Source organism: Coregonus lavaretus (assembly GCF_964263955.1).
Source record: "Coregonus lavaretus genome assembly, chromosome: 26".
NCBI lineage: Eukaryota > Metazoa > Chordata > Actinopteri > Salmoniformes > Salmonidae > Coregonus > Coregonus lavaretus.
This window is the reverse complement of record NC_140013.1, coordinates 11,701,209-11,772,612: the sequence shown is the minus strand read 5'-3', so window position 1 is coordinate 11,772,612 and position 71,404 is coordinate 11,701,209. Positions and strand designations below refer to the sequence as shown.

At 43.9% G+C, this 71,404-nt stretch overlaps 4 protein-coding genes across 9 annotated transcripts in view; 1 reads left to right on the top strand and 3 right to left on the bottom strand.

Moving 5' to 3' along the window:
• The window catches only part of slc6a4a (solute carrier family 6 member 4a), a 27,057-nt gene extending 20,688 nt beyond the window's left edge, over positions 1-6,369 (bottom strand). Inside the window, exons 1-5 of the mRNA XM_084142418.1 lie at positions 5,855-6,369; positions 4,197-4,331; positions 1,703-1,925; positions 284-422; positions 1-4 (exon numbers count right to left, since the gene is read on the bottom strand). The exon at positions 1-4 is cut by the window's left edge and continues 131 nt beyond it. Coding sequence (XP_083998544.1) covers positions 1-4; positions 284-422; positions 1,703-1,925; positions 4,197-4,331; positions 5,855-6,224 — 871 coding nt within the window. The 5' untranslated portion in view covers positions 6,225-6,369. The remainder of the gene's footprint in view (positions 5-283; positions 423-1,702; positions 1,926-4,196; positions 4,332-5,854) is intronic.
• A 15,616-nt stretch (positions 6,370-21,985) lies between these two features.
• LOC311101793 (bleomycin hydrolase-like) lies at positions 21,986-47,213 on the bottom strand. Of its 2 annotated transcripts, none has more exons than XM_084142980.1 (12): positions 47,045-47,213; positions 39,030-39,227; positions 38,221-38,330; positions 37,771-37,912; positions 37,062-37,150; positions 36,676-36,768; positions 27,124-27,279; positions 26,655-26,813; positions 26,469-26,536; positions 26,168-26,285; positions 25,556-25,628; positions 21,986-22,288 (listed from the first exon to the last, which is right to left on the bottom strand). In XM_084142980.1, exons 1-12 carry the CDS (start codon positions 47,052-47,054, stop codon positions 22,137-22,139), a joined length of 1,368 nt encoding a protein of 455 aa, XP_083999106.1. In that variant the 5' UTR covers positions 47,055-47,213; the 3' UTR covers positions 21,986-22,136. The 2 variants fall into 2 exon arrangements, with proteins under 2 accessions (XP_083999106.1, XP_083999107.1); XM_084142981.1 differs by having other exon boundaries at positions 25,556-25,625; positions 47,045-47,158.
• A 1,019-nt stretch (positions 47,214-48,232) lies between these two features.
• Positions 48,233-50,518, top strand: LOC311101584 (uncharacterized protein). The gene is made up of 5 exons (XM_084142713.1): positions 48,233-48,428; positions 48,778-49,116; positions 49,334-49,525; positions 49,744-49,772; positions 49,870-50,518. Exons 1-5 carry the CDS (start codon positions 48,365-48,367, stop codon positions 49,972-49,974), a joined length of 729 nt encoding a protein of 242 aa, XP_083998839.1. The 5' UTR covers positions 48,233-48,364; the 3' UTR covers positions 49,975-50,518.
• A 7,958-nt stretch (positions 50,519-58,476) lies between these two features.
• The window catches only part of LOC311101712 (rap1 GTPase-activating protein 2-like), a 90,224-nt gene continuing 77,296 nt past the window's right edge, over positions 58,477-71,404 (bottom strand). For 3 of the 5 annotated variants that reach the window (XM_084142873.1, XM_084142874.1, XM_084142875.1), the window contains 9 exons: positions 71,213-71,266; positions 69,186-69,269; positions 68,929-69,029; positions 68,221-68,350; positions 67,840-67,995; positions 67,388-67,459; positions 66,205-66,291; positions 65,868-66,008; positions 65,263-65,450 (listed from right to left, as the gene is read on the bottom strand). In XM_084142873.1, coding sequence (XP_083998999.1) covers positions 65,331-65,450; positions 65,868-66,008; positions 66,205-66,291; positions 67,388-67,459; positions 67,840-67,995; positions 68,221-68,350; positions 68,929-69,029; positions 69,186-69,269; positions 71,213-71,266 — 945 coding nt within the window. In that variant the 3' untranslated portion in view covers positions 65,263-65,330. Of the gene's footprint in view, positions 59,152-59,566; positions 59,638-60,006; positions 60,116-60,548; positions 61,105-61,328; positions 61,428-63,364; positions 63,478-63,812; positions 63,960-65,262; positions 65,451-65,867; positions 66,009-66,204; positions 66,292-67,387; positions 67,460-67,839; positions 67,996-68,220; positions 68,351-68,928; positions 69,030-69,185; positions 69,270-71,212; positions 71,267-71,404 lie in introns of those variants that run through there. The other 2 variants (XM_084142871.1, XM_084142872.1) reach the window with 2 other exon arrangements.

The following is a 71,404-nucleotide window of genomic DNA, read 5'->3' as shown; positions in this document are numbered from 1 at the left end:
CCACCTGAGAGAGAGGGGTGGGGGAGAGAGAGAGAGATAGAGGGGTGTGAGAGAGAGATAGAGGAGTAGGGGAGAGAGAGGGGTGGGGGAGAGAGAGAGATAGAGGGGTGGAGGAGAGAGAGAGAGAGGAAGGAAGAGAGATTGACAGAGAGAGAGAAGGGCAAGTATGAATAGAAGACATCAGTGAGAAATAGAGTTCACAGTATTTACCTACTGTTACCTACTGTTAATCTACTGTTTCTCCATCCCTTCTTCCCCCTCTCCGTCCCCCAGCTGTGCTCACCTTGCCAGAGGTCTTGACTCCCTTCCAGATGCTGAAGTAGACAATGGTGAAGATGAACAGGAGACAGAGAGCCAGCTGCCAACTCACACTGCCAAGCTGGTGCAGACCTGGAGACATGTGCACCTGCAGTACCTGACGCCTATACGGAACAGAGGAGAGAGGGATGACCGAAATGGATGAGGAGAGGAGGGCAAAGACAGAGGAGTGAGGAGAGAGGGGGATGAGAGATGAGGAGATGGGGGAACAATCAGGGAGAGGAGAGGGATTTTCGGGAAGAGAGGAATCAGCGAGAAGAGAGAGAGATGAGCGGGAAAAGAAGGTTGAGAAGAGGGGGATGAGACAGAATAACAGAGAAAGGAGCCATTTATGATCAAGAGAGAATAGGAAAAGCATTCGTACATCTGAGGTTGGCAGGTTCCTTGTAGCAGATATGTGGGAATAATTTGATGGTATTTTGAAAGAAAAGAAACAGTTGCTCTTGCCAGTATCGCTTGTGTTTATTTAGCTTAGGTATCAGCCTCACGGCGAAGGCCGCTCAATTAACGCAGTGTGCAACTTTTTATTTTATTTCCAGGGTCATAAAAGGAAGAAAGTAGGCAAGAGATAGATACAAAAAAATTGAATAAACATATTGTAGATACATGATGCTGACACAACTGAATAAGGATATAAGGTAACTTGGCACGGTGAAAAATGATCGAGCGACAGAGATCTATAGCTAGATGCCAGTTTACCAGTTAAGAAAACATACCGGATGAAAAAAACATGGGAATTCTGGTGCCAGACATAAGCCAGAGGAGTTTTACCTGCATTAGAATAGAGTAAACCTTGACAGAGCACCACATCTCTCTTAGTGGGATAGATAGGGGTGAACCAGAAATTCCATAGAAATACAATTACTACAATTACTTAACAGACAAACAAATTGAGCAAACATCATTTTATGTTGACAGAATTTTGGCCTAAGTTCTCAAGTTGGAGCTAGGTTTGGGCCAACTAAACATTTTAAGTTCAGGTAACACTTTAACCAAAAAGTTGACTAAACTAAAAAAGCCTGTGGAACCAGTTACTAATTACTAATTAGTTGAAACAACTAGAATTGTTTTCAAGTGTAGCCATCAACCGGCTGTATACCCTATAGGGAACATCTCTCCTCAATTTAGTACCTACTGCCTCCTCAATCAATCCCTCTTATTTCTTACCTCCATTCTATCTGCCACGTCTTCTCCCTATCTCCCTCCACCTATCCATCTTCCATATCTGCCTTTCATCCACCCATCCAGTCACTGTCCTCTCTGTCTCTACTCCGTCTCTTCTCTATGGAACCTATCATGCCGTCTACCCCTCCCTCCTCTACTGTCCCTGGTATCCCTTTGCTCTTCCCTCCATCCTACCTTGCACTTCCATGTCTTGACTTACGTATAGAACTCCTCGGCGGGCGAGGTGGAGGTGTTGGTCCAGGTGACGTTGCTGTCGGTGGACAGGTAGCGGAGGCAGTTGACCGTGTTCCAGGGGTTGGAGCACGTGGTCCAGGGCAGGGTGGGCCGGAATGACGCCAGGAGGTAATACAGGGCCCACGCCATGATGGTGTTGTAGTAGAACGCTATGTACAGCGCTATGATGCAGATGGCGAAGCCGATACCTTTAGCAGAAATAATAATAACACTTGACTTAAAGACTCTATAGGTACAATGCATTACAATGCAGTTATTATAATGCATTGTCAGACTTGTCATGAGCCTGTATAACCCCTTTATCATGTCCTATAATCCTATATAGATGGTGAAGCTAATACCTGGTGGAAAGAGAGAATGAGAGTTTGTGATGGAGAGAAGAGAGTTTGTGATGGAGAGAAGAGAGTTTGTGATGGAGAGAAGAGAGTTTGTTTTTACGTTAGGATTAACCCAGGTATGAATGAGAGAGGAGGCAGAGAGTGGGGTAGAGTGACAAACGAGGCAAGTGGTGGAACCGGGTATTGAACTGGTTGCACTACCGCTAGACCAGACTCCGACCAGATGAGAAGAGAGTTTGAGATGAAGGTGTGTTCTGTATTGTGGCGTTGGTCAGTTCGGTCGGTGCTCAGTCGCTCCCTCCATCACTCAGAGATCTATACCTATCTATCTATTTTCAAGCTAACTCAAGTTCAACTCAAGTAGGAGTTGACATTTGGAAACAACTGGGATTTACATAACATCATGTTTCTAAGCATGCTGGCATTTCCGTGGGAAATGTGACAATTTCCATAACAGAGAGCTGGACATCATAACATCAAGGGGATGCAGAGGCTTTCATGAGGAATGTGCCGAAGGGGTTGGGGAGTTCATGTTATCTGTCTCTCAGACATTCACTCATCTATCTGCTGTAACAGGCAGCTAGCTGGTCACTGTCTCTCTGGATATGCCACTCCACTCTTCTCCTCTTCTCTCCTGACTCCTCTCCTCTCCTGACTCAAATCAAATACATTTTTATTTGTCACATGCGCCGAATACAACAGGTGTAGACCTTACAGTGAAATGCTTACTTACAAGCCCTTAACCAACAATGCAGTTTTAAGAAAGAATACAACAACAACAAAAATCACACAAAAAAATACAATATAAAATAATACGAAATAAAAGTAATAAATAATTAAAGAGCAACAGTAACAATAACAATAGCGAGGCTATATACAGGGGGTACCGGTACCGAGTCAATGTGCGGGGGCACCGGTTAGTTGAGGTAATTTAGGTAATATGTACATGTAGGTAGAGTTATTAAAGTGACTATACATAGATAATAAACAGAGCGTAGCAGCAGAGGGGGCAATGCAAATAGTCTGGGTAGCCATTTGATTAGATGTTCAGGAGTCTTATGGCTTGGGGATAGAAGCTGTTTAGAAGCCTCTTGGACCTAGACTTGGCGCTCCGGTACCGCTTGCCGTGCAGTAGCAGAGAGAACAGTCTATGACTAGGGTGGCTGGAGTCTTTGACCATTTTTAGGGTCTTCCTCTGACAACGCCTGGTATAGAGGTCCTGGATGGCAGGAAGCTTGGCCCCAGTGATGTACTGGGTCGTACGTACTACCCTCCGTAGTGCCTTGTGGTCGGGGGCCGAGCAGTTGCCATACCAGGCAGTGATGCAACCAGTCAGGATGCTCTCGATGGTGCAGCTGTAGAACCTTTTGAGGATCTGAGGACCCATGCCAAATCTTTTCAGTCTCCTTAGGGGGAATAGGTTTTGTCGTGCCCTCTTCACGACTGTCTTGGTGTGCTTGGACCATGTTAGTTTGTTGGTGATGTGGACACCAAGGAACTTGAAGCTCTCAACCTGCTCCACTACAGCCCCGTCGATGAGAATGGGGGCGTGCTCGGTCCTCTTCTTTTTCCTGTAGTCCACAATCATCTCCTTTGTCTTGATCCTCTCCTGACTCCACTCCTCTCCCGACTCCTCTCCTCTCCCGACTCCTCTCCTCTCCTCTCCCGACTCCTCTCCTCTCCTCTCCCGACTACTCTCCTCTCCTCTCCCGACTCCTCTCCTCTCCTCTCCCGACTCCTCTCCTCTCCCGACTCCTCTCCTCTCCCGACCCCTCTCCTCTCCCGACCCCTCTCCTCTCCCGACCCCTCTCCTCTCCCGACTCCTCTCCTCTCCCGACTCCTCTCCTGACTCCTCTCCTCTCCCGACCCCTCACCTCTCCCGAACCCTCTCCTCTCCCGACTCCTCTCCTCTCCCGACTCCTCTCCTCTCCTCTCCTGACTCCTCTCCTCTCCTGACTCCTCTCCTGACTCCTCTCCTCTCCTGACTCCTCTCCTCTCCTGACTCCTCTCCTCTCCATAACACTTATAAAAAATAGTTTTGACAAGCTTCATTGTGTTAACAAAATTAGTAAAATTCCCCCCCTCCCCCCTCCCTTCTCTTCTCCCCTCCTCTCTTCTTACCCTTGAAAATGGGGCAGATGTGTTTCCAGATGGAGATGCAGCCGCTGCGGTGGAACTGCCCCAGTGCCAGCTCCATGTAGAACAGAGGCACGCCACCGAATACCGCCATCAACATGTAGGGCAGCAGGAAGGCCCCTGGGACAACAGAGAGGAGACAGAAGGGAGGGGGGAGAGAGAGGGGAGGGGGGGGAGATAGACAGAGGGAGAGGTGGGGGAGAGAGAGGGGTGGGGAGATAGAGGGGAGTGGGGGAGAGAGAGGGGTGGGGAGATAGACAGAGGGGAGAGGGGGAGAGAGAGGGGTGGGGAGATAGAGGGGAGAGGGGGAGAGAGAGGGGTGGGGAGATAGACAGAGGGGAGAGATAAAGGGGGAGATAGAGAGGGAGGGGGAGAGAGCGAGAGAAAAAAAAATAGAGGGTTGGGGTATAGCGAGTAAAAATTATTTCATTCATGAGTCAAAAATATAAACTCCCCATGTTTCATAGCTGGACTCTTTGCCAGATTTCTACACACCTCATCTAACAACAACTGACAACATCTGGAACATTAAACATTGACCTGTACCTGACCCTAAAGAGCAAGGGGAGTGAGGGGAGGAATTGGAAATGTCAGAGAGAAAGAAATGCCGAACCCTGGAGAGTACCAGGGAGATAGGCTCCAGTCCAGACAAGCCCCTGTCTCTCTCTGTATTTGATTAGGAATTTAATATTTGTGTGGTTGACATGAAAGCAAAGATAACTGTTGATTGAGTAGCTGGGACTAGGAGACAGAGAGACAGAGAGAGACAGAGAGAGAGAGAGAGAGAGAGAGAGAGAGAGAGAGAGAGAGAGAGAGAGAGAGAGAGAGAGAGAGAGAGAGAGAGAGAGAGAGAGAGGGAGAGATAGAGACAGAGACAGAGAGAAAAGAGATTGAAGCCCCTCTCATAAAAGCAGACAATTAATAGTGTTGCTTCTATCAAGTGTCTCCCTGTCTCCATCTCTCTCTCTCTCTCTCTCTCTCTTTCTTTCCCTCACTCCCGCTAAGCAGAGAAACAGGATATTGCAAATATTCAATAAATTCAATAAAATGGAATCGGAGGCCCGTATTTGATGTGAGGAGGAGAGTTGTAGAAAGGCAGGGAGGACAACAGAGTTCCCTTGTAAACATCTGGGAACATTAGAGGAACATTCATTTATTGTTGTTTTCATTACAGAAGACATAAGGTTTAACGTGTATGTATTTACCCAGTGCTATTTCTATCCGAGGTGTAAATGTTCATTTGATCAAGGTTTTGGTTGGTTTGAATGGTCTGTGTTTTCCAGACTCTGTGTCCGATTTATCCATCTGGTTTTATGGTTCTTTATCTAGCTATATGATTGTGTGAAAAGATGTTGGGTGGACAACTATATTCAAACTATATTCAATGCATTAATGCTTATTTTTACCAGTATACTGTAAATGGTTTAGTTGTATCTGTCATTTTCCTTAACCTCCCTTTCCCCAGCTACAGATTCTCTCCTTTCCAGTGTTATTTTCTCCCTCAACCTGGGTCGTGTTCATTAGGCACCAAACGGAAGAAAACAGCTTGAAACAAGGAGGGAGTACCTAGACTTGTCCAATAAGAAATGCTTATTTTAGCTTTTTGCAACAGCGTGCTCAAATGAACAGGGCCCTGGTCTCACCTCCGCCGTTTTGGTAGCAGATGTAGGGGAAGCGCCACACGTTTCCCAGATCCACGGCGTAGCCAATCACAGACAACAGAAAGTCCATCTTCTTGCTCCAGGTCTCCCGGGGCCGGTCCAGACTGGTCTGCTGGACCACTAGAGTCCTGAGGGCCCCTGCGGGTACACCCCCCGCTACCTCCTTGGGGCTCTGCGCTGTGGACGTGGGGTACCCGTTGGACACCACTCCTGACCCCCCACCAGAGTTCACTTTGGGGTCCCCCTTCTCTGCCAACCCTCCGTCAGCCAGCATGAGTCTGCCGTTCTCCTGAGATGACTCCTCCCCTTTCTCTTTCTCTCCTCCTATCATCATTGACTGCTTCATCTCCATGGTGATGGCCGGTGGTTAGGGGTGTGGTGTGGTTGTTAGCGGCGACGGTGGACTTGTGGCACGGTGTGATGAGGTGCCCATCAGGGGATGAGGGGTATCAGAGTGAGAGAGATAGAGATAGAGATAGAGATAGCGAGAGAGAGAGATAGAGAGCGAGATAGAGAGAGAGAGATAGAGAGAGAGAGATAGAGAGAGATAGAGAGATATATATATATATATATATAGAGAGAGAGATAGAGAGCAGGTGTGTCTGGGCCAGGTGGGACACTTGGACTGGCTCCACTGCCTTCTATGACAAACGCCAGTGGGGACACAACCTGTACCAGACTGCAACACAAACACAACATCACTTGTGTTATTTACCATTGTGTTAACAACAAGACATGTTAAGAAATGTAAATGCTTTTGGAATTACTTGTGTCTTTTCCCTCGAATGGTTTGTGCTCTTTTTTATCGGCTTCTCTGGAATATCCTGAGTGGTTAGTTAACACAGGGAATGATGGAGAGAAATGGGTGAAGACACTGAGACTGACTTGTAATATGTCAAGATGAGGTTAAAAGTGCGAAACACTGGGGGAAATCTGAAATCTGAAAGTCCCTGCCAAATAAGGCCTAAGGGGATTCTGCTAGAACACGTTTGTTTATTTTCTTTCTTGACATTGTTGTAACTGCTGAAGCTACAATCACATCTGATTTCTTGGGTCTCTATACCTTTGGAGATGAAATATGAAAGTTGAACTTCACCACATAAATTAGATGAAAAGGGAAAGGATATACAGGCAGCAATAAGATTTGAAAGGAAACAGTTTGAAGAAGTACATAGTTTGATAGATGAAATCAATGTGCAGTCAGTGTGTTAAGGCATTGTGGAACGAGTTGATAGGGTCATACGCGTCCAAAAACCAGCCGACTTCCTCTGATTTTGCTAACGAAAATTGTTACTTCATACCCTGATAACACATATTATATAAGAAAACATGTATCACTGACATATTCTTCTTGTACTCATAATTTTTCTTTGACAGCATAAGTATAATCAAGATATCATAGTTTAAAACAATTATAATTTCTGAACTTCAAACGACTGGTTAAATCAAATTAAGAAATACTTAAGAAACGTAATGTCTAACTACTTTGTATGTTTAACTCCTTTTTTATATTTTTAACTACTTTTTAAATGTATTTTTATTTTTTTTACTGTAACTACCCTTCATTCTGGGGCATTTTAATGTCCATTATTATCATTATCATTTTCATTTCATTTAATCCATATACACATATATGTTAGACAAAGTATGTCTTAGCAATAGACTGAAAAAGTAGTGTACTAAAGTAATGTAATATTGGTGTAATGTACAGACTCACAATAAAGTAATTTAATAAAGTAGTGTCCTAGTGTAATGTAATATTGGTGTAATGTACAGACTCACAATAAAGTAATTTAATAAAGTAGTGTACTTGTGTAATGTAATATTGGTGTAATGTACAGACTCACAATAAAGTAATTTAATAAAGTAGTGTACTAGTGTAATGTAATATTGGTGTAATGTACAGACTCACAATAAAGTAATTTAATAAAGTAGTGTACTTGTGTAATGTAATATTGGTGTAATGTACAGACTCACAATAAAGTAATTTAATAAAGTAGTGTACTAGTGTAATGTAATATTGGTGTAATGTACAGACTCACAATAAAGTAATTTAATAAAGTAGTGTACTTATATAATGGAAAATTAGGAGAGATTCTTGTATATGATGATTATTAACTGTCGGTGAAACCACATGCTATCCTACTCCTTACTAGCCTTCCTCTTCCACAATGTATTTATTCACATTATTATGAAGCTATTTTCTTCCAACAGAAAAACTAAAATGAAACTGATAAAAGACGTCTCCTGAGAGATGTAGTTTGTGACAGGGCTCTAAATCATACCACGTTTTTCTATGTTTGAATTTCACATTGAAAGACAAAATCATTGTAAAAAACTTGTAGACTGATCAGTTTTAACAATGATCATAAACATAATTAATTAAATATCCACTATATTACATTGACTCAAGATGCACTCACATTTCTTATTTTGCCGTTTGTTTTATTTACAAACGTTGACCACATACCCCTCTTAAAAAGTCCCATGAGTTGAGTAAGAAACTAGTTTAAACTGTGAAAAAGGAAGGAAAAAAAGCTTTTGGAGCTAATCCGCTCGTTTATACTCATTTCCTTCAATTGGAATTTAATGGGAAAGGGAGAGTTAATTCGAATGGAATGCCATTATCCCAATTAAAAGTAATTGTCCAGCAATTCTCCATGGAATTCCAGTCCGTACCCCTAACAGTCATGCAGAATGCTCCTATTAAAGCTGCATAGGGCACCTGGACTGACAACAGATTACATATAGGAGGTGGAAGCAGAGCCTTTGATGGATTTTCATAAATAAAGATGAGAAAACAACAGCTGGAAGAAAGAGTGCCCCACAAATAGACACTGACTGATAACGTGCAGCTGAAGCACTTGGGGTAACAATTAGTTCAAATAAATTAGATAAATTAAACTTGCTCTAAAGTACTGTATTTTTGACTTTCTGGGTTGCCGTACTTACATTAGCTCATCACTGAGTAACATCAAATAACCACTTCATAATCAAAGATATTCCAGCTGAGAATTAAATCATTGAACAACATATTTGAAATATCATTGCGATCAGATCCCACAAGAATCCTACAAGTTCTGAAAATAGGAGCAATTTGGAGCTATGAAGAAAAAGCACTTTTGTCAAAGTTATCATAGTGTAAGCTTGCAAGAAAGGCATTTCACTGTACTGTACACGTGACATTAAAAACTTGAAATTAAAACACTAATATAGGGGGACTTCCAATGTCCGCCACTGACCACTTTACGTTACGTAAACAAAGATCCTCCAATTCTGTCAGTACAGAAGAACACACACCAACCCACACAATGAGAGTAATAATTCAGCCAACTCTGAGTATTATTGTTCAGTTACAGAGACAAACAACAAATTATGTATAGTTGAAATATTGAGTAGTGGATAAGGAATCAACACAAGCCTTCTCTGGAAGCAAATATTTTTCACAATTTGTGGTTTCTAGAGGGAGTACTTCTTGTTTCGTGTAAGACAATGAGGAACCCAAGCACATAATATTATCTCCATCACTCCACTGTATCTAGTGTCTATGGTGCATGAACTTTGGTCGACATTGCTTCAAATCAGACACGCTTCAAATCAGATAATTCAACTGCAAGTCCACATTCAAGTGACAATTGCTTCAACTTGCACTCTTTAAGGAGTGTAACAAAGTTTTTAAAAAACAGGATGTAACAGAACACACTACCAAATATGATGAGGTAGAAAGAGTATAACACACAAGCTGAAACCCAATGGAACCTTTTTCACTAGAACTTATATGATGCTCTACCGTTGCATAAACTTGCTAGGGTAAGCGTATGCAAACACATCAAGACAGACTGTTTGCCAAGTAGAGCACTCAAACCTCTTCCATCATCACACTATACACACATTGAAGTTTGGTCTGGCACAAACACAAATATGCATAGAACCATGGAGAAACACACACTCAATGTCCAGAATGCAGCCCTACCGTGCAGTGGTTCCGTAGTTATGTGGGGTCTGTGTCGGGGTGGTACTCATCACCGTCCCTCTGAAGAACACGTACAGACACTCCCCCTACACCCCTGCTGGAGTTTATTACACCCGCTTCCTTCTCTCTCTCTCTGTCTCTGTCTCTCTCTCTCTCTCTCTGTCTCTGTCTCTGTCTCTGTCTCTGTCTCTGTCTCTCTCTCTCTCTCTCTCTCTCTCTCTCTCTCTCTCTCTCTCTCTCTCTCTGTGTCTCTGTCTCTCTCTCTCTCTCTCTCTCTCTCTCTCTCTCTCTCTCATATATTTGGACACATGTACAATTCATTTTTTTTGGGACAACCTAGATACATTTCCAGACATCTGTTAGCTGCACCACTATCCGCCTGTCATCACTGGACTACAATCTATGCTCCTCATCAGTTATGGAATATTGAAGACAATAACTGGTGGATGATTTACCAAGGCCTTTGTTGGTCTCACCTTACAGAGCCCCTCTCTGTGTTTTTTTAACACAAGCAATCAAAGCATCCCCTCGTCCCCATGGCTAGCCATGACCAAAACACAGAGAATATCCGCAGACATCATTCCCTGACAGACAGATTCACAGACCGCCTGACAGAACCTCTAGCGGCTCTATAGAGTCTACAGACTGAAATGTTCAATGGTGATCATTTAGCTGTTCTCATCAACTGAATCGTTTGGCCATGAACTTCATCTGTCATAATACAACCAGGACTGTAGATAAATCATGTTTGACCCTAAACATTAAAGGTAGGGTCCAGAAATAGAAAGCCAGATAGTGTTGCTAGGGGATAAAAAGTCCTGAGAGAGCATGTTGACAAATCTTAAAACTAAGACTTACCCAGAATTGCAGTATGTGTTAGCTAAACCAGATAATTGGTTTTCAAGACAGCATAGGAAGACTTCCAAGAGTGACATTATGAGCGGTTTGCAGAGCTAATATGCTTATCAAGATGTATTTGGCAGTGGTGAAGGGTTTCTTTGAAGGAGCTGTCACTCTCAACCGGACCGTATCCTCCTTCCCCATTGACCTGTTGGCGCCCTCTTCCCCCATTTGCAATGGTTGTCTCATTCCACCTGTCAAAATTATTGCATGGTTTCGCAAACATCTCCAGGCAAAAAGAGGAGTTGAGTTGTAGACTACACATTCCTCTCAAAATAACACAATGTTGTAAACAAAAAGTGAATAATGTCATGATGTAATGGGGAGAGTTAGTTTGAAGTATTGAATGAACAGCATTGTACGTTACACAGCAACGCAGAATAACAACAAATAACCAGTCCAAATGCATCTTTAATCTCACTCAGCTCTCCAAACTAAAAATAACAAGCCAATCACCCAAGCAGTAGGAAGTAGTGTGCGATTGGAACCCATACGCTGAACGATAGATTGAAGGATAGCGTGCTTATCCCCTGGGAAAATCAACAACACACACACACACACACACACACACACACACACACACACACACTAGCAAACAAGACAATAATACAAGCACTTACAGGAAGCAAATCGGAACTACTACTGCCATGGTGCTGTTTGCCATTTGATTTGGCAGTGCCCACCTCGCGCCCTTCCCAACCAACGCAAATACAGTTCACTCTAAAAGCCACACCTTTAGGAAGCCATTAGGTACCAGCAGTCTAAAAGGCCTCTGCTGCATCTGTCTAAAGCACAATCAACTAACACGTCTCCACTCTCCGACCCCCCCCTCAGAGTCATAGGCCTGTTTCCCATTTCCTTGGTAAGTCCCAGATCAGGTGGAAAACATCCAGATAAAGAAATGTTTGGAGAATGTCAAGCGTGCCATGCCAAGTAGGTGCACTCCCTCTTCTTGCCTCTTCGTTGGAGACGCTCCCCACCTTCTCCCGGTCTGAACTAGGCAGATCAAGAATGGATACCTAACCTCACCCTGCTGGCTAGAAGATAGCAACGCTATCTATTGTTTAATGTCTAAAAGGTCTACTTAATGTAATTTATCCATCATGATTCCATTCATTTATGGTTACTGGGGCCCCTTGATCTCCTGTTGACTTGAGGATAAGCATCTTAACCTTTGAACTATTTAAAGGTGTGTTGACCTAATTTGCATTTCCTCTGACTAAATGTGGTTCCCACATACAAATCAGTCATTTTGGGTCTTGAGCAACCCCGTCTAGCTTAGTGACACTGAGTAATAGCTGTAAAAAAGCTCTACACATCTCCATCATAGAGTAGGAAAGAAAAATCTGGATTTATGCTAGGAGGCTAGGACTCCTAACAGCATGGGGCAAGTCAGCACTCTCATTAATATATGAACTTTCTGACATTCATGTGTGAGCAAGTATGTATCTGTGTGTGCCACGTGAGAGAGAGATATCTAATTTCTAAGGAAGAAGGAAATGTGTAGAGATCAAGGGGAACATAGAAAGGCAGACAGAGAGAGAGACAGAGAGAAAGAAAGAGAGAGAGAGTGAGAGAGAGAGAGAGGGGTAGAGAGCGAGAGGTAGGTAGGGTGGTAGAGACAGAGCGAGGGAGATAATGGCGCCGGAGAAGATGGCTGCCGTTTTACAGCCCTCTAACCAATTGTACTATTATGTGTGTTTTTCCGCATTATTTGTAATTTATTTTGTACATAATGTTTCTGCCATCGTCTCTTATAACCAAAAAGAGCTTCTGGATATCAGGACAGCGATTACTCACCTCGTAATGGACGAAGATTTTTTCTTCGACAAGGCGGCCGCGAAGGATATCCTACAGACACCCGACAAGGCCCAAATCCCCGTCATTCGCATGATGAAGAGACGGAGATATCGTGGACATAGGTCAGGGTGCCTTGTAAGGATCCGACGGCGAGTGAGTAAACTGCCTCTCCCATCAATCCTATTAGCCAATGTTCAATCATTTGAGAATAAATTGGATGACCTAAGATTACGGTTATCCTACCAACGGGACATTAAAAACTGTAATATCTTATGTTTCACCGAGTCGTGGCTGAACGACGACATGGACAACATACAGCTGGCGGGATATACGCTACGTCGGCAGGATAGAACGGCTAACTCCGGTAAGACAAGGGGTGGCGGTCTGTGTATATTTGTAAACAACAGCTGGTGCACAAAATCAAATACAAAGGAAGACTCGAGGTTTTGCTCGCCTGAGGTAGAGTATCTTATGATAAGCTGTAGACCACACTATTTACCAAGAGAGTTTTCATCTATATTTTTCATAGCTGTCTATTTACCACCACAAACCAATGCTGGCATTAAGATTGCACTGAATGAGCTGTATAAGGCCATAAGTCAACAGGAAAACGCTCATCCAGATGCAGCGCTCCTAGTGGCCGGGGACTTTAATGCAGGGAAACTTAAATCCGTTCTACCTAATTTCTACCAGCATGTTAAATGTGCAACCAGAGGAATAAAAACTCTAGACCACCTTTACTCCACACACAGAGATGCATACAAAGCTCTCCCTCGCCCTCCATTTGGCAAATCTGACCATAACTCTATCCTCCTGATTCCTGCTTATAAGCAAAAACTAAAGCAGGAAGCACCAGTGACTCGGTTAATGAAAAAAGTGGTCAGATGACGCAGATGCTAAGCTACAGGACTGTTTTGCTAGCACAGACTGGAACATGTTCCGGGATTCTTCAGATAGCATTGAGGAGTACACCACATCAGTCACTGGCTTCATCAATAAGTGCATCGATGATGTCGTCCCCACAGTGACCGTACGTACATACCCCAACCAGAAGCCATGGATTACAGGAAACATCCGCACTGAGCTAAAAGGGTAGAGCTGCCGCTTTCAAGGAGCGGGACTCTAACCCGGACGCTTATAAGAAATCCCGCTATGCCCTCTGACGAACCATCAAACAGGCAAAGAGTCAATACAGGACTAAGATTGACTCGTACTACACCGGCTCTGACACTCGTCGGATGTGGCAGGGCTTGAAAACTATTACAGACTACAAAGGGAAGCACAGCCGCGAGCTGCACAGTGACACAAGACTTCCAGACGAGCTAAACCACTTCTATGCTTGCTTCGAGGCAAGCAACACTGAAGCATGCATGAGAGCACCAGCTGTTCCGGATGACTATGTGATCACGCTCTCCGTAGCCAATGTGAGTAAGACTTTTAAGCTGGTCAACATTCACAAGGCCGCAGGGCCAGACGGATTACCAGGACGTGTACTCCGAGCATGTGCTGACCAACTGGCAAGTGTCTTCACTGACATTTTCAACATGTCCCTGGCTGAGTCTGTAATACCAACATGTTTCAAGCAGACCACCATAGTCCCCGTGCCCAAGGACACTAAGATAACCTGCCTAAATGACTACCGACCCGTAGCACTGACGTCTGTAGCCATGAAGTGCTTTGAAAGGCTGGTCATGGCTCACAACACCATTATCCCAGAAACCCTAGACCCACTCCAATTTGCATACCGCCCCAACAAATCCACAGATGATGCAATCTCTATTGCACTCCACACTGCCCTTTCCCACCTGGACAAGAGGAACACCTACGTGAGAATGCTATTCATTGACTACAGCCCAGCATTCAACACCATAGTGCCCTCAAAGCTCATCACCAAGCTAAGGATCCTGGGACTAAACACCTCCCTCTGCAACTGGATCCTGGACTTCCTGACGGGCCGCCTCCAGGTGGTAAGGGTAGGTAACAACACATCTGCCACACTGATCCTCAACACGGGGGCCCCTCAGGGGTGCGTGCTCATTCTCCTCCTGTACTCCCTGTTCACCCATGACTGCATGGCCAGGCACGACTCCAACACCATCATTAAGTTTGCCGACGACACAACAGTGGTAGGCCTGATCACTGACAACGATGAGACAGCCTATAGGGAAAAAAAGAGGACTGAGCACGCCCCCATTCTCATTGACAGGGCTGTAGTGGAACAGGTTGAGAGCCTCAAGTTCCTTGGTGTCCACATCACCAACGAACTATCATGGTCTAAACACACCAAGATAGTCTTGAAGAGGGCACGACAAAGCCTATTACCCCTCAGGAGACTGAAAAGATTTGGCATGGGTCCTCAGATCCTCAAAAAATTCTACAGCTGCACCATCGAGAGCATCCTGACTGAATGCATCACCGCCTGGTATGGCAACTGCTTGGCCTCCGACCGCAAGGCACTACAGAGGGTAGTGCGTATGGCCCAGTACATCACTGGGGCCAAGCTTCCTGCCATCCAGGACCTCTATACCAGGCAGTGTCAGAGGAAGGCCCTCAAAATTGTCAAAGACTCCAGCCACCCTAGTCATAGACTGTTCTCTCCGCTACCGTACGGCAAGCGATACTGGAGTGCCAAGTCTAGGTCCAAAAGACTTCTCAACAGCTTCTACCCCCAAGCCATAAGACTCCTGAACAGCTAATCATGGCTATCCGGACTATTTGCACTGCAACCCCCACCCCATCTTTTTACACTGCTGCTACTCTGTTAATTATTTATGCATAGTCACTCTAACTCTACCCACATGTACATATTACTTCAACTACCTCAACTAGCCGGTGCCCCCGCACATTGACTCTGCACCGGTACCCCCCTGTATATATAGCCTCCCTACTGTTATTTTATTTTACTTATTTATTTTAATTTACTTTACTTTTTTTCTCAACACTTTTTTGTTGTTGTTTTATTTTACTTTTTTATAAAAAATAAATGCACTGTTGGTTAAGGGCTGTAAGTAAGCATTTCACTGTAATGTCTGCACCTGTTGTATTCGGCGCATGTGGCCAATCAAATTTGATTTGATTTGATTTGAGATAGCGAAAGTAAGATTAACCAGAAAACACAAGAGGACCAGGGCTGGGAATACTGTAGGGAGGGCGGGAGGGAGCCATGGGACGATTTAATCTCTTCAATTACAATCACTGGCAGCTGCCCTCTATCAGCAAGTTAGGAGCCTAATCTCCCCATCTCCCTCTCCTCCTCCCCATCTCACTCTCTCCTCCCCATCTCACTCTCTCCTCCCCTCCTCCCCATCTCACACTCTTCTCCCCTCCTCCCATCTCCCTCTCTCCCTGCCCTCCTCCCCATCTCACTCTCTCCTCCACTCCTCCCCATCTCACTCTCCTCCCTTCTTATCTCCCCCTCGCTCCATTCCATTGTCCCCCTCTCACTCTCTCCCTTCCCTCTCCCCCCTCTCACTCCCTCCATCTCCCTCCCCATTTTACATTTTGCAGAAGTTCTTATCCAGAGTGACTTAGTCAGTGTTTCAACGAAGCTAGTTAAAAACTTCCACATATCGTTTCTCTCCCTCTCACTGTCCTCCCCACTATCTTTCAGAGAACGGAAATGTGCCTTTCTGCTTACAACCCAACCCAACCCCCTGAGACACACTCTCTCCCCACTATCTCTCTGTCCGCCCTCTACTTCTTCTCTCTCACCCTCCTCTTCTCCATGCCACGGTCAGTCCTACCAGTCTCTTCTCTCCCTCTAGGCCCTCAGTCTGTCTAGACAGAGTACTTCTCATCAACACAACAGGCTGGGATTGTCCCGGTTGACGCGGCTCAGGGAGAGAAGAGCTCCCTCTGGTACAGCTCAGAGGAACTGCACTCACTCAGTCTCACCATAACAACACAGGGCTGGGATTAAGGGTTATGTTCAGTTTGGGACAAACATATAGAACGTATTGCGGTCATTATAGTAAGCCATACACAACCATGGTATATGATTCGGAAGAGGATGAATAATAGAATAACTAACAGCAATAATCCGATCTGAAAAGTCATAGTCAATCGATCAATAATATAGTAATACTTTTAGCAAAAATGTTTATTTTTAATTCACAATCTGTAGAAACAATGAGAATAGAAAGGTTCAGAACTTTTGTAAAACATCACAGTACAGTTGAAATATATATGGCAAATAGAATCCCTATATGGATGGTGTTAAGAGATAGATGGGAGGTGTTGAATGGAGTTGAAGGATGGGACTAATAACAACTAACAACAAATAATAACAAGATAACTAATAATGTAAGCATACTGTGTCCATAATAATATATAGGTTGTATGTTGGGAGCTTTTGGGAAAGAGCACAGTTAGAAAGATATGGCATATAGAAGCAAACCGGATGGACATCATGAAAATGATCGGAGAGGTTGAGAGTAGAAGAAGTTCAGGAGAAAAAACAAACAAAATATAATTATTGTAAAATTGACTGTGTCCATAAAATGTAGATAGTAAGTATAAGCTGGAAGTAGAGGCCTAAGCATTGTTGTTCACTAATTTACCCCAAGCAGGGAAAGGATGGTGGGGTTGAAAAGTAATAAAGGGGAGTATATATATATAAAAACATGGGGGATTGGAAGTGATGCAGACAATTACATTGATGGAAGTTACAATCTATCTGCAATATTAAGCTGATCTACCCCCAAATTTAAAACAAAAAAAGAAAAAAAAACACAGCAATAATCCCCAGCATATGTGAAGACCTCAAACAAGCACTACCTGGATCATATCAAATAAGCCTACAACAATCAACATTGATTCTCCTTGGTGAGTATACCCAACACTAAACAGCAAGACCATCCAAGTTTGACAGCCGATGATTTACAGATATGGAACCATTACTTTATGGTTGTTTGAGAGGCTGTGAAAAATGTATCATGTTGTTGTGTATGATATCCTAGTTAACATTTTCATTCAGTATTTAATTATATTCCCTGTATACAAACCCATATGAATGTGTGTTAATCTTGGTCCAGGACTGTAGAAAGTCTGTGGAATTGGAGCAAAAGCAATCCTACTGTAGAAATAGGTCAGTTCCAAGCTGTGGATATCTTAGAATGGTGGGTGAGAGGGAGAAAGAGAGGGTTTGTCCTACCTGGGGTGAAGTGGGGTGCTGCTTGGACCAGCGACCAGCTCTGCTGTCCATAGACGTCCAGCTCACTCCCAGTCCCAACTCAGCATCCCGGAGAGGCAGGGCATGGATACACACTAGACAGAGCTGGGCTTACCCAAGGCCACGTTCTACTTTGCCATGATTAGACACACACACACAAAGCTTTAGCCAGTGCAGCGATCCCTTGCTCCTAATCCAAGACGCATATTTCTGAAGGGGAAAGAAACAGCCCGGCTAAGTGGCAGTGGGGCTATCCCTGATTCCTCTAACAGCCACCTGCATTATACTGTCTTACATTGTGTGTGTGTGTGTGTGTGTGTGTGTGTGTGTGTGTGTGTGTGTGTGTGTGTGTGTGTGTGTGTGTGTGTGTGTGTGTGTGTGTGTGTGTGTGTGTGTGTGTGTGTGTGTGTGTGTGTGTGTGTGTGTGTGTGTGTGTGTGTGTGTGTAATGAAGCCCCCTTTGTCAGGGTTAAGTCTCTAGGGTAGAGCCTTCCAAGTCCAGTCACTAGAGGACCACAGAGAGAGAGTCAGACACAGAAGACAACACAGTCATTGTAATCATAACTACTTTCACACGGAGATACTCACAATGCATCACTCTTAACCAGAGTGGGGGTGTTGCTGCGAGTACGAGTCACTCCAATCTGTTTCCAAGCTGCAGTAGGTTAATCCCCATCTCTCTCTCTCTCTCACACACACACACGAGAAGACGCAGAGAAATAAATAAAGCAGAACAATCCGTCCTCTACAGAGGGTTTTATGTTGGTGTGTAACAAAGGCATTAGGACTTTGAACCCAGATAAATCCTTGGTAGTGATGTAAAGTCTCGGTAGTAGTGACGTCAGGACATCTATCAGTCCATAAGAGCCAGGGAAAGTAGTAGAATTGAAGAGTATTAGTCTTGAATAAGAAAGCTATGTACTGTGTGTATTAAGTGTTGAATGAGATTCACCATCCAGACTCCCATCACGATCAGGTCAGTCATCGACAAAGCCCAGAAAATATTAAGTGGAATTTCTTGGAATCTCTCTCTGTGAACGTAGTGGGGCTAAACTACAAAGCTACATATTTGCTGCTCAGTGCTGCCAAGGAAAAGGTACAGCATCTAAAAGCCCCTTAACGGCCTCTCTACTGCATCCCAACCCTGGGCCCTGCTGGCCCCAAAGCCCCTCACATGGAAACTAACTCTGCCTGTGTGTGTTCCTGACTGAGTGTGTTTATGTGTGTGTTCATGACTGTGTGAGTGTGTAACTCTCACCTCTTAAAGCCAGGGGCTCCAGCAACCTATGTAAAAAAACATTCCATCACCTCCAAACTCTTAACGCTGCTAAACTACCAAACAAACTCAGCAGAGAGATTAACGTCAACCTCGCCAAGGAATAGTGAATCGAGATATGACAGCTTTACTGTGGTGCTCCTCTATTGTGTTTACTCATTCAAGCCTCTGAGTAGGTGTGCTGATCTAGGATCAGGTCCCTCGTCTACTGTATATGTATTTTCCCTTTATGATTCAAAAGGCAAAACTGATCCGAGATCAGCACTCCTCCTCTGAGACTCGAGATGATCCATAGACATGAACCTAAGGTGAGCGTGCTGTCAATATGGACCTGTATGGTTCTCACCTCCACGTGGTCCACTTATGCAGTGCTCCCTACAAACTGGAGAAATCTGCACTGGAACATTCATAACTATGACAAAGCATCGAGATGGATGCTACAGATAACAGCGAGCCAAACTAACAAAGCATGGAAAATGAGTAGTCCAAAGGGGCTTATCAATAACAAGTCTCTTACAGTTGAAGTCGGAAGTTTACATACACCTTAGCCAAATACATTTAAACTCAGTTTTTCACAATTCCTGACATTTTATCCTAGTAAAAATTCCCTGTCTTAGGTCAGTTAGGATCACCACTTTATTTTAAGAATGTGAAATGTCCGAATAATAGTAGAGAGAATGATTTATTTCAGCTTTTATTTATTTCATCACATTCCCAGTGGGTCAGAAGTTTACATACACTCAAATTAGTATTTGGTAGCATTGCCTTTAAATTGTTTAACTTGGGTCAAACATTTTGGGTAGCCTTCCACAAGCTTCCCACAATAAGTTGGGTGAATTTTGGCCCATTCCTCCTGACAGAGCTGGTGTAACTGAGTCAGGTTTGTAGGCTTCCTTGCTCGCACACGCTTTTTCAGTTCTGCCCACAAATGTTCTATAGGATTGAGGTCAGGGCTTTGTGATGGCCACTCCAATACCTTGACTTTGTTGTCCTTAAGCCATTTTGCCACAACTTTGGAAGAATGCTTGGGGTCATTTGGAAGACCCATTTGCGACCAAGCTTTAACTTCCTGACTGATGTCTTGAGATGTTGCTTCAATATATCCACATAATTTTCCTTCCTCATGATGCAATCTATTTTGTGAAGTGCACCAGTCCCTCATGCAGCAAAGCACCCCCACAGCATGATGCTGCCACCCCCGTGCTTCACGGTTGGGATGGTTTTCTTCGGCTTGCAAGCGTTCCCCTTTTTCCTTCCTTGCTGAGCGGCCTTTCAGGTTATGTCGATATAGGACTCGTTTTACTGTGGATATAGATACTTTTGTACCTGTTTCACTTTTCGCACCAAAGTACGTTCATCTCTAGGAGACAGAACGCGTCTCCTTCCTGAGCGGTATGACGGCTGCGTGGTCCCATGGTGTTTATACTTGCATATTATTGTTTGTACAGATGAACGTGGTACCTTCAGGCGTTTGTAAATTGCTCCCAAGGATGAAACAGGCCTTGAAATACATCCATAGGTACACGTCCAATTGACTCAAATTATGTCAATTAGCCTATCAGAAGCTTCTAAAACCATGACATAATTTTCTGGAATTTTCCAAGCTGTTGAAAGGCACAGTCAACTTAGTGTATGTAAACTTCTGACCCACTGGAATTGTGATACAGTGAATTATAAGTGAAATAATCTGTCTGTAAACAATTGTTGGAAAAATTACTTGTGCCATGCACAAAGTAGATGACCTAACCGACTTGCCAAAACTATAGTTTGTTAACAAGAAATTTGTGGAGTGGTTGAAAAATGAGTTTTAATGACTCTGACCTAAGTGTATGTAAACTTCCGACAACTGTATGTGCCAACAGGGGAGACCTGGTGAAAAGTGAGACAAAGGCATGACGCAAATGAAGGAGCCAAGCGAGCAAGAGAGCCACAGTGGACCACGGAGGGGAAAGAAAGGTGGACTTTTACACACACTCTGTGTTTATGTTTGTGTGTATCTCAAAGGTAAGGGACACACACACTCTCCCGCTCTTCTGTCTGACCCCATGGGAAATTTACTGTCCCTGTGTTTGGCCACTCAGGAGGGTTGGAATTCAGGGGTTGGGGTTCTTGGAAACTCAATTGCCGGACGTTCCTTTGTTTGTCGGTTCGGGGGATCTCTGGGAGTTGTAATGATTTAATAGAGGGGTCAGAGGAGTGGGGCTGTGGTAGGCTTCACACGGCTGGGGTTCCAGGGGACTGAGCTGACCCTTACAAAACCCCCAGCTCCAGACACCTCGCCTCCAAGCTCCAGCCAGCCTGTCTGTCATTCCTCATTCCAGGCAGAGCTCACAGTAAAGCTGGGCAGACGGCGAGGAGCAGCAGGGTCAAGTTCATAGGGGGAGCTTGTGCGTAATCACTGATGTCTATCTACATGAACTGAATGTGTCCGAGTTGAGTTCCACCTACTGCTTATTCACCAAAACATACTATTCTGACCACCACCACTAAACTCTGACTGAACCTGTCAGAAGTGCTATTATGCTACCCTGGATGCTGATGTGCTGAACTGGCACTTCCCCTTCTTAGAGAGGGTCTGTCAGTGAACGATAACTCACCGGATTGGACCATGGCTGGGGGGGGGGGGGTCAGAGGGCAGGCGACTGGCCGCTGTGGGTTGACCTCTGACCTAGGGAAGCTAGCAGAGAGGAAGGGATGGCATTATGCTGGGCCTCAATCACACAGCTAGGACTGGTGGTGTGGATGTGTCTCTCCTGGTGAAAGACTGGGATGGACTACTTACGTACGACGTGACCCTCAATCAGTCCTAACAAAGAGACATTTTAACAACCTTTAAACAACCCCAGAGCTTTCTACATCCCACAGAATGTTTATGAAGCCAGAGGACACAAAAATAAAAACTGAATTGCAATAAACTCCGCTGGTGCCTGGTGGCGGAGAGAAGCACAAGAACACATGGACAAAACAAAATGGCTGAAAGAAGACGAGTGTTTTTCCAGTAAAAAAAACAAACTTTTATTATTTGTCTAGAGAACAGGCTGTGGTGGGTGGAAGTCTATGCAGGGGTAAAACCAGAGAGATGGGGCAGAGTCAAGCAGACCAGGGCTGAGACCGGGCGGGTGGGATGGCACCCTCTTTTTCCATAGTTACAAGGCCAAGGCTCCCATTGGGTCCCAGGCAGGAAGGACAATGGGTTCCTTCTGCATTACATCCAGCACCTCGGGGGCCAGGTACTTCTTGTCCACGACCACTTCGTACACGTATTCAGAGAACCACTCGTCGGTCATGATTAGGTAACCTGCACACATACATGGAGATACATTGGGTTAATTCATACAGTTAAAAAGTTAAAAAATACCTGATGAAGGTGTATTGATAATGTTGGTATAAGATTCATTCAATTGGTGGAGCGTCAAGATCACCTGTGCTGCTGGAGTTTATTTTCAATCATCATTAGTCCTGATTAACACCCATCTCTAAGACCAGTCAGTCTGACATTCATTAGCTAACAGCAGTATCAGTGACTCACTCTGTACTTCAGTGGACTGCCCAATACTGAAAGCAATGAGTGCGAGTGTTCTAAAGTGTGAGTCCTGATAAGAGGGGCGTCCGTCAGTACCCCTGGCCTCCGACCTATTGTTCCACAGGGAGAGGAGGGAAGGACACACCCCCACCCTGTCTGTCTGTCCCACACAACACCTGGGTTCAAATATTATTTGAAATCTTTCAAATGCATGGCTAGGACTGGTTTGCTTTAGCCTGCATGGAGTGCCAGGTGGGCTGGGTTTGCACGTTTCTATTGGTTCCATTGCACCAGGCAAGCCAAGCTAAAGTATTTGAAATGATGTCAAATAGTATTTGAACCCAGGTCTGTCCCACACTTCTGTTCTCACCTCGCACACCCCAGCCCGATAAATCTCCAGATTGCAAAGGAGGGACTGACCGACACACATATTTTGATTCATTAACACAGCATTAGGCCACTTTATCCTCCCCCAAAAAACAGATTAAAGAATGCCACTTCCTCCTGCTCTAATACATTTTCATAACAAGCCCAGAAACACAACCTTCAGTGTACATGATCCCACTAACAGACCTTGGCCCTGAGAACACGTACAGACACACAGGCCACGGCCTCTCTCTCACAGAGGGTGACAGTGAGTACATCAAATCATAAAGAAAAGCATATAAACACTTGATATGAAGAGATTAGACCGGTGAGAGCAGGATGCGTAATGACAATAGGGGCATTCCGCATACATTGTTCTAATTTATCTACAAGGGCAATAGGCCCGTCTGAACAAACTGACAACCCAGACTAAAGACAAACAGGAACAGAACAGATCCAATCTGTCCACGTGGCAATAGGAGGAGACTTGGGATTTGAGCAGGCACGGGCGGGTTCATTTGGGCACGCAGCAGAAAACGTTTTAAAACATTTTTTAACAAAAGTTTCTTATTGGACAAGTCCAGGTAGTCCCTCCCTGTTTCAGACAGTTTTCTTCCGTTTGGTGCCTAATGAACATGATCCTGTGGTTATGCAGGATTGTGTAACGGTCAGAGCTGGGCACTAGACCAGATTGTGACCGCTGTTTGATTTTCCTCTCATCTCTGGACCCGGGCAGTGTTCAGAGCGTATCAATCCCCTGCTGAAAAGTTGAGTTATCGATGATGTCACAGGGACCTCGAAAAACGTGCCTAAACTCAAAACAATACCCCTGGTTCTGTGGTTTATTCATTCTGTGGTTTATTCGTTCTGTGTGTGTTCATTCTGCGTGGTGCTTCCTTTCCAGTTTCCAGGAAAGACGAGTGTGTGTCGGGTGGCGGTTTCGTATAGCGTCATTATTTGTCTTAACGGGACTGCAGATGTGTCCTACGCCGTCTTACAGGGAGAGCTGTGGATGGAGTTTATTCAGATGAGCTGTTCTGCTTTAGATAGAATAGTACAGCTGAAATGTCCTGAGCAACACAGGTCAGCACATGCTGTTTCCATTATCTCCTTAGTTCACGATAATGAGAAAATAATTTTCCAAACCTATCTGCGATGACAGCATCATCCTACATGTAATAGCAGATTGTAATAGCAGATATAAGAGTGTGTCCATAGTCTGCCCGGTAACGTGATATGTTAACGAGGGAATCGCAATAGCCAGTACAAATATTGTTTCTCACTACACCGAAGTAGTTGTAAAAGGGGTCGTGTAGAATCCGAGAGGTGCGTTGAGGAGGGCATCTCTAGCCTATAAACAGTCTGTCACAATGAAATATCACATGTCAGATTGGCCCACATTTCCCATATTTGTATAATATAGTGTAAAAGTAAAAACTGTGCACTCTAAGGCCATAATAATAAATCTTGAGAAAAGCTCTGGTGTTTGAAGGGTTTGAGCAGTTTGAACCAGGCACCACGGTGTTAACCTAATTAGGCGGGATCCCCTTGGGGGAAACAACATATTACAGGCAATTGGAGAGATGTTAACCCTCGAAACCTTACAAACACACATTTTCTCCGTCCGTTGTGGCGTTGACAAGTCCTCCCTCCCCATCTCCGCCTCCAGCTGTCAAACAAACAGTGCTCTCCGCCGCCACCGCCGCCGTCCTCCACATCATTTGTTTTCAATAACTTTATTAATACATCCAAGGGAAAATATCTGCGTGGATGTTTATGGAATGGGATATGCGTGAAATACAGTTGATTTGAGGAGGCTTTAGTGGTAGGGCTTTTTTTATATTCTCAATATGCAGATGATATGAAGTCATTGACCAGAAAGTGGGACTACATAACAGAACCCAAATAATCTGCACTGGAATGTAGAGCACATGATGGAGAGAGGAGAGAGAGCGAGAGAGAGAGAGAGAGAGAGGAGAGGGGGAGGGCGACAGAGAGAGGGGGGAGAGAGAAAGAGCGGTGGGAATGGTGGATAATTACGTATTTTTATTAAAAAGCCATACAGTCCCAACAGAGGTGGGTTCAGTATTTGTTTCCTTTCAAACGTTTTAGCGCCGCTTAATGCAAGAAAAATATTATTTGAACCCAGGCCTGTAGTCTGACAGTGTCGGAGTCTTCCACACAGAGGAAGTCTGGAGGCTGAAACAAAATGGCGTACTGTTGTGTTGTGAGAGGGACAAAGGGCCGTTGTCTGAGAGGGGGAAACAGCCCTGTTGTGCTTTCTCTCCCTCGGGGTTCATAGCCTTAACAGACAAAGCTACGGTAGGGGGCCAGACATGAGAGGATGCTGCTAAACTAACCCCAAACCAAAACCAGCCCTCCACACAAGAAGTCAATAATAAATTCATAACAACGCCAGGCGGGTGGGAAGGGAGCATTTTTTCGCTAATCCTACTTCAAATTCAATTGACCCGACAGGAAATCCAACTGTCCCTATGATTGTACACTGAGCCCTGTGGTGTGAGAGAGGGAAGAGGAGGGGTCTACGCTTCACATAGCTTGGCACAGGCAGACCTAGAGGGACTCTCATGTCGCGAAAGGCAGACAGACGTCACAAGGCTTCGTGAGAACGGGCCCTCTCCTCCTCCTCTGACCTCTGGTTGACTCAGCTCTCACCTTTATTCCCACGGTCGTCACCCCAGGAGTTCTCCACCCTCCACTTCTCATATCCTCCATCCTTTTCATCCTGCTGAGAGAGAGAGAGAGAGAGAGAGAGAGAGAGAGAGAGAGAGAGAGAGAGAGAGAGAGAGGGATAAAGAGAGAGAGAGACAGAAGAAAGAGAGAAATCAAAATGTGTATGATTATGTATTACCCGATAGGAGGCAGATGTACTGAACAAAAGGAGAAGAAGTCCAAATAAGTCTGTGTTTTCTGCTTTATGCCTGTCATACACGGAGTACATGAAACATGGTGGGAGTATATACAGCAAATTATACAGTATGCTCATCAGTAAGAGAGGAGTGCAGGATTCCCAGTGGGGTGCAGGCCAGGACTGGTAACTCCTATGTTGTGTAACCATGGGTCCAAATACTGTCCAGCTGTTTTGAGGGGAAGGAGGAGACAGCTGGGGTCACTTACAGGGGGGAAATTGACAGCCACTTTAAAACCTGCAGCCGATTCAAACGACTGTAAACACACACTGGATGCCTTTGGTGCAGAGTCACTCAAATGCGGTGCGTGTGTGTGTGTGTGTGTGTGTACGTTTTGTGTGTACTGTGTGTGTGCTACCTTGTCGGTGACAGCGGTGAGGATCATGGCATGGGTCATGAGGGAGTCTCCGAAGATCAGTCTCTCTGCCTTGGACAGGTTCTTTACTGACACCCCAAACACCAACTCATGGTTGAACCTGAGAGGGGGGAACACAGGGAGGGACAGGATGAGCTCCCTCTCTCACACACACACACACACACACACACACACACACACACACAACACAACAGACACACCATATACGCACACACAGATCTAATTGATAGGGAGTTATACATGTGATGTTGACGCATGTATGCTTCCCTCTCATAATACTCACACATTCATGTCATTGATGCCCAGTTTGCCATGGAAATGCTTGCCCACGTCACAACCGAACCACACAGCCTACGAGAGAGAGAGAAACGTATGTTATAGGTAGTCTCCCTGCATACTCACTCAGTTCTCAAACGCAGCCTTCGTCTAACTTCCCAGACACACTCCTGCTCACACACCCACACAGTACCTCTCCCTCTTTGATGGAGTCTGCGGCTGCCTTTTTGAGTAGCTGGATGGGCTGGTTGTTGTACAGGGTGTTGTGTCCGCCCACCATGTTGCCCAGAAACTCAACGCTATACAACTTCTCATAGGGGTTCTGAGGCCGCGGGTCATTCACCAGACAGATCTGTGGTGGTGGGGAGGGAGACCAGAGGTTAGACTCAGCTCATCAAGTATTACTATAGGGAGGTTGTTATTCCTGACCCCAACCCTTGGTCTAATATAGACTAACTGGGCCCCGTGCTTTTCCTAGGTCGCAAAATTCAGAAAACTTCCAAAGTTTCCAGGAACTTTAGGAATGTTTCAGGAATTTTGCAACCCGAGGAAAAACTCATGGCCCTAATAATGATAACCTCTTGTAATCATTAATTACATGACACAAAGCCTACATTGATATTTTATTAAAATCAATAAATAAAGCTAGGTAAAAAGTTGACCTTGTCCTGGATGTTGTAAAGGGGCTTGACCAGCTCCTTGTAGAACTGCTGAGGGGACAGGGGGCCCATGCGGTGGAAGTTCTTCTCCTTGTCTCTGTACTCCCAACAAATGGAGTCAGGTGGGCTGCCCAGACACACACTGGCCACCCGGAAGACCTGTACGGACACGCAGAAACACAAAATAAAAACGGAAAAAAACCTTAGGTTAGTCACGCATTACCACTATAAAAGAAACAGAGAGAGCACATTGAAATCTCTCACATAGTCTATGTGAAAGTGCCATTGTAAAACTCAAACTCTGGAACCAAAAAGAGCTTTACAGTAGTGTGAGGAGGATATCCAGCCTGCCAAATCCCAATCCCTCTTACTCTCTCAGCCTGGCTGTAGCGCTCTCTCTTCCTGTAGTTGTGGGTTCTGACTGTGTTCCCCTGGTGTTCCTCTGGCCTCTACCAGTCTGTTTTGACAGGGTTCTAAGAATAAGCCTTCCTTAAACTGATACAGCAATCTCAGGAATTTCCTTCTAAAAATACATATACCAGTCCTATCAAAGTCTATTATTTAAGCGGGTGTTTTGGTGGTTTGAGAACACCCCGCATTGTCTGTCTTTGATAACGCTGCGTCGGGCTGTCAATCACAAACAGGCTTAAGAATATTAAACTAACTAACTGGCACGTACACGTACAGTTGAAGTCGGACATTTACATACACCTTAGCCAAATACATTTAAACTCAGTTTTTCACAATTCCTGACATTTAATTCTAGTAAAAATTCCCTGTCTTAAGTCAGTTAGGATCACCACTTTATTTTAAGAATGTGAAATGTCAAAATAATAGTAGAGAGAATTATTTATTTCAGCTTTTATTTATTTCATCACATTCCCAGTGGGTCAGAAGTTACACTTAATTAGTATTTTGTAGCATTGCCTTTAAATTGTTTAACTTGGGTCAAACGTTTTGGGTAGCCTTCCACAAGCTTCCCACAATAAGTTGGGTGAATTTTGGCCCATTCCTCCTGACAGAGCTGGTGTAACTGAGTCAGGTTTGTAGGCCTCCTTGCTCGCACACGCCTTTTCAGTTCTGCCCACACATTTTCTATAGGATTGAGGTCAGGGTTTTGTGATGGCCACTCCAATACCTTGACTTTGTTGTCCTTAAGCCATTTTGCCACAACTTTGGAAGAATGCTTGGGGTCATTGTCCATTTGGAAGACCCATTTGCGACCAAGCTTTAACTTCCTGACTGATGTCTTGAGATGTTGCTTCAATATAGCCACATAATTTTCCTTCCTCATGATGCAATCTATTTTGTGAAGTGCACCAGTCCATCCTGCAGCAAAGTACCCCCACAGCATGATGATGCCACCCCTGTGCTTCACGGTTGGGATGGTGTTCTTCGGCTTGCAAGCATTCTCCCTTTTTCCTCCAAACATAACGATGGTCATTATGGCCAAACAGTTCTATTTTTGTTTCATCAGACCAGAGGACATTTCTCCAAAAAGTACGATCTTTGTCCCCATGTGCAGTTGCAAACCGTAGTCTGGCTTTTTTATGGCGGTTTTGGAGCAGTGGCTTCTTCCTTGCTGAGCGGCCTTTCAGGTTATGTCGATATAGGACTTGTTTTACTGTGGATATGGATACTTTTGTACCTGTTTCCTCCAGCATCTTCACAAGGTCCTTTGCTGTTGTTCTGGGATTGATTTGCACTTTTCGCACCAAAGTACGTTCATCTCTAGGAGACAGAACGCGTCTCCTTCCTGAGCGGTATGACGGCTGCGTCGTCCCATGGTGTTTATACTTGCGTACTATTGTTTGTACAGATGAACGTGGTACCTTCAGGCGTTTGGAAATTGCTCCCCAGGATGAACCATACTTATGCAGGTCTACAATTTTTTTTCTGAGGTCTTGGCTGATTGCTTTTGATTTTCCCATGATGTCAAGCAAAGAGGCACTGAGTTTGAAGGTAGGCCTTGAAATACATCCACAGGTACACCTCCAATTGATTCAAACGATGTCAATTAGCCTATCAGAAGCTTCTAAAGCCATGACATCATTTTCTGGAATTTTCCAAGCTGTTTAAAGGCACAGTCAACTTAGTGTATGTAAACTTCTGACCCACTGGAATTGTGATACAGTGAATTATAAGTGAAATAATCTGTCTGTAAACAATTGTTGGAAAAATTACTTGTGTCATGCACAAAGTAGATGTCCTAACCGACTTGCCAAAACTATAGTTTGTTAACAAGACATTTGTGGAGTGGTTGAAAAACAGGTTTAAATGACTCCAACCTAAGTGTATGTAAACTTCCAACTTCAACTGTAGGTAGTCAGACCGCTAGTATGCGAGCACACATACGCAATACACACAGACATATACACACACGTCTATATTTATGAGAACTTCCCATTGACTCCTACTATTTTCATTTACTTTCGGCAAAAAGTCCAGACAAATTAAACTCCTCATAGGGTGAAAATAGATCTGGGGAATTATTTTTGGCCACGGAGCCCTTCACCAAAGCAGAGACACTCAGGGGCCGTTGCTGCTGCACTTTTCCACTGTGTCAACTACTTAAACTACTAATGACATTCCTGTGTTCAGGGTGATAGTAGTAAACTATTCCCACGTAGGCCCTTGTTGTAAATTAAGAATTTGATATTTTACTGACTCAACTGGTTAAATAAAGGTTAAATAAATACAAATATTTTCAAAAAGACAGCACACCCAGTCACATTCCAACCTTCCCAGAACCACACAGTAATCCTCACCTTTCCCCACACACAGACAAGACAGCGCCTTGAAGACTCTGGGATTGTTTTCAATGTCCCGTTGCAACACGGCGCAGACTAAATGCCAGCGTTGCCTATGCCTACCCTGTAATTAACCAGCACGGGAACCAGATGCCCCGAACACACCAACAGGCCCCTTTGCCCCCTTGCCCATGGCCCCTGTCCCACCTCACATCCCTCTCTCCTCCTTGGCAGGTTAAATAAACGCGCGTCCCGTCCAAACACAACAGAGCACCCATGTAGACCCGGTGAAACAAGGCTATTCTCTTCACAAAACAATGAGCCAGAGCCCCACTGACGTCAGCAGGCTGCAGCAGCACAGCCCTCAGTGAGTCAATATTGAAACACCTGCCTCCAAAACGGACAGACAGACAAAGATGAGCACGAGACACTGGGTGGGCTGGGCACGTCTCCATTAGAGTCATGTATATAGCACTACCGCCAAGATACTTGGTACTGTCTCTTCTGTCCTGTATCTGCTAAAATGTTAATTATGAGTAGACTTATTCCATTGTACTCCTTCACTGTGTTTACCCACGGTTAATTTCTCAGCACTTGTACAGTCATCCTCAGTACTAGGCTACCAAATCTCTTACAGGGACCCAACTAATCCTGTTGGTTCTCTCCCTCCCTCTCTCCCTCCCTCCCTCCCTCTCTCCCCCTCCCCCCCAGGACACAGACAGCCATCCATCAGCGTGGACAAGCAGAGACTGACAGGGCCATGTGTGGGGAGCAGGCGGGCTACCTTCCCTCCCTGCCTGCCACCCTACCCTGGCCCTTCGCCTGAGGACAGACACACTGGGTTGAGGATGGAAGGGGGAGAGGGGCGATTTACGACTGCTGGACCATGCTGGACACCGTGTTTGACCAGTGTCTTTAGAGACAGCTTTCTTTCTTTTTAATGTCTGTGTCACTGTTTGTATATCTTCTGACGTACACTACATAGTTCCTCTCCCTCCCACTCCAAAACACTGCTTCAGCGGGTGGGTGGAGCTGGTGAACGAATGCAAAACGCAACAGAAAGAATCCCACGGCTGCCGTCTGTCAGGGGCTGGCTGCTGTGGGTTTGTAAACCGTTTTGGAAAGGTTAGTAAGGTTTTTGTTTGGTTTCTGAGTGCAGACAGGCGTCTTCAAGGCCTCCCGGCTCCTGATTTTCTGCTCGGCCAGGTTTGAATTAGGGCCTTATCTGAGATAGCGGCTGGGATCCCCTGTTATTGACAGGAATCCGGAGTGACCCGTGTTTGTAGGGGATTAACAATAGTCTAAGACCTGGCTCTTGTCTTCAAAGGTTTTGCAACGGAAAGCGAAAAGGAGCGTTTCTTATTGGACAAGTTTAAGGTACAAGATATTCCCTTCCTGCCCATTTTTTTCAGTTTGGTGCCTAATGAACAATGCCCTGTCCTCATAATCTACAGAAAAGCCCAGCAACCCAATTTAATTTGAACAGTCTCAGCAATTAATATATTAAGGAATCTCCTCTAGATCCACAGCTAGCCCCCCCCCCCCAATGCTAAAGCAACACACATGCTCCATCCTTTCGTCCTCGGCTCACGCAGGCCTGTTTGTTTGTTGATTTACTTCCCGTTGCCCCAACAGAGGGAAATCACCTCGTTAGGACAGAAATAAATAAATAAACAAACAAACAAACAAACAAACAAACAAACAACAACAGCATGCCACACTAAAACACCTTGTGCTGGTAACTGTGAAGGGTGGAACCTACCACGGCTCATATTCACACAAAGTGTCTCAGAGTAGGAGTGCTGATCTAGGATACATTTTTATTTTGAATCACAATGAATAAAAAGGAGGGACCTGATCCTAGATCAGCTCTCCAACTCCGAGACGCTTTGTGACTACGGCCCTGCTGATTTCGAGTCAAAGCCCTGGTACACAGAGTTGAAAATGTAGCCTAGATGAAACTGTAAGCAAATGACCCGTACGAGAGAGCAGCTGGGGTAGAAGAAATGGACTGGGGTTGACTGAGACTTTCTGGCCTTGTAAACAGAAAACACATGGGGTCATTACAGACTATAACAATGTTGTTAAATTAAGAAATATAAGACTATGAAGTGCGGCAGGCAGCTTTTCAGCTCTGGCAAACGAGCCCACACAATAACACAAACGCTCCCACAGCGACCTGCTGCTTCAGCCAGCGCTGGGCCAACACACTGACTGTGTCCCAAATGGCACCCTATTCCCTTTATAGTGCACTACTTTTGACCAGAGCCCCCAATGGGCCCTGGTCAAAAGTAGTGCACTATATACAATAGCGTTCAGAAGTTTGGGGTCACATAGAAATGTCCTTGTTTTCCATGAAAACATACATGAAATGACTTTGAACAGGAAATATAGCAAAATGAATAGGAAAAGTAGTCATTGACAAGGTTAGAAATAATGATTTTTAATAATAGATTGTGTCCTTCAAACTTTGCTTTTGTCAAAGAATCCTGAATTTGCAGCAATTACAGCCTTGCAGACCTTTGGCATTCTAGTTGTCAATTTGTTGAGGTTATCTGAAGAGATTTCACCCCATGCTTCCTGAAGCACCTCCCACAAGTTGGATTGGCTTGACGGGCACTTCTTACGTACCATACGGTCAAGCTGCTCCCACAACAGCTCAATAGGGTTGAGATCCGGTGACTGTGCTGGCCACTCCATTATAGACAGAATACCAGCTGACTGCTTCTTCCCTAAATAGTTATTGCATAGTTTGGAGCTGTGCTTTGGGTCATTGTCCTGTTGTAGGAGGAAATTGGCTCCAATCAAGCGCCATACACAGGGTACGGCATGGCGTTGCAAAATGGAGTGATAGCCTTCCTTCTTCAAGATCCCTTTTACCCTGTACAAATCTCCCACTATACCACCACCAAAGCACCCCCAGACCATCACATTGCCTCCACCATGCTTGACAGATGGCATCAAGCACTCCTCCAGCATCTTTTCATTTGGTCTGCGTCTCACAAATGTGATCCGAACACCTCAAACTTCGATTAGTCTGTCCATAACACTTTTTCCCAATATTCCTCTGTCCAGTGTCTTTTGCCCATCTTAATCTTTTATTTTTATTGTCCAGTCTGAGATATGGCTTTTTCTTTGCAACTCTGCCTAGAAGGTCAGCATCCCGGGGGTCGCCTCTTCACTGTTGACGTTGAGACTGGTGTTTTGCGGGTACTATTTAATTAAGCTGCTAGTTGAGGACCTGTGAGGCGTCTGTTTCTCAAACTAGACACTAATGTAAATGTCCTCTTGCTCAGTTGTGCACCGGGGCCTCCCACTCCTCTTTCTATTCTGGTTAGAGCCAGTTTGTGCTGTTCTGTGAAGGGAGTAGTACACAGCGTTGTATGAGATCTTCACTTTCTTGGCAATTGCTCGCATGGAATAGCCTTCATTTCTCATAACAAGAATAGACTGATGAGTTTCAGAAGAAAGTTCTGTGTTTCTGGCCATTTTGAGCCTGTAATCGAACCCACAATTGCTGATGCTCCAGATACTCAACTAGTCTCAAGAAGGCCAGTTTTATTGCTTCTTTAAATCAGCACAACAGTTTTCAGCTGTGCTAACATAATTGCAGAAGGGTTTTCTAATGATCAATTAGCCTTTTAAAATGATAAACTTGGATTAGCAAACACAACGTGCCATTGGAACACAGGATTGATGGTTGCTGATAATGGGCCTCTGTACGCCTATGTAGATATTCCATAAAAAAATCAGCCGTTTCCAGCTACAATAGCCATTTACAACATTTTGAAAACAAGGACATTTCTAAGTGACCCCAACCTTTTGAAGGGTAGTGTATGGAATAGGGTCCATTGAGACATAGCCAGTCTAAACATACATGTAGCATGTCAGTCAACTCACTGTCCAATCAATTACATTTACATCTACAAACAGAGCACTTAGTCATATGTGCCTGAAGGAGAATTTCTACTTAGAATGTCCGGCGCCCAAATGGGCACGTTTTATACAGTAGAATCAACATAGGACTGTTTATGATTCATTCTGCATGACGCAATGCAACATGTACGGGACAGAATGAGTGCTGCAGGGAGGATGTGAGGAACGTGTGCTAGCAGTCGGAGGTGGTGTACATGTATATGTGTGTGTGTGAACTTGTAAACGTCTCCCTGTGTTTGTGCGCTCCTGCACGCCTGTTACAGTGTACATGTCTGTGTGTGCTTCTGCAGAGAACATGACATTAAAGGGAAACCCAGGTCTTTGAAGCTGGTGCATAGCATGGTGGTGCAGCCTGGCCTGTCTGGCTCTCAGGCCTGTCATGTGGAGCCTGGACAGGGAGAGAGTGATGCTCTCCAGCCCCCCCGTCACACTCCTCACACAGGAAGCATGCACAACGTCAGACCCTCCCCCCCTAAAGTAGGCCTGACATCCCCTTGCTTAATGAGGGCCAAGTCTAGGAGCTTTGATCAGCTATGGCTCACACACACACACCAACTCTAAATGTAACCACAGACACACACACACCAACTCTAAATGTAACCACAGACACACACACACACACCAACTCTAAATGTAACCACAGACACCACTTCTGAATATAAACACACGCCACTTCTAAGCATACATTGAAACACACACGTGCAAACACACACAAAAACCCACAACCTCTCATACTTGGTGTTTACATGGTTTACGTGTGCAGTCGTATGAACCCAGAACACTGCAAGGTGTCACAGGTCTATAGAAGAGGGGTAGGGCACAGCATGCACACTGAAGACACATGCAGCACTCTGAAAAGGACTACAAAACTCTGTAATTGAACATGACTTGATACGTGACATTTTCAAATGATCTAGGATGCGTCCCAAATGGCACCCTATTCCCTAGTGCCCTATAAAGGGAATAGTGTGCCATTTGGGACGCACACCTACCGTGTCAACACAACATGTTGAGTGACGAGCACACAGAGAAGTTAATTAATGAAAAAGGACCTGGCTACCTGATCACATCTGACAAGAGTGTATTCTAGCCTAATTAATTATGGCTAATTTGTTGGCTCGCTAGCTAGTAGCTAATCTAAATCATGGCACAACAGTGATGTTTCACTTGTCGTAAAAGATGCCAAGCATAAATAGAAGTGCAGTCAACGCACCCTTCCCCGTACGGACGCCCATGGGACGGGAGGAGAGGCACTGGTTACACCCCTCACCCTCCTGGGACAACCTCCCCCTTTCTCTCGCTCTTCACACTCCCCCAGGCTACCAGAGCTGTGTTACACAAAACAAACTACTACCAGGTGGACAAACAAACACGTTGACAAAAAAAACGATCTTGTTCATTGGAGAAGTGCAACGAGGGAGAACTGGAAGTGTTGCACAATCAGAACGTACTGTAGCTAGCGTAGGGCATCCAGAGCAGCAAGGCTAGTAGTCAGAGTCTGTTTAAACAAGCAGTCAGGGGCATATACAACAAAACCGCACCACACAAAAGCTAAATCCTTTATGTAATGTTCTCTCTCTGGCTGTGTGATATTGACTGACTGGCCTCACACACCTCCATTTTCCTCGGCTCCTCTGTCTTAAGTGGTGCTGGGAATGTTGCGACATTATGACTTTTTTCTCTTACAGCGAAATTGCCTTACGTCATTCAATGTCAGGAGCGATAAAGATCTTGTTTATGGAACATTCGGTCATCAGGTCCGTGAGGCGTGTGTGAGTGTGTGCACATGGACACACGCATGTGGACACACACACTCTCTTCGCTGCCAGAAGTATAGAAACACAAGCTGTCACCAGTGGATTATAAACAGTATGGACCATATATCACTACAGCCATTGTTGCTAAATGTGTAAGAGGTGGGTTACGCAATGTTAGGCAGCGCTGGGAGGGGCTTGTGATTATGTCCTAATTCATTACTACCGATAAAGCACTGTTTAACAAAAGAAACAGTCATCGCTATTTGGGCATTTATAGCAGCTCCTTTTCTAAGCCTACTTATGTCAAACATCCTGATTTGAGGTAGAAAACTAATTAGGGGATTATTTAAGGGGGAATATAGCTACAACAAATTCCAACAGTGGTGGTATCTAGCTATTAGGCCTAGATATCAATCTGAACAGAGGAGGGTGTCTATCCACTGTTTGACAGCTACGTTTTAGATTTGATAGAGAAATCAGTGGTGTGGTGAAAGTCAATACAATATCAAGTCAATGGTATTAGATTTAGGTACTATTCACAACCACACACACACACACGCCCCTTTGTAATCAACCTGTAGCCTTCTGTGTGCTGCTACAACAGGCGACAGATAGATTTGAATTGAATGGCCAATATAAAATCTGAAAACAAATATTGCCTAATAATAACTGGAGCCGTAATCATTATTGTCCTTTCCTGCCCAAGACCTGCCGTGTTAAATCCATATGTGGTCCTCTGTAGCTCAGCTGGTAGAGCACGGCGCTTGTAACGCCAGGGTAGTGGGTTTGATCCCCGGGACCACCCATACACACAAAAAATATATATATGTATGCACGCATGACTGTAAGTCGCTTTGGATAAAAGCGTCTGCTAAATGCCATATTATTATTATTATTATACAGGCGTGCTACAGCATGTGTCCTATTCCTTCCCTGGATGGAGCAAAGATCTATGTGCTGTTATACAGCCCCCTCCTCTGGCCAAAATGATGCAGCGCTACAACATTATTGAAGTGCTGAGGAAAACGGTGTATGTTTGTGTGTGTGTGGTGTGACGTGGTGGTGGTGTGTGAGTCGTGCGTGCGTGTCTTTTTCCCCTAACACGCACTTACCTCCTCAATCATGGTGTCCATGGCGTCAGACAGTTCAGCTTTAGTGGATTCACTGGCCACCATGTTCCTCAGTCTTAGACAGTATTCTCTCAGCTGAAAGCCAGGGAACATTGGCATGACATACTACACAGCTATCTTCATTACCTAATGACATTATGGAGCATGTTGGGTTAGGGTTAGTTATCTGGGTATTCTATAAGAAAACAGACGACACCCAAAAAAAAGTGGCTTCTACGCTCTTTCCGCGTGTTTCACTGGGCTAAGTAGAGTGTATATGCTTGTATTGCCTTGGTATGAAACAGGAGGACTAGGTTTTGGTATTGTATTTCTACACAATACATAATTATGAATCAGAATGTTGTAAAGATGTAAGTGAATAAACCTACCTTGTGATTGAGGATGTCATTCATTCTCCGTGAGGCCTCGGAGCTGTGAGACTCTGGGAAGCATTTCTTTGGGATAACTCCGTACTTTTCTGATGATTGGGAAAGGTTTATATATATATATACACTTACAGTCATGCATGCATACATTTTTCGCATGGGAGGCCCCAGCGGGAATCGAACCTGGCGTTGCAAGCGCCACGCTCTAACAACTGAGCCACAGAATACCATAACGTTAAGGCTTTGCCCATTGGCTCTGGTCAAAAGTAATGCCCTACATAGGGAATCGGATGCTATTTGGGACGCAGACTTGATCTAAACAACAAACCTGACTCATTAAAACAGTGGAAGCACATTACGTAAAGTGACACATATACCATGTAGTTACATAGAATGTCTAATTACGAAGAATTATACAGTAACTACTACATTAGTAACTCATTTGAAACAGAATCTAGACAGTTCCAGTATAATTTTGCTTATGTTCTGCAGTAAACGGCCACCGCCGAGTAGTTCCAGTCTAGTTACCAAGGTAGTTACACTGTGCGTTCTAAATGGCACCCTATTCCCTACATATGACCCCTGGTCAAACGCAGTACATTATATAGGGAATAGGGTGCCCTTTGGGACGCAGCCATGACATAATGACATAGCATAATGCAAGCGTTGCAGCAACACTCCCCTGATCGGGTAATAACAGATATGAACTGACCAATGAGGTTGACCAGCATATCCCACTGGCCGCCGTCGTTGGTGGGATTGGAGAGCAGGAACTGGACCAGTCTGCCGTCCACAGGCTCCTTCCTCTGGGCTGTCTCCACACAGGCCTGCAGAAAGTAGTAGCACCGCTCCACCTGAAGGGAGGGTGGGAGGGGAGTGCAGAAAGGGGACATGATGGGGAAAGAGAGAGAGAGAGAGAGAGAGGTGGTCACGGTGACGTCCAATCGGTACAATATTGTCCAGTGTACAGAGCGCCACACACAAAGGGGGTTTAAGGCAGACAATTAGTCTAACAGTACTAGAGACACACTGCCAAACACACCAACACTGTTTACACCCCACCACTGAAATGTAAACAAACACATATATTCTAGCAGCTGTTGCTCAAAGTTGCTCAAATTAATAAATGTGATTTTAATAAAACAAATAAATATGGTCTTACCTTGTCCCAGAAGAAGAGGTAGGACTGACTGAACTCAAACTCTTCGATATTGAACTTTTTCATGAAGGGAAGGCGCATGACGTTGAGGCACGAGAAGATCCAACATCTCCCTGAAACCCACAATCAGCACAGATGAGTATGGAACTGTGTATATGGAGCAACTGTTTAGGCCTATGTGTGCTTCAATGGCTACTTCCCAAATGGCACCCTGTCTCCTATACATAGACACATAGTTAGGCCTCTGTGCAATTTTGTGTAATGACTGTAACATGTCATTACAGAAACCAGACAAACAAAATGGACTATGGGGCTCTGGTCAAACGTAGTACACCATGTAGGATATAGGCTGCCATTTGGGACGCAGCCCACCACATCGCTGCATCAGGTACATAGGCCTATTTAGTTCATTTTAGTTTGGAAGCAGCATCTAACACTACTGTGCAGTCTTTGTACATGGCCAGGCCTCTGAAGTAGCTACAGATGCTGGGTGTCAAATATATTGGCACACTTGCGTCAAACACCATTTCGTCAACCAGAAAATAGTTTAAATTGAAAAATGTTGTGTTTATACGTGTATTTGTTTGATTTACAGCTGCAAGGACTTTTTTTGTATTATTCTAAACTGAAATTGAGATTTTTCTTTTCAAAGTAAAAAATGGCCTGAACTAAATGATCTGTAATTTAGGTGGCTACACGGTAAAAATAGCCATTCAACCAGTTTGAAAAGAAAAAGCAGAACATTCTGCTCCACTGCATTCCATTGTAAAGTGCAAGGGTGCCAATATATTTGACCGTATCTGTAAGTGTACCTGAGTTTTTCTGGTTGGTGATAGGCTTGCCCTCTGTGGGGATGGAGTGCTGGAATATGTGCACAGTGTCCTGGACCGTCTGCCTGTGCAGACACACCTCCAGTGGGTCGATGCACGTGGACACGTTCTGGGCCAGCAGGTACCTGGGCTCCGCCTGCAAACGCTTCACAAAGGAGGCAATCTTCTCCTGACTCAGACCTGAGGAGGACAAGAGAGAGGTCATCATTTTTAAGGAGACAGGGTTAGCCTGGTTACCGATCTGTTTATGCTCTCTTGCCAACTTTGTAATGGAATTCTCATGCCAAACATTGTTTGGCGTGACAAGGAGTTGGCAAGAGAGCAGAAACAGATCTGGGACCAGGTTAGGACTGGATGTATTAGGAATGGAAAGAGTCTGGATGAAACAACGTGATAAAGAGCTGTAATATAAGGAGGATGTTATTTGTGTTTGACCTGGCAAAGTGGCAATGGGTTCCTAATTGCAGCGGGACTAATAAAGTTGTACTGTATTGAATTGTCAACAAAGTGGCATTCAAATAATGCCTTGCCTCGCCCTTGTCCACTCCACACCAGACGACGTGGTACAAAACAGCAGGACTTCAAGTTCGGTATAAGTTCGGTATCAAATTCAAATATGCCCGAGTTCACAAAAGTTTTCATCCTATTTTCACAGGAATTATCCATATACAGTGCCTTCAGAAAGTATTCATACCCCTTGACTTATTCCACATTTTGTTGTGTTACGGTCTGAATTCAAAATGGATTAGATACAGTGAGGGAAAAAAGTATTTGATCCCCTGCTGATTTTGTACGTTTGCCCACTGACAAAGAAATTATCAGTCTATAATTTTAATGGTAGGTTTATTTGAACAATGAGAGACAGAATAACAACAAAGAAATCCAGAAAAACACATGTCAAAAATGTTATAAATTGATTTGCATTTTAATGAGGGAAATAAGTATTTCACCCCTCTGCAAAACATGACTTAGTACTTGGTGGCAAAACCCTTGTTGGCAATCACAGAGGTCAGACGTTTCTTGTAGTTGGCCACCAGATTTGCACACATCTCAGGAGGGATTTTGTCCCACTCCTCTTTGCAGATCTTCTCCAAGTCATTAAGGTTTCGAGCCTGACGTTGGCAACTCAAACCTTCAGCTCCCTACAGAGATTTTCTATGGGATTAAGGTCTGAAGACTGGCTAGGCCACTCCAGGATCTTAATGTGCTTCTTCTTGAGACACTCATTTGTTGCCTTGGCCGTGTGTTTTGGGTCATTGTCATGCTGGAGTACCCATCCATGACCCATTTTCAATGCCCTGGCTGAGGGAAGGAGGTTCTCACCCAAGATTTGATGGTACATGGCCCCGTCCATCGTCCCTTTGATGCAGTGAAGTTGTCCTGTCCCCTTAGCAGAAAAACACCCCCAAAGCATAATGTTTCCACCTCCATGTTTGACGGTGGGGATGGTGTTCTTGTGGTCATAGGCAGCATTCCTCCTCCTCCAAACACGGCGAGTTGAGTTGATGCCAAAGAGCTCCATTTTGGTCTCATCTGACCACAACACTTTCACCCAGTTCTCCTCTGAATCATTCAGATGTTCATTGGCAAACTTCAGACGGGCATGTATATGTGCTTTCTTGAGTAGGGGGACCTTGTGGGCGCTGCAGGATTTCAGTCCTTCACGGCGTAATGTGTTACCAATTGTTTTCTTGGTGACTATGGTGCCAGCTGCCTTGAGATCATTGACAAGATCCTCCCGTGTAATTCTGGGTTGATTCCTCACCGTACTCATGATCATTGCAACTCCACGAGGTGAGATCTTGCATGGAGCCCAAGGCCGAGGGAGATTCACAGTTCTTTTGTGTTTCTTCCATTTGCGAATAATCGCACGAACTGTTGTCACCTTCTCACCAAGCTGCTTGGCGATGGTCTTGTAGCCCATTCCAGCCTTGTGTAGGTCTACAATCTTGTCCCTGACATCCTTGGAGAGCTCTTTGGTCTTGGCCATGGTGGAGAGTTTGGAATCTGATTGATTGATTGCTTCTGTGGACAGGTGTCTTTTATACAGGTAACAAGATGAGATTAGGAGCACTCCCTTTAAGAGTGTGCTCCTAATCTCAGCTCGTTACCTGCATAAAAGACACCTGAGAGCCAGAAATCTTTCTGATTGAGAGGGGGTCAAATACTTATTTCCCTCATTAAAATGCAAATCAACATTTTGACATGCATTTTTTCTGGATTTTTTTGTTGTTATTCTAACTCTCACTGTTCAAATAAACCTACCATTAAAATTATAGACTGATCATTTCTTTGTCAGTGGGCAAACGTACAAAATCAGCAGGGGATCAAATACTTTTTTCCCCTCACTGTACATGTTTTTCCTGACACATCTATACACAATACCTCATAATGACAAAGTAAAAACATGTTTTTAGAAATTTTTGCAAATGTCTTTAAAATGAAATTAGTACTCACACCCCTGAGTCAATACTTTGTAGAAGCACCTTCGGCAGCAATTACAGCTGTGAGTCTTTCTGGGTAAGTCTCTAAGAGCTTTCCAGACCTGGATTGTGCAATATTTGCCCATAATTGTTTTTAAATTATTCTAGCTCAGTCAAATTGGTTGTTGATCATTGCTAGACAATCATCTTCAGGTCTTGTCATAGATTTTCAAGTAGATTTAAGTCAAAACTGTAACTTGGCCACTCAGGAACATTAAATGTGTTTTGGGCTGCCCCACTTAGTCGACTGATCGATTGTTTGGTCGATAGGCTGTTGGTCGACCGAGATTTCTTTAGTCGAGCAGTAGCAAAAAAATTATAATAATCATGGTGTACAAGACACCTGTCTGATTCGCACCTGTCTGAGTGGACTGCAGACAGTTATTGTCCTGCTGAAACTTAAATTAATCTCCCAGTGTCTGGTGGAAAGCAGACTGAACCAGGTTTTCCTCTAGGATTTTGCCTGTGCTTAGGTCTCTTCCGTTTCTTTTTTATCCTGAAAATCTCCCCACTCAACGATTACAAGCATACCCATAACATGATGCAGCCACTACCATGCTTGAAAATATGGAGAGTGGTTCTCAGTAATGTGTTGTATTTGATTTACCCCAAACATAACATTCTGTATTCAGGACAAAAAGTGAATTGCTTTGCCACATTTTTTGCAGTATTACTTTAGTGCCTTATTGCAAACAAATGCATGTTCTGGAATATTTTTATTCTGTACAGGCTTCCTTCTTTTCAGTCTGTCAATTAAGTTAGTATTGTGGAGTAACTACACTGTTGTTAATCCATCCTCAGTTTTCTCCTATCACAGCCATTAAACTCTGTAACTGTTTTAAAGTCACCATTGGCCTCATGGTAAAATCCCTGAGCGGTTTCCTTCCTCTCCGGCAACTGAGTTGGGAAGGACGCCTGTATCTTTGTAGTGACTGGGAGTATTGATACACCATCCAAAGTGTAATTAATAACTTCACCATGCTCATAGGGATATTCAATGTCTGCTTATTATGCGACTTGTTAAGCACATTTTTACTCCTGAATTTATTTAGGCTTGCCATAACAAAAGGGGCTCCCCCAGGACTGCCTCACAAAATAAATATCAGCCTGCGCAGAGAAGCACGAGATTGAACTTCACTCAACTTTCTAGAGTTTTCCCCCGTTAGTTAACACTATCAACAATTAATTTAGCAGACAAGATTTGCTTAGAATTCCGTGGCATTATTTTATAGTATGAAGAATACAATTGAACAAAGCTGAATAAAATAGAAAGGATATTTTCTACAAACGATTTGAGGGAGTGCGCACACGCGCTATTCTGTGTTGAGCGGTTAACAAAGAAATAGGTATTCCTATATGCTTAATTTAGAGTTATTAATGTAACTTTAGTTGTTTTACCAAACGTTGGGCTATATGTCTTGATTTTTTATACATTCTAAGGCTGCATGATGCGACTAATGATGATTTGAAAAAAGTTGCTTGAAAGGCATGAGCTCTACTTTGTTTTTTGCGCAGGCTGTACACACTACAGTCACTCATTCACAATTTGACAGGCACTTGATAATGCCTAGAATTTCAGGGCGGCATCCCCTTTGTGTGGCCGTAATGCACCCAACAAAAAAAAAAATCGATGCCTTTTGCGGCCAGTGGCCGTTGTGCCATTCTCCCTGAGTGCTGCGCGCTCCGAATCACATCTCACTCACATGGCTCTACATCACGTGATCGGGTCTTTCTCACAGGCTACAAGGGAAGACAGACACATTGGGGACGCAACTGCGCGCGTCCTGTCCAATTCCGAGAAGCATATTGAAGATATTGGAAGAACTGTCCACATTTACTTTTCGTCAGCCAACAAGATGAGTAGGCCTAACGAACAGCAAAAGCTCTAGCCTATGTCAATCTACTATCCTCCATAGTACAAAAGTTGACCTATTCTATTCTGTGCGAGCCAGAAATATTCCAAACATAGTCTGGGACAGTTGTGGGATGCGATAGATCCCAAATTAATACAACCACTAGCATCAAAGAAACCTCTTAGCTTAAAATGTTGATAAACTATTAGGCTATTTCTTCACATTATAAGTGCAGCAATGCGCACATGGTAGTAGGCTATAAGTGCGAATGTTCCATTAGCGGAAAACACCATTATCAAAAGTGACCGCAAATGCAATTATGAATGTAATGCTTTTATTATAAAGGTGCATTTTTATGGTGAACATTATCTTCCCCAAACTTGAAACTCATGCTTGTAAAGCGGATTAATGTGCTTAATTTTAATAAGTTATTTAGGCCACTTTATTTGTGATACAAACTTTATTAAAACATATAGGCCTATGGGCTAGGCTACATGAGGTGTGCGTCTATGATTAGAAAAAGTCACACAAAAAAGGCATTGCTGAGCATCATTCACAAGTGATAATATATCATTCACAAGTGATAGGCTAATCTTGTCACCCATCAGACTATTCTTGATTTAATCTTGTCTTTACATATACTAAATAATATGTGTAAAATGTGTTTTGATTTAGAATGGACCATTATCATGCACCTGTATCAAAACAGGGGCAGCAGGAAAAAATACATGTAATCTATGCACTTAAATAGCGACTGGAGGACGCTTTTCCCGTGGTTAATTTTCATGCCAGCCAGGTGGGCTATATTCCTGTTGTAAATATAAGAAATGTGCTTAATATTAAGGAAGTTGAGAAATAAATATAGTAGGCCTAAACTATAGAAAGCTGATGGGATCCTCCTCTTTTTAGTAGAGGCCATCACTCTGTTCTCGCGTAATTGCATAGCCTATAGAAATGTTGCGCAACATGAGGTCATGGGCTCTCATGAAGTGTTTGATTAGATTTTCGATTACATTGCATTGATGTCAGAGGGATTAGAGGGACAATAGATTGCTGAGTACCAGGCAGTTAGCAAGTTTGGTAGGCTACTAATGACCAGCAGCAGCATCAGAGCTTGGAGAAGCCTAACTAGTGACTAAACGGTCACGTGGAATTTGACTGCCTTCATGACCGCAACAGCCTTTGTCATGAGTAGATGCGCTTGTTTTGAGATCAAAGTGAGAGCTACATGTAGCCACGTGTGCACATTTGTTCATATCCTTCACTAGTTAGTGAGTTATTAGCCCAGTTATAGATAATTGTAGTCAACAATGGGGGAGTGATTGCTTCCTACAAGAGCACAAAACTGTGCATCTCTAGCCACCTTTGAAAAGTGAATCAAGAGCTTTTTTTGTCTTAAAGGGGCAGTGTTGTATTTTGAGATAGGCTTGAATAAGCTAAGTTGCCAATAGACAGGTGGTAGCATAATTTGTCTGATTCTCTGTAATAATGGTATGGGAATAATTATGCATTTTATTTTGCAAAGTGGTTTCTTGCATCAAACACAACATTTTCAGTCACCTCCTTGTCTGAAGAAGAACTGGATAAAACAGGTTAATGTCAAGCCATGCATGTTTTTTCAAAAGTCTCATGGAATGTAGGCCTGCATTGAACACCACACATTGGCTGCTACTATAGGCTGAACGATAGAACAGCTATTTCCATATTAAAATGTTATGGGATGCATTTTCTCCATTGTTTTTGATGGTAGGCCATTCTGGTAGGCCTACATTATGATCAAATAGCCACAGTAGCCTACTTGACCACTGTTAAAACTGTAACTTAAAGCAGGTACAGCCTCAGTGTTCACAGTAAACACGTGCCGGAAGTTGCACCGAATTTTCACAATGTTCAAGTTTGCGCTCAGTAGACCTGAAATTTGCTCAGTGCCTAAAAAAAGGAGGGAAAAAATCTCAATTTAATCCATTTAAATTCAGGATGTAACACAACAAAATGTGGAAAAAGTCAAGTGGCGTGAATACTTTTTGAAGGCACTGTACTGTAAATGTGAAACTAGAACTATCTGTTGTAGTAGTACACTGATAAAAATAATACTGGTGTGTCATTCCATCAAATACTGCACAGCAATTAAACACTGAGAAGACCATTGCCTGACTCAAGCCCTATTGGTTCTGGTCCTTTAGGCTATTTTCCATGACAGAAAAGTTTAAATACACTGGCCATTCCTGGGGTGTATTCATTAGTCCACACAGTAGTAAAGCGTTGCGAAAACATTTTGGAACAAAAATGTGCGTTCTTTATTGGACAAATTGAGGTAGGTCCCTCCCTGTTTCGGCTGTTTGCTTCCGTTTGGTTCCTAGTGAATACACACTAGATCTCAAGGGATTGACAAACTCACATGCCTCAATACTCCATCTTTACCACACAAGTTGGAGAAATCATACCTTATTTCCTGCTGTCAGCTTGCTACAGTAAATGGATAATATAGACCCTATTATGAAGACACTGATTTAATCAGTATACATAACCAAGAGGGGTGTGTCGCCATACAAACGCAGGGATAGGTTGAGAGCCCATTCCAACGCATCCTCCACAGAATGGAAAAGCATGAATGGGAATGACTGTCAGTGTCACTTTAGTTTTGTTTGGAAAGGTGCCAAACTGGTGTCTAGAGTGACTTGCAACTTTACATATGAGTTGTTATATAGCTTTTATGACTGACTTAGCGTCTTTCATGGTCTTTGGGTGCAAGTCTTTCAGAGGTCAACAAGGTACCAAATCACATCACACCATAAGATCAAAGTCTATCACTATAAACCCGTTGTCATATAGTGTCAAACATCCTTCCCTGTCTGGTAGCCTGTTTTATGGTGCCAGGGAGGGCATATCCTGACAGCTTAGCTAGCTACTTGAACAAATCAAAGTATTGGGTTGGTCGTGCACTGCCTGCTTGTTGACAAACACTGCTTCCTACTTTATTAAAGGGGTGGAAGGAAGTCTAGCCATTAAGAGCTTATGGTCGCTGGTTCGAATCCCGAGCCGGCAAGGTGGAAAAGCTGCCGTTCTACACTTGAGTAAGGCAGATAAACCCCAACAACAACTACTCCCCGCGCGCCGATGACGTGAACGTCGATTAATGCAGCCACCCGCACCTCTCTGATTCAGAATGTTTGGGTTAAATCCCCTTTATTGACTAGCACTGGCTAATGCTCACCTAAAAAGTTGGTTAAATAGCTAGCAAGTTGAGCTGCCTTCTATGTTAACTGACTGGCTAACTAACACAGTTAGCTGTCAAGCCGATAGTTGGCAACGTTACATAGTTAGCTAGCTAGTTACTAGTAATCATCAACTTTTCTGGCACGGATAGCTGGGAAGACGTTAGGTGGCTGTTCTGATGTTGGTCGGCTAACTTTAGCAAGCTAGTTAACAATATCTGTTATGTCATTAGCAAAGTGAAAATACACATAAGCAAGCTGGCTGGTTAGCTATGTTACATAACTTAGCTAGCTAACGGTCTATCTGAAAAGTGACATAAAGCTAGCTAGCTAGCCGGCTAACGTTAGCTAGCTTGCTAGCCATTAGCCGGGAACGCAAATTGAGCTCACATGCTGGCTATACAAATGACAATGAATGAAATAAGACAAAGTATCACATGACATACCAGTCTCCATGTTTCCGAAGAGGGTTAGCAAGTGTTTCTAAATGTGTTTAAAAGTCACCGGCTCTTTGTTAATCTCATTCGCTGACAGTCAGTTTGATCAGAGTTCAGACCGGAAACAGGAAACATAATTGTTACAATGTACCCCCTCCACACCGCCACAAACTTGTCTGTCATCATGTACCAATACTCTCAATTACGTTGAATGTATTATTTGGGTAGGTTTATAACCCTGATGTTAAAGGAGATATGAATTAAATGAAATGAAAATGAGTTTCAGTCAGAACTGTTTAGGATTTACTTAATATTAACAGACAATGGCAATTGAATGGACTGTTGAGTTTTGGCACCAATAGTTCCTCTAAAATAGAATGTGGGATGTTGAGCATCACAAACACCCTTGGCACAACAGTGTCCTTCAACATGCCCCTTGGCATTTAAGAGTATGCCCGAGACTGGTGAGGACATGGGACCTTATATTAGAGGATCATCAGAGTCAGTATAGTTGAAGCTCTATAACCAAGTTATTCCGTTGAAATGTGACAATCATTGTGGAATGTATTATACCGTTCTTATTATTACGTAATAACTAATTTTGTTGCTCTCATTTTACATTTTGAACTACCTTGCGGTTGGCCTGAATTGGTTCGAAATATAGCCTCGGGTGGATGGAAGCAACAAGGAGATTTACTATACAACATGGGCCATGCCATTGCACAATCTTTCTTTGAAAGAGGATAAAATTCAACGTACAGACACAATCAAAAACATACACATTCAACACACTTTCTTCTTGGTTTCCATGGAAATGTATTCTTTAGTAAATGTAATGCTAAATGTTAACTATTAAGGAGTTAATAATTGTGCCCAGCCCACAGAGTTCGGGGTTGAGCCTGAGGAAGGATGTGATTTGTCTTTTGGAGTTGGAGAGAGAGAGAGAGAGAGAGAGAGAGAGAGAGAGAGAGAGAGAGAGAGAGAGAGAGAGAGAGAGAGAGATAATGTGTGTGTGTGTGTTTGTGTGTGTGTGTGTGTGTGTGTTTGTGTGTGTAAGTGTGTGTGCTCGTGTGTGTGTGTGTACTTCCTTCCTAACTTCCAACTCGACTGAGGCAGCTAGTGGAAACCATTTCGCAATTGTGGAGAGTACACTCTCAATGAGGGGGAAAAATGTAATGAGAAAGTGAGAGAACAATTGAGAAACTAAGAAGAACAATTTGGGTCCAGCTTCCTGAGGCACCAGGACATTGTCTTGGGGCTGCTCTATGGAACCCCTCATACAGGAGAAAGGAACTAGAAGGGGCACGCTGAAGAAAAACAGACTATTCTATGGGGAAGAAAGACATGTACAACTGTCTGTTTCTCTCATTGACCTGTCTATGCATTCTCCATGGTAAGTCAAACTACTCTTGTTTAGGATTCCTGACAGTTGTAGATATAACCTTGGTTTTAAACCATACGTAGGATGGCCAACAAATACCTGAAACAGCTATCTAGGATGTCGCTCAAGAAAAGGAAGGACAAGTAATCAATCAAACAATCTAACCTAAATTGATGTATCATCTGCTTTCCTACAAAAGAGGTATCATGAGAAATCACTACTCTCAATGAACTCTCTCTCATTACTATAAATGTAGATTGCTATTAGGGTATTCATTGCTGTAGATGCTACTCCTCTATTGTCTAGTGAATTTTTTATATCATATTTATATGTTCCATTTTTTCAACTTTTGTTCCCTCAGGGTATGATGCAGAGGAATGTGTGACTTCTGTCTTGGCAAAGAGAAGTTCTGTTAACATACCAAAGGGGGGCCCTCTTTCCCTATCCTGTGTTGTTCAGCATTGTGGAGATGATGGCTGGACAGGGGGATGGGGGCTTTCAACAGAGGGACAGTTCCTTCTCTTTAGTCCCACTCCAAAGTATCATCTCTCCAACATCACGTTGACAACCAATAGAACCCGTCTGCTCATGGACATCCTCAAAGTCAACCAATCAGATTATGGAATGTACCAATGCCAGATCACCTGGGTTGAGGGATACACCAGTGTTGGACATATGACATATGTGAACATTACTGCAGGTAGATATGGTCCTTCTGTCTACATAAAATCATTGTTCATCAGTTTCATGCAAGTAATGTACAGTATGTATTTATTTATTTTTGCCCACACTTTGTAAGATTTCCCTCCAAAATGAGAAACAATCACAGAAAATGACCACTCCACATTCCCAGATGACAGGTAGACTGGTATGCATGTGCTCTGACTTCATTGATGTGCTGTACCCTTTCTCTGTAGCCATACCACCCACATCCGTGAGGAAGGTCTATTTCAGGGTGGTGATGTATGTAAGTACCTGTTTGGTAATCACCCTGGTTTTGGTTCTGGGTCTGGCTTGCCATATAAGGTCAAAGGTCCCTTCTCAGCCCCCTCCAATACCACCGCCCAACCCCCCACCGCGCTCTCGAAGCACACGCAAGGACAAGCCCCGTAAGACATCTCTTTCTTTATCTATACAGTTTCTTAACATATTGCTGCTGTATGTTGACATGCACATTTCTACCACAGCACTGTACGTGAACATTATATCCAATTGTACAGTTGATCGTGTCTACTGCTTATTTAAAGGCCAAGTCTAATGCTAATTTGTGAAGTGACCAATTAGGTATGCATTAATTCTGCTTTTGACTCTGATCTTTTCTTTGCAGCCACACCCAAACCTAAACCAAAGATAGAGGTGTGTGTTCTTTGAATAATGGCTTCTGAATGCTCTTTTCCTTAACCATTTTCTAGAATGCTTCCTTGGGCTAACCTGAGTGTCTATTTTCTTGCAGTTGGTCTATGCAGCTCTTTCAAAGGGCTGTCTTGAACAGCAGAATCCTAATCCTCAACGAGAAGCTGCACAGCCCACAGTCTACTCCTCTCTCCGCTTCTCCTGACTCAGTCAGACTTTTATATTGTTGAGACCTCAACCCAAATCCTACCCACTTGGCACACACTGGTTGAATCAACATTGTTTCCACGTCATTTCAATGAAAGTACGTTGAACCATCGTGGAATAGTCTGTGCTCAGTAGGTAGTGACCTCGTCAAATGGTTTGGATCTCTTGGAGTAAAGGCTAAGTCGTTGGGTTGACAGTCGCTGGACCTGGGTTCCAGTCCTGGCCAAGGCTATCCCCTGAATTCACTACAATATTCACCTCCGCATGTAACAGACAGTGTTGACCGAGTGGTCACATTTCAGAGCTCTGGATTGAATGATTTCATATGCTTTCTGATTTTGTACGTGTCATGCAGTAACTGCCATCCACACACTCAGCTAGATCGTGATGCCATGTGAAAATCATCTGTGAATATAATCTATGTTCAATGTTCTAAATAATGATTTATGCAACTGTCTTTTATTTGTTAACACTGTAATTACGATGTAATTTGTGGGAACTACTTTCTCTGCCATGTGTTTGAATAAACAAATTAGAACTGATGTTCAATTCCAAAATATTGCCACTGCTAACGAAAGTAGAGCAAATTGTATTAAATGTTGCCCCTTCTACAATGTTCCATGTAAAGCAGACCTGAGTTCAGATACTATTTGAAATCTTTAAAATACTTTGAGTGTTTGCTCTAGCCTGCCTGGAGGGCCGGCGGGGTGAGGTTTGCAGTTTTTGGACTATTCTATTGGTCCATTAAACCAGGCAAGCTCAATCACGCACATACAGTAAAAATTATTTAAGAGGATTTCAAATAGTATTTGAGCCCAGGTCTAAAGCATGCTATGTCCCTTTTATAATAAAAAGACAAGAACAACCAGATACAGTGCATTCAGGAAGTATTCAGACCCCTTGACTTTTTCCACATTTTGTTATGTTACAGCCTTATTCTAAAATGGATTAAATTGTTCCCCCCCATTAATCTACACACAATATCCCATTATGACAAATCAAAAACAGGTTTTCAGACATTTTTGCAAATTTATTAAATTTAAAAAACAGAAATATCACATTTACATACAGTACGTTTTCAGACCGTTTACTCAGTACTTTGTTGAAGCACCTTTGGCAGTGATTACAGCCTAGTCTTCTTGGGTATGAAGCTACAAGCTTGGCACCTGTATTTGGAGAGTTTCTCCCATTCTTCTCTGCAGATCCCCTCAAGCTCTGTCAGGTTGGATGGGGAGCGTCGCTGCACAGCTATTGTCAGGTCTCTCTAGAGATGTTAGATCGGGTTCAGGCTCTGGCTGGGCCACTCAAGGACATTGAGACTTGTCCCGAAGCCACTCCTGCATTGTCTTGGCTGTGTGCTTAGGGTTGTTGTCCTGTTGGAAGATGAACCTTTTTCTTTCTAAAATTAGCAGCCGAAATTGTCGCAACCCCTATTACTAGCCTGTTCAACCTCTCTTTCATAACGTCTGAGATCCCCAGAGATTGGAAAGCTGCCACGGTCATCCCCCTCTTCAAAGGGGGTGACACTCTAGATCCAAACTGTTACAGATCTATATCCATCCTGCCCTGCCTTTCGAAAGTATTTGAAAGCCAAGTTAACAAACAAATCACCGACCATTTCGAATCCCACCGTACCTTCTCTGCTATGCAATCCGGTTTCCGAGCTGGTCATGGGTGCACCTCAGCCACGCTCAAGGTCCTAAACGATATTATAACCGCGATCGATAAAAGACAGTACTGCGCAGCCGTCTTCATCGACCTGGCCAAGGCTTTCGACTCTGTGAACCACCGCATTCTTATTGGCAGACTAAATAGCCTTGGATTCTCTAATGACTGCCTCGCCTGGTTCACCAACTACTTCTCAGATAGAGTTCAATGTGTAAAATCGGAGGGCCTGTTGTCTGGACCTCTGGCCGTTTCTATGGGGGTGCCACAGGGTTCAATTCTTGGGCCGACTCTATTCTCTGTGTATATCAATGATGTCGCTCTTGCTGCTGGTGACGCTCGGATCCACCTCTATGCGGATGACACCATTTTGTATACATCTGGCCCTTCATTGGACACTGTGTTAACAAATCTCCAAACAAGCTTCAACGCCATACAACACCCCTTCTGTAGCCTCCAACTGCTCTTAAACACTAGTAAAACTAAATGCATGCTCTTCAACCGAACGCTGCTTGCACCCGTCCACCCGACTAGAATCACTAATCTCGGCGGGTCTGACCTAGAGTATGTGGACAACTACAAATACCTAGGTGTCTGGTTAGACTGTAAACTCTCCTTCCAGACTCACATTAAGCATCTCCAATCAAAAGTTAGATCTAGAATTGGCTTCCTATTTCGCAACAAAGCCTCCTTCACTCATGCTGCCAAACATGCCCTCGTAAAACTGACTATCCTACCGATCCTTGACTTCGGCGATGTCATTTACAAAATAGCCTCCAACACCTATTGGATGTAGTCTATCACAGTGCCATCCGTTTTGTCACCAAAGCCCCATATAATACCCACCACTGTGACCTGTACGCCCTTGTTGGCTGGTCCTCACTACATATTCGTCGCCAAACCCACTGGCTCCAGGCCATCTATAAATCACTGCTAGGCATATCCCCACCTTATCTTAGCTCATTGGTCACCATAGCAACACCCACCCGTAGTCTGCGCTCCAGCAGGTATATCTCACTGGTCATCCCCAAAGCCAACACCTCCTTTGGCCGCAATTCCTTCCAGTTCTCTGCTGCCAATGACTGGAACAAATTGCAAAAATCTCTGAAGCTGGAGACACTTATCTCCCTCACTAACTTTAAGCATCAGTTGTCAGAGCACCTTACCGATCACTGCACCTGTACACAGCCCATCTGAAATTAGCCCGCCCAACTACCTCATCCCTATATTGTTATTTAGTTTGCTCATTTGTACCCCAGTATCTCTATTTGCACATCATCTCTTGCACATCTATCATTCCAGTGTTAATACTAATTGTAATTATTTTGCACTATAGCCTATTTATTGCCTTACCTCCATAACTTGCTACATTTGCACACACTGTATATATATGTATTTCTGTTGTATTTTTGACTTTGTTTTGTTTTACCCCATATGTAACTCTGTGTTGTTGTTTTTATCGCACTGCTTTGCTTTATCTTGGCCAGGTCGCAGTTGTAAATGAGAACTTGTTCTCAACTGGTTTACCTGGTTAAATAAAGATGAAATAAAACAAATATTTAAAAAAATATCTCCCTCACTAACTTTAAGCGTCAGTTGTCAGAGCAGCTTACCGATCACTGCACCTGTACACAGCCATTCTGAAATTAGCCCACCCAACTACCTCATCCCCATATTGTTATTTATTTTGCTAATTTGCACCCCAGTATCTCTATTTGCACATCATCTTTTGCACATCTATCATTCCTGTGTTAATACGAAATTGTAACTATTTTGCACTATGGCCTATTTATTGCCTTACCTCCATAACTTACTACATTCGCACACACTGTATATATATTTTCTGTTGTATTTTTGACTTTATGTTTTGTTCACCCCATATGTAACTCTGTGTTGTTGTTTTTATCGCACTGCTTTGCTTTATCTTGGCCAGGTCGCAGTTGTAAATGAGAACTTGTTCTCAACTGGCTTACCTGGTTAAATAAAGGTAAAATAAAAAAAAAGTAAAACCTTCACCCCAGTCTGAGGTGCTGACCGCTCTGGAGCAGGTTTTCATCAAGGATCTCTCTGTACTTTGCTCTGTTCATCTTTCCCTCAATCCTGACTAGTCTCCCAGTCCCTGCCGCAGAAAAACAACCCCACAGCATGATGCTGCCACCACCGTGCTTCACCGTAGGGATGGTGCCAGGTTTCCTCCAGAGGTGACGCTTCGCATTCAGGACAAAGAGTTCAATCTTGGTTTCATCAGACCAGAGAATCTTGTTTCTCATGGTCTGAGAGTCCTTTAGGTGCCTTTTGGCAAACTTCAAGCGGGCTGTCATATGCCTTTTACTGAGGAGTGGCTTCCGTCTGGCCACTCTACCATAAAGGCCTGATTGGTGGAGTGCTGCAGAGATGGTTGTCCTTCTGGAAGGTTCTCCCATCTCCACAGAGGAATTCTGGAGCTCTATCAGAGTGACCATCGGGTTCTTGGTCACCTCCCTGACGAAGGCCCTTCTCCCCCGACTGCTCAGTTTGGCTGGGCGGCCAGCTTTAGGAAGAGTCTTGGTGGTTCCAAACTTCTTCCATTTAAGAATGATGTAGGCCAGTGTGTTCTTGGGGACCTTCAATGCTGCAGACATTTTTTGGTACCCTCCCCAGATCTGTGCCTCGACACAATCCTGTCTCGGAGCTCTACAGACAATTCCTTCGACCTCATGGCTTGGTTTTTGCTCTGACATGAACTGTCAACTGTGGGACCTTATATAGACAGGTGTGTACCTTTCCAAATCATGTCCAATCAATTGAATTTACCACAGGTGGACTCCAATCTAGTTGTAGAAACATCTCAAGGATGATCAATGGAAACAGGATGCACCTGAGCTCAATTTAGAGTCTCATAGCAAAGGGTCTGAATACTTATGTAAATAAGGTATTTCTGTTTTTTATTTTTTACTTTGTCATTATGGGGTATTGTGTGTAGATTTATGAGGATTTTTATTTATTTAATCAATTTTAGAATAAGGCTGTAACGTAACAAAATGTGGAAAAAGTCAAGGGGTCTGAATACTTTCCGAATGCACTGTATGTCTCGGTTCCTTCCTGTGAGGTCACTGAATTAAGCAACACAACACAAATTGACACAAAATACAACATTTTATTTTATAATAAATTCTTAATGGCACATTACATAACGAAATATACATATACATGTGTAGGCTTTTTAAATTAACATTTCCTTTAATTTGACCTCTTTCATTAATTTAATCTGCAATTACATTTTTACACAACATCAATAGCAAAAGATAAAATCAATAAATGATGGCCTTATTAACAGAGTAGGCTGAGGGGCACTTGTGGATGCCCTCTATAAACTAAAAAACTAGTTCCTATATAACTTTTTGCCCTGCTCAACTTTCTGAGTTTTTGTGTACCACATAACAGAACTCCAGTCACAAAGATTCCAGCGATAGGAATTAACCTCTATACAGCTATAGTGCATGGATATTCTCCCAAACTCAAATATAGTTGACTGATTTGGTCACATCAATGGAGACCTTGCCATTTCGATGCGTTCCTGGGTAAACACATTCACACATGATTAGTTTATAATCATTAGCTTACATCAAGGTAAAGTTGTATTATAATATATTTTGGAACTACAATGCGCTAACATTGTTTTGTTTGTAAAATCAACTGTTTTTGCTGTTTGCTTCTACTTAAGACTGAAAAATTAACCATCAAAATCACAAAGCATTCAATCACAGTTCCCTTTAAAATATTATCTGGCCAATTATTTATTTTTGGAGAAATGTTAGTGAGAGAAAAATGACTTTAACTACTAAAAAGGATTTCCATGGAGCAGCCTGTGTGTTTCTTAGCTATGCACCCTTTATAAGCATAAATGTTTTCAATTAACATTGATTAATTGGGTGAAATACAACTGGATGTTCATATAGTGGGGAGAACAAGTATTTGATACACTGCCGATTTTGCAGGTTTTCCTACTTACAAAGCATGTAGAGGACTGTCATTTTTATCATAGGTACACTTCAACTGTGAGAGACGGAATCTAAAACAAAAATCCAGAAAATCACATTGTATGATTTTTAAGTAATTAATTTGCATTTTATTGCATGACATAAGTATTTGATCACCTACCAACCAGTAAGAATTCCGGCTCTCACAGACATGTTAGTTTTTCTTTAAGAAGCCCTCCTGTTCTCCACTCATTACCTGTATTAACTGCACCTGTTTGAACTCGTTACCTGTATAAAAGACACCTGTCCACACACTCAATCAAACAGACTCCAACCTCTCCACAAGACCAGAGAGCTGTGTAAGGACATCAGGGATACAATTGTAGACCTGCACAAGGCTGGGATGGGCTACAGGACAATAGGCAAGCAGCTTGGTGAGAAGGCAACAACTGTTGGCGCAATTATTAGAAAATGGAAGAAGTTCAAGATGATGGTCAATCACCCTCGGTCTGGGGCTCCATGCAAGATCTCACCTCGTGGGGCATCATGAGGAAGGTGAGGGATCAGCCCAGAACTACACGGCAGGAACTGGTCAATGACCTGAAGAGAGCTGGGACCACAGTCTCAAAGAAAACCATTAGTAACACACTACGCCGTCATGGATTAAAATCCTGCAGCGCACACAAGGTCCCCCTGTTCAAGCCAGCGCATGTCCAGGCCCGTCTGAAGTTTGCCAATGACCATCTGGATGATCCAGAGGAGGAATGGGAGAAGGTCATGTGGTCTGATGAGACAGAAATAGAGCTTTTTGGTCTAAACTTCACTCGCCGTGTTTGGAGGAAGAAGAAGGATGAGTACAACCCCAAGAACACCATCCCAACCGTGAAGCATGGAGGTGGAAACATCATTCTTTGGAGATGCTTTTCTGCAAAGCGGATAGGACGACTGCACCGTATTGAGGGGAGGATGGGTGGGGCCATGTATCGCGAGATCTTGGCCAACAACCTCCTTCCCTCAGTAAGAGCATTGAAGATGGGTCGTGGCTGGGTCTTCCAGCATGACCACGACCCGAAACACACAGCCAGGGCAACTAAGGAGTGGCTCCGTAAGAAGCATCTCAAGGTCCTGAAGTGGCCTAGCCAGTCTCCAGACCTGAACCCAATAGAAAATCTATGGAGGGAGCTGAAAGTCCGTATTGCCCAGCGACAGCCCCGAAACCTGAAGGATCTGGAGAAGGTCTGTATGGAGGATTGGGCCAAAATCCCTGCTGCAGTGTGTGCAAACCTGGTCAAGATCTACAGGAAACGTATGATCTCTGTAATTGCAAACAAAGGTTTCTGTACCAAATATTAAGTTCTGCTTTTCTGATGTATCAAATACTTATGTCATGCAATAAAATGCAAATTAATTACTTAAAAATCATACAATGTGATTTTCTGGATTTTTGTTTTAGATTCCGTCTCTCACAGTTGAAGTGTACCTATGATAAAAATTACAGACCTCTACATGCTTTGTAAGTAGGAAAAGCTGAAAAATCGGCAGTGTATCAAATACTTGTTCTCCCCACTGTATAAGGACATGTGAAAAGCAGATCTGGGTTGTGAAAAGCAGATCTGAGTTCAAATACTATATTAAACCATTTCAAATACATTATCTGTGCTTGATTAACTTGCCTGGCTTAATGGGCCAATACAATAGTTCCAAAACGGCAAACCAGGCAGGCTAGAGCAGACGCTCAAAGCACCGGTATTTGAAAGATTTCAAATAGTATTTGAAACCAGGTTTGGATTCATCAGACACCCACAGCTAAACATAGAACAAATAAACCAAATCCAAACTCTCTGCTCAACCTCTCACATAGTGAGAAGCACATGGAAGGTGAAAGGGTTTAAGATAGATTGTAAGGCGTGACTTTGGCTAAATTAAGCTTGTGACAGAGCGCAATGGCATTTTTCTTTTCATGTGAGCCAATCTCCACAAATAGAGCACTTGGTTTGTAAGGATCAAGTCCCTTCCTTCTACAGCTTAAGACAATCTTCAATACTGTTTGATGAGGTTGAGCCATAGAGATAAATACTGTCTCTATCAATTCCATGTCAATTCAGGAAGTAAACTAATTCTCCTCAATGTATTCCTATGAGATTAAAAATAAATAAATGGAATTGACCCCAACCCTAGTATCTATGCAGTATCTAAATACTGTATCTATCTCTATTGTGGATTGATCCATTCTATTGACCTGCGTTGACTGTGCAGCAGATACGTACTGTATGTGAGGCCAGAGGGAAAGACGACCAGCATTACAACAGGTGACTCAAAAAGCAGCTAAACTATTGCAGCAAGAACTCCTAGTTAGGCAACAGAGGAACTGTCACCAGACAGACATACTGGGGCAAAGGCAAGTGAGACAGTCCCCCTGGTTAACAACAACATCCCTTTCTGAAGGACAGTAACACAACTTACACCAACCTGGACCCAGATATGGAAATCGTAAACAGAAGAGGACCACAATGAACAATCGCTGTAATCTGAGAGATGAGTGCAGCGGAAAAGTGACCTATAACCACAGTTTCATAAATCAATGATGATGAATGTTGTGAGGTTCAGTGCAGTCAAAAATGACATTTTCCTGTGTTCTATATATATTTCCACACTATGAGGTTGGAATAATTATGTGAAATAGTGAAAAGGATGATAATGCCCTTTTAGTGTAAGAGCTGTTTGAAAAGACCGCCTGAAATTTCAGCCTGTTCTGGTGGGATGGAGTTTTGGCCTTCCATGGTGACATCACCATGCAGTAAATTGGTTAATAGACCAATAAGAAAGAGAGTTCCAAACCTCTCTGCCAATAATAGCTAATTTTCAGTTTTCCCCTCCCCACTCCCAGACAGTCCTAGCAAAATCCTTGCTTGAGAAATTGCCCTTTGCTAAGAAGCTATTTTTGTTTCTTTTTGACAATTTTAATTGAAAACAATCACAGTAAGGTACTTAATTGTTACCCAGAAATGATATGATATTGAGATAAAAATGCCTGCATTGGACCTTTAAACCTTGCCTTGTCTAGTTGTTGTATCAGGTTAATGTTACAGATGAGTATTTTAATCAGACCAGCGGCCAATAAAGATGTGGTGTGATGTCAGCAACACATGGCACCTATCATTGTGAGCTATTTCTGAACCAGATATGTCGAGAGAGAGAGAGAGACAGAGAGAGAGAGAGACAGAGAGAGAGAGAGAGAGAGAGAGAGAGAGAGAGAGAGAGAGAGAGAGAGAGAGAGAGAGAGAGAGAGAGAGAGAGAGAGAGAGAGAGACTGAGAGGAACCTTTTTTTCACCACTTCTTAGTTCAGACTCACAGGATTCTCCCTCCTTTCCAGCTCAGTATCTGTCTACGTGTGTGCGCTTATGCACTAGCTAGTCCACTTAATTCCCTTTAGTCATGAAGTTAAGTACATTTTGTGATTCCATTGTGATGCGTTGTTGATGTTGTGAATGTTTTTTGCTCCAACAGCCAGTGTTGTTCCTTTTTTGGAAAATCCAGATTTCTACTCGGACTGCAATAGAAAATAACAGAAATGTCCAATTACAACAATACCATCATCATCATCATCATCATCATCATCATCATCATCATCATTTATATTCTAATGAGAGATCAAGCTGATAGGTTAATGCAGGATCTCTAGCTAGATAGTGTGCTATAGATAAGAGATGAGGGATGCAGAGCAGACAGTGTAGTGAAGGGACTGTGATACAGGAACAAGCTACTGTCCCTAATCCTGTATCCACCTATCATATCTTAATGACTCTGGAGGAGAACAGTGGGTCACTTCAAGACTGCATTCACTGAGCAGTGTGTTTATCACACATGCAGCACGGTAGAGTACAGTATAGTACGGTACGGTACAGTATAGTTCGGTACGGTACAGTACAGTACAGTTCAGAACAGCACAGTAAGACATCACTTACAGTTGTGGAGTGGCTCATCTTGTCAAAGCGGAACTTCAAGTTTGACCTGGGAGACATCTTACTCTTTACATCTGGGGGGAGAATAAGACAAAGCCTCCATTATCAGAGAAATATATACTCTATGATTGAGTGTCAATCACACATTGAGGTTGAGACAACATACTCGCAAACAATAAAGTACCATGTGTGCTTCCGGATAGTTCAAGTAAAGAATGTAAACAAACCCACCATTGTAATCTACAGTGTAAGAGATGAATACAGAGGGTATAGAGACCTATATAACAGAGATGGTTCAAAACCATGCTTGTGTGTTGAGTAACCCTGATGACTTGCAGAATGCCTAGACTTTAGCCCAGAGGGCTAACATGGTCTTGTGGTGTGCAGGAGACCCGGGTTTGGATCCCAGTCAGTCACACCTAGGTGTAGTGTTGGATGTTTACCTGTGGGACTGCGACACATGATGAGGGGGGTGGCCGAGCCTTGGCTCTCCACGCTGAGGGAAGGGTAGGGGCTGAACACGGACGAGGAGGCTATGGACGGGTGGATTCCCTGGGAGAGGAAGAGGAAGAGGATGAAGAGGAGGGAGAAGATGAAGATGAGGAAGAGCTGTCAGGGCTAGGGTAGACATCCATCTGTATCATTCTACTGTCACACACACTACAGACTACAGCTAAGAGACTTCAGCTGGATTTATTACAGATGGTCGGTTTTCAGCACTGTGCTGCCGTTGTGCGCTTGAGCAAGGAACTTATCCCCCAAACTGCTCCAGAGGGGCACACAAATTCCAGCCTTAGGTTAACTGAGCTGTAAACAACTGTTTTTTTGTGTGTAAACACTGATCTGTGTGTGTGTGTAATGTGTGTATGATACAATCATTATATGACATTCTCATCCTTTGCCAAGCGTGCGTAATTGACATCCAACACAATATGATCGAAAGAGAGTGACAGAAACCATAATTGACTTAATCACCAGCTGTCATGATATTGCACCATCTCTATTTCTTCTCTCAGTACTGCCAAATCATCTCAAATCATTCCAACTGTGTAATTTGTTGATGCCTTCATGCAGTTAATGATAAAACAAACATGGTCCTTATACAGTTAATCATTTTGGATCCCACAACTTCTGAGCACCACAGGCCTATGATCTGCCCAATTATGTGCCAGAAGCACCCTGCCAGTCCTGATCGAAATGCTATAGCCCACCCAAGCCCACCTCAACACACCCCACTCCCCTACCCCTCTGCTCTACAGCCACCTGTCACCCTGTCTCCCAGCCCACTGACTCATTGTCCCCGTGCCTCCCTACTCCCTATCCCCAACCCCTGTCCATCCTCCATACGCTCCGCAGCACAATGCCTCCAGGGCCTCCCCCTCCCCAGCCCCCTGTCTCCCCAGTGGCCGCAGGCCCTCACAGTGTCAAGCTCCTCCAGGGCCTCTCCTTCCCCGGTGGTACTGCTGAAGCTGCTGGTGCTGGAGGAGGAGCGGGAGATGTTGTGTCTGCTGCTGCTGCAGTCCTTCAGCTTGAGGAACGGCCTGGTGACAGGAGGTAGAGGAACCGCATTAGAGGAAAGGAGATGAGAGGAGAGACGAGGAGAGGGGATGGTAGGAGAAGAGACGAGAGGAAAGGAGAGGGGAGGGGAGGAGAGACGAGGGGAGGGGAGGGGAGGGTATGGGGAGGGGAGGTTTACAAAGCATATGCACACCTCATGCACACATTGTGTGTTCATGTTCAGTATTTTGGTTGTAGTTCATCTCACCTCTCCTTGTTGGGGCAGATCTCTGGTGAGCTGGGGTTAGACAACGTCTCTGACTTCCCTTCCTGGCCAAGAGGGCAGATGTCTGGGGTCTTTTGGTCACTGCAACAACAAACAGACCAAGTTAGCAGATAGAACAAATACACAATGACATACAGTGCATTCGGAAAGTATTCAGACCCCTTGACTTATTCCAAATTTTGTTACGTTACAGCTTTATTCTAAAATTGTGTAAATAAAACAATTTCTTCATCAATCTACACACAATACCCCATAATGACAAAGCAAAAACAGATTAGATTTTTGCAAATGTATTCAAAATAAAAACAGAAATACATTTGACATTACATTTACATTTTAGTCATTTAGCAGACGCTCTTATCCAGAGCGACTTACAGTTAGTGAGTGCATACATTATTTTTTATTTTTCATACTGGCCCCCCGTGGGAATCGAACCCACAACCCTGGCGTTGCAAACGCCATGCTCTACCAACTGAGCTACATTCCTTATTTACATAAGTATTCAGACCCTTTGCTATGAGACTCGAAATTGAGCTCAGATGCATCCTGTTTCCATTGATCATCCTTGAGATGTTTCTACAACTTGATTGGAGTCCACCTGTGGTAAATTCAATTGATTGGACATGATTTGGAAAGGCACACACCGGTCTATATAAGGTCCCACAGTTAACAGTGCATGTCAGAGCAAAAACCAAGCCATGAGGTCGAAGGAATTGTCTGTAGAGCTCCGAGACAGGATTGTGTCGAGGCAGAGATCTGGGGAAGGGTACCAACACATTTCTGCAGCATTGAAGGTCCCCAAGAACACAGTGGCCACCATCATTTTTAAATGGCAGAAGTTTGGAACCTCCAAGACTCTTCCTAGAGCTGGCCGCCCGGCCAAACTGAGCAATCGGGGGAGAAGAACCTTGGTCTGGGAGGAGTCAGGACTTAATGGTAGAGTGGCCAGACGGAAGCCACTGCTCAGTAAAAGGCACATGAAAGCCCGCTTAGAGTTCGCCAAAAGGCACCTAAAGGACTCTCAGACCATGAGAAACAAGATTCTAGGTCTGATGAAACCAAGATTGAACTCTTTGGCCTGAATGCCAAGCATCACGTCTGAAGGAAACCTGGCACCATCCCTACGGTGAAGCATGGTGGTGGCAGCATCATGCTGTGGGGTTGTTTTTCAGCGGCAGGGACTGGGAGACTAGTCAGGATTGAGGGAAAGATGAACGGAGCAAAGTACATAGAGATCCTTGATGAAAACCTGCTCCAGAGCGGTCAGGACCTCAGACTGGGGTGAAGGTTCACCTTCCAACAGGACAACGACCCTAAGCACACAGCCAAGACAACGCAGGAGTGGCTTTCGGGACAAGTCTCTGAATGTCCTTGAGTGGCCCAGCCAGAGCCCGGACTTGAACCCGATCTAACATCTCTGGAGAGACCTGAAAATATCTGTGCAGTGACACTCCCCATCCAACTTGACAGAGCTTGAGAGGATCTGCAGAGAAGAATGGGAGAAACTCCCCAAGTACTGGTGTGCCAAGCTTATAGCGTCATACCAAAGAAGACTCGAGGCTGTAATTGCTGCCAAAGGTGCTTTAACAATGTACTGAGTAAAGGGTCTGAATACTTATGTAAATGTGATATTTCAGTTTTTAAACTGTTTTTGCTTTGTCATTATGGGATATTGTGTGTAGATTGATGAGGGGAAAAAGCAATGTAATACATTTTAGAATAAGGCTGTAACGTAACAAAATGTGGAAAAAGTCAAGGGGTCTGAATACTTTACAATGCACTGTAACACAAGCTTCAGTATTATGACCTGAATTCCCACGGGGGGCCAGTATGAAAATAACAAAAAAACTAAAAACATTGTAAGTCGCTCTGGATAAGAGCGTCTGCTAAATGACTAAAATGTAAAATGTAATGCACAGCCTGGTCCCAGATCTGTTTGTGATGTCTTGCCAACTCATATGGTCATTAACAAAACAGCACAAACAGATCTGGGACCAGGCTATGGAAAGCCTGCTGACCTGCGTGTGTGTCTGTCCGAGGGGCTCTCTGTGCTTGAGTGGAGGCGGGGGAAGAGACCTGAACGACGCTTCACTGGACTCTTTAGAGGAGACTTGGCTGACAGCACTGGTGGCTGGAGAGGGAGACACACAGTCAATACCATTAAGAAGCAGGCAATATACAGCATTAGGAGGCTGATTGAGCTCAATTAAGGCAGATTTTGTCTACATCGTGATGGACCACTACCCTTCACATATAAAACAGTTGAAATTACATCAGCACACTGATATTATGATTATATTACATGGATGTGACTGTTTGCAAAAGTACATGTTGATATCATAAGACTCATTTGAGCAAATTTTTGCAAAACGTGCAATGTACCAAGACTATGTGTATGTCCAGTTTTAGTTGTGTGTAAATATTACTTTATGACCTCAAGCACTCCTACCCCTCCACCCTGCTCACCGTGAAGGTACTCTTTGTGCACTCGGTGCTCTGTGGCAGCCCCCCTCCACTCAAGCTGGCCGGGACCCCCCCTCCCACCCCTGGACTCCGGTGACGGTGGGACCCCACCATGGTCTCCATGGAGTGACTCCGGACGCGCATCGCACGCTAGGGGACAGGGACAGAGACGGGGACAGAGGAGGGAGCAGGTTAAAAGGGAGCGGTGTGGAGTTAGAGAGAAAAGAGAAAAGAGGACAGAGGAAGAGAAGGGAAATGAGTACAGTCATTGTCTCAGCACACAGTTGAGACAAGCACAGCACCCCTGGATGGAGAGCATGTTGTGGGGTAAAGGGGCCTTGCTTAAGGGCCCAACTGTATGGGGAATATCTTTAGGATGTGAACCCAGCAGCCCTCCAGTTGCCAGATCAATTCACCCCATTTTTTCCAGCGCCTGGCCCGGGATTCAAACCGGTCCACATCCTGCAACTATACTCTATCTGTGTACTCATCAATTTCCAAAGCTCTTTGAGTGTGGTGTGTAATAAACTCCTGTGGACAGACTACGTAAACATTGAGCATATGACCAAATGACGCCAGATTAGGTTTGTATTATAGATTATTTTATTGTATTCTATTGATAATGTGGTTGGGTAAGATGAATGTATCTGATATTGATCAAATCAGATTTATGTTCATAGGAAAGATCAAACCTGCTATTACAATATACTGTCAGCAGAGAGTGCACTTCTTCTACACAGAGAAATAAGGAGTGCAGTGCGGTGCATGGTTAGTGAGAGATATGACTGTAATATTACCAGTGTTGGGGAATAGTGAACTACAACTAGTAATTCAACTACATTTTGTAGTAGCTAGGTGGTAGTTGAACTAAATTCTAATCTAGGTAGTGTTTTCAGTAGTGTTTTACATAGTGGAACTACACACTACTTCTTTTGCAAAAATAAAATATGGGTAAAGTAGACAAAAAGGTCATTTTTCGGCATCAGACCTGCCTAATCTTCAGTTGAAACATGTTTAATAGGCTAAATTACACATTCTGTTAACATCTGACTCCAGAATGATCTGTTTTTGCAATATGTAGTCTATGACATTTCAGATTTAGCTATGATAATGTATCACAAAGTAGTTTGGATGTAGTGAACTACTTTTTCAAAGTAACTTTAGTTAAGTAAACTATATTGTTCTTAAGGGTAGCTTTAGTGTAGCTTAACTTCTTCCAATGTGAAGTAATTGTTAGCTTGGTAAACTATATTTTCAAAGTAGCTTCCCCAACACTGAATATTACTGATAATGAGGTACTGTGTACTAGGGTACTATTTTAGTTCACTTATATCGTAAAGGAAATCATAAGAAGCCTTATGATAATGTGTCATCACTAGTAGGTTAGACTAAGGGAGATAGGGACGGTGTGTTTCAACGTTAGTCTCGAGGGCATAAAACACAACAAACAAAACCACAGAAACAGTGTTTATTGAGTGTTTCAATGTTTGGAGATGCTTTCAATATGCTTTGTTCTGATTCTCAATCAGTATAATACAGTATCTGCGACGACAGGTAATAAACAGTGACTGCTGCTGTAGCGATGAGCACAGCACCCCCAGTGGTTGAATGAGTGGCATGCAACACATACCTCCAAACTGCCTGTGAACAGACAGAGAGACACCATATGGTCAGACAGGGAGGATGGGGGAGGGAGAGAGGGAGAGAGGGAGTGAGGGAAAGAGAGATGGAGAAAGACGGGTAAGGTGGTACGATGATTAGCATCCCTTAATCTCAATCAACAGCAGCGTGGCAGGAGGGAGGGAAAGAGAGAGACAGAGAGAGAGACAGAGAGAGACAGAAAGAGAAAGAGAGAGGGAGAGAAAGAGAGAAAGAGAGAGGGTGTCTGTGTGTGTGCGAGTGAGCGAGAGAGAGAGACAGAGAGTGGGAGAGAGAGACAGAGAGAGAAAGAGAGAGCGAGAGAGCGAGAGAGAGAGAGACAACAGCAGCAGACAACTAGATAGGTGAAAGAGACATGTCGTCAGATGATGAGGTAAAGAAACGGTGTTAAAGAGTCACCTTGAAGGACTCCAGCAGTCCCCCATGGCCCCCGTTCTCCAGCTTGTCCTCCTCCCCAGCCTGGCCTAGCCCCAGTGTAGCCTGGGTCTGTCTGTGAAGCTCATCGTGAAGGTTATCCAGCAACGCAGCTCGCGTCCGCCCCTGGAACACAAGCACCCACAGACACATTCACACACATATGCATAGAGACACACAGACCCACACAGATGCAAACACACACACGCAAAAAAACAACACCACCATGTATCATTTAAGAAGCAGTAGTAGAGGTGATTGAGATAGATGAAAGAGATTGAGCAACACATCCAGGGTGTCTTGAGTCATCTGCCCCTCTCACCTCTAGCTTGGCAAACTTGTCAGACTTGTAGCAGGCGTTCTCCGCATTGATCAGCTTTGTCAGCAGGAAGTCACGGAACTCAGGACCCTGGGGAGACAGTAGAAGGGGAGGGGGGGAAGATGTGGATGGAGTGGGAGAGGTGACTTTCATCAGCACCATACTCATCATCATCTGGTCGTCTGGAGTCGACGGGACGAAAAGGAATTAAACAGTGCCTTCAGAAAGTATTCACACCCCTTGACTTTTTCCTAATTTTGTTGTGTTACAGTCTGAATTTAAAATGGATTAAATTGATATTTTGTTTCACTGGCCTATACACAAAATACCCCATAACGTCAAAGTGGAATTCTGTTTTTAGAATTGTTTTATTCAACCCTTTGTTATGGCAAGCCTAAATAAGTTCAGGAGTAAATATTTGCTTAAGTTGCATGGACTCACTCTGTGTACAATAATAGTGTTTAACATGATTTTTGAATGACTACCTCATCTCTGTACCCCACACATACAATTAACTGTAAAGTCCCTCAGTCGAGCAGTGCATTTCAAACACAGATTCATCCACAAAGACCAGAGAGGTTTTCCAGAAGGGCACCTATTGAATATCCCTTTGAGGATGGTGAAGTTATTAATTACACTTTGGATGGTGTATCAATACACCCAGTCACTACAAAGATATAGGCGTCCTTCCCAACTCAGTTGCCGGAGAGGAAGGAAACCGCTCAAGGATTTCACCATGAGGTCAATGGTGACTTTAAAACAGTTGCAGAGTTTAATGGCTGTGATAGGAGAAAACTGAGGATGGATCAACAACATTGTAGTTACTCCAAAATACTAACCTAAATGATAGCGTGAAAAGAAGGAAGCCTGTACAGAACAAAAATACTCCAGAACATGCATCCTGTTTGCAACAAGACACTAAAGTAATACTGCAACAATATGTTTTCATTTTGTCATGGGGTATTGTGTGTAAATATAATTGTATCCATTTTGAATTCATGCTGTAACACAACAAAATGTGGAATAAGTAAAGCAATATGAATACTTTCTGCTGAATAAACTGTAAATTATGGCAGGTTTCTCATCAAACTTTCACTGTAAATAACAGTGGGAAACTTTCACTCTCCTTCAATCTCTCTCTTTCTCTCTCTGTATCTTTTTCTGTAATTCTCTTTCTCTTACTTACCTTCTTGAAGACCGCTGGATTGGGGAGAGGTGGGCCAAACAGAGGTACATCCTCCCTCGCTGTAACAGACACCTGCCGACACAAAGCAATTCACGTCATACATTTACTGTGTAGAGAGTCTGGCTTATGTAATTCTAACAGTATTGCTTCAGTCCCACTCCTCGCACCAACCTGGGCTTGAACCAGGGACCCTTTGCACACATCGACAACAGTCACCCTTGAAGCATCGCTACCTATCGCTCCACAAAAGCCACGGTCCTTGCAGAGCAAAGCAAACAACTACTTCAAGGTCTCAGAGCGAGTGACGTCACCGATAGAAACGCTACTAGCGCTCACCGCTAACTAGCTAGCCATTTCACACCGGTTACATAATATCCATGCCTTAAAGGCCATCTCCGCTTTGCAAATATCACAGTGAGCCTGTTAGGTTCATAGTAGGCTATAGTACTGACCTTGTATGTGGTGTGTTCAGTACCAGGGTTCTCCACCTGCACCAGCACATACGCATGGAGGAAGTTGGAGGCGATCATGTCAGGCACAAAGGGCGTGGCGTCTTCCTGGAAGACCGCCGCCACGATGTCATTTCCTATGTGCCTCTTCCTCTGGAGCTGAGGGACAAGAGCATAGTGTTCTGTAAACACCTTAGGACTGTGACTGTATGTTATACAGTCTAATTAGTCACAATTATTAGAGACAAAATGTACAGGAATGGTGTGGGGTGAGAGGGATGAGGAAACAGAGGGTGTTTATGAGTGACCCGCACACTGAACACACACAAAACACATACTGTAACCACTGTTATTATGCTGTGTGTGGTGTAGCGGGTTCAGTACCTGTTGTACGTCTCCCTCAGTGAAGGGTAGCTTAGTGGAGACGTGGAACATCATCTCTCTCTGTCTGAAGACGGTATAGATGGACTCAGAGCCTGTCTGACCATGAGATACATCCAGACCACCACGGAACCTAGGAGCACAGTGACAACACAACATGATTATCATTACCATGACGTTAAATTATTGGGTAGGGCCAGGAGCATTTCCTGATCACTTGACAGGGAAAACTCCTGGCCCTACTCATGCTGAATGGTAGCAGGGTAGCAGTATATATATAGTGTCAAACTTTCTCTCTCTCTCTCTCTCTCTCTCTCTCTCTCTCTCTCTCTCTCTCAGTAATAGAGTAGTAGCAGAGTTCTCTCTCTCTCTCTCTCTCTCTCTCTCTCTCTCTCTCTCTCTCTCTCTCTCTCTCTCTCTCTCTCTCTCTCTCTCTCTCTCTCTCTCTCTCTCTCTCTCTCTCTCTCTCTCTCTCTCTCTCTCTCTCTCTCTCTCTCTCTCTCTCTCTCTCTCTCTCTCTCTCTCTCTCTCTCTCTCTCCCTCCCTCCCTCCCTCCCTCTCAGTAGTAGAGTCATAGCAGAGTTGTATCTATGTCTCTCTCTTTCTCTCTCTCCCTCTCAGTAGTAGAGTCATAGCAGAGTTGTATCTATGTCTCTCTCTCTCTCTCTCTCAGTAGTAGAGTCGTAGTAGAGTTGTATCTATGTCTCTCACCCCTTAAAGTCGTTCAGCTCTATGTTGTCTCCCAGAACACTGAGGAACTCTAGGAAGGCTGGCGTCTCCTCGTTGTTCCCAAACAACTCCTCCTCTGACGTCTAGGATGGAGCAATGAGAGGAGAGGAGAGAGGGATGAGGGGAGAAGATTAAAAGGGAGAGATGTTAATGTATGGGGTTCCATACACAATGCAGCTTACAGATAAGGAATAAACTGAAACACCATTTGGCAATAAAAACCTGCATATCACACTCACCTGACCAAACTTCTGGTAGATGACACCAAACTTAAATGTGTTGTTCACTTCATGTTCGTCATAACCTACTATCAACTGAGAGCCCTGAAACCAAAACAAAACAATTATAAGGATGTGTATGTACATATAATATCCAGTTATGTGATAAAGTCCCTCCATAACTCGGGCAGATATTTACACTATATATACAAAAGTATGTGGACACCCCTTCAAATTAGTGGATTCAGCTATTTCAGCCACACCCATTGCTGACAGGTGTATAAAATCGAGCACACCGCCATGCAATCTCCATAGACAAACATTGGCAGTAGAATGGCCTTACTGAAGAGCTCAGTGATTTTCAACGTGTCACCGTCATATGATGCCACCTTTCCAACAAGTCAGTCCGTCAAATTTCTGCCCTGCTAGAGCTGCCCCAGTCAACTGTAAGTGGTGTTATTGTGAAGTGGAAACATCTAGGAGCAACAACAGCTCAGCTGCGAAGTGGTAGGCCACACAAGCTCACAGAACGGGACCGCCGAGTGCTGAAGCGCGTAGCGTGTAGAAATCGTCTGTCCTCAGTTGCAACACTCACTACCGAGTTCCAAACTTCCTCTGGAAGCAATGTCAGCACAAGAACTGTTCGTCGGGAGCTTCATGAAATGGGTTTCCATGGCCAAGCAGCCGCACACAAGCCTAAGATCACCATGAGCAATGGCAAGCGTCGGCTGGAGTAGTGTAAAGCTTGCTGCTATTGGACTCTGGAGCAGTGGAAACGTGTTCTCTGGAGTGATGAATCACGCTTCACCATTTGGTAGTCCGACGGACAAATCTGAGTTTGGCGGATGCCAGGAGAATGCTACCTGCCCGAATGCATAGTGCCAACTGTAATGTTTGGTGGAGGAGGAATAACGGTCTGGGGCTGTGTTTCATGGTTAGGGCTAGGCCCCTTAGTTCCAGTGAAGGGAAATCTTATCGTTACAGCATACAATTACATTCTAGACGATTCTGTGCTTCCAACTTTGTGGCAACAGTTTGGTGAAGGCCTTTCCTGTATCAGCATGACAATGCCGCCGTGCACAAAGCGGGGTCCATACAAAAAGGGTTTGTCGAGATCGGTGTGGAAGAACTTGACTGGCCTGCACAGAGCCCTGACCTCAACCCAATCGAACACCTTTGGGATGAATTGGAACGCTGACTGCGAGCCAGGCCTAATCGTCCCACATCAGTGCCCAACCTCACTAATGCTCTTGTGGCTGAATGGAAGCAAGTCCCCACAGCAATGTTCCAACATCTAGTGGAAAGCCTTCCCAGTAATGTGGAGGTTGTTATAGCAGCATTCCCAGTAATTTGGAGGTTGTAATAGCAGCAAAGGGGGGGATCAACTCCATATTAATGCCCATGATTTTGGAATGAGATGTTCGACAAGCAGGTAACCACATACTTTTGGTCATGTAGTGTCTATCACGTCTGGGGAGGTCATTTTTTCCGTTTTCAGCTACAAAATGTTTTCCGTTGCATGCCCTAATGAATACGACCCAGGGCCACTGTGGGTTGATTGTAGCCATTCTGAAAGGCAGTCAGCTGCAACCAGTGGGGGATGGGAGCAGAGGGGAGGGTGAGCAGTCTGAGCAGACTGTCATAATAACAGATGAGTTCTATAGGACCCGGAGCAGAGGCACAACAAGCAGCTCCATCATCCAAATGACCTCTGAAGTGATGAACAGGTCCTGGATCAGATCTATCTTTAGCACTGCCTACACCATATCAGTAAGAGAGAACAGGGTGGACCAGGCTGTATAGTGGACCAGGTGGAAGTTGGATTAAGTTCATTAGGCAGCAAACGGAAGAAAAGGGACTGTAAAAGGGAGCGACTACCTGGACTTGTCCAATAAGAAACACTTGTGTTCCATTGCAAAACATTTTGAAAATGCTAGAAAATTATTTATATTTCTATGGCATGACCTAATGAATATGACCCTGGTTCTATGGCTACTGTAGTACAGGTGGAAGCGCCTGGCTGAAAGGAAACTGTGGAGCAGACTCACTCTGGGGTACAGGACCGGGTTGAACTTCAGGCCAGTCACATCGTCACAGAGAAGCTGAAACACAGACAGACAGACAGACACGGATCCATTTGAAACCACATTGACCGAAACAAATCGATTTTAGATTAAAGGGGCAATCTGGGATTGGTACATCCCTTTTCAGACTGTTAAATGAATTATATATAGCAACTT

What these genes read in the sequence shown, in the direction of transcription:
- LOC311101584 (XM_084142713.1), top strand. Translation starts at nt 48,365, where the DNA reads ATGGGGAAGAAAGACATGTACAACTGTCTGTTTCTCTCATTGACCTGT. An exon ending in CTGTCTATGCATTCTCCATG is followed by an intron (nt 48,429 to 48,777) that starts GTAAGTCAAACT and finishes TTGTTCCCTCAG; the next exon opens with GGTATGATGCAGAGGAATGT. An exon ending in ATATGTGAACATTACTGCAG is followed by an intron (nt 49,117 to 49,333) that starts GTAGATATGGTC and finishes CTTTCTCTGTAG; the next exon opens with CCATACCACCCACATCCGTG.
- LOC311101793 (XM_084142980.1), bottom strand. An exon ending in CACCAACCAGAAAAACTCAG is followed by an intron (nt 38,331 to 39,029) that starts GTACACTTACAG and finishes TGTGGGTTTCAG; the next exon opens with GGAGATGTTGGATCTTCTCG. An exon ending in ACTCCATCAAAGAGGGAGAG is followed by an intron (nt 26,537 to 26,654) that starts GTACTGTGTGGG and finishes TCTCTCTCGTAG; the next exon opens with GCTGTGTGGTTCGGTTGTGA.